The following is a 72089-nucleotide window of genomic DNA, read 5'->3' on the forward strand; positions in this document are numbered from 1 at the left end:
GCAAATGAACATATTTCAGCGAGCTAGAAGTTTTTTCTTTAATAGCGTCAGATTTTATCTTAAAATACAAGAATTTTTCGTGGTTCTAATCAAATTTTGTTGGTTTTCATCTTATGAACTTATTTCAGTCAGCTAGATCTTTCTTCTTCAAAGCAAAAAGATTTTATCTTCAAATACAAGAACTTTTCGTCGTTTTGTTGATTTTCAGCAAATGAACATATTTCAGCGAGCGAGAAGTTTTTTCTTTAAAAGCGTAAGATTTTATCTTAAAATACAAGAACTTTTCGTGGTTCTTGTCAATTTTTGTTGGTTTTCATCTTATGAACTTATTTCAGTCAGCTCGATCTTTCTTCTTCAAAGCAAAAAGATTTTATCTTCAAATACAAGAACTTTTCGTGGTTTTGTTGATTTTCAGCAAATGAACATATTTCAGCGAGGGAGAAGTTTTTTCTTTAATCGCGTCAGATTTTATCTTAAAATACAAGAACTTTTCGTGGTTCTTGTCAATTTTTGTTGGTTTTCATCCAATGAACTTATTTCAGTCAGCCAGATCTTTCTTCTTCAAAGCAAAAAGATTTTATCTTCAAATACAAGAACTTTTCGTGGTTTTGTTGATTTTCAGCAAATGAACATATTTCAGCGAGGGAGAAGTTTTTTCTTTAATAGCGTCAGAATTTATCTTAAAATACAAAAACTTTTCGTGGTTCTTGTCAATTTTTGTTGATTTTCATCAAATGAACTTATTTCAGTCAGCTAGATCTTTCTTCTTGAAAGCAAAAAGATTTTATCTTCAAATACAAGAACTTTTCGTGGTTTTGTTGATTTTCAGCAAATTAACATATTTCAGCGAGGGAGAAGTTTTTTCTTTAATAGCGTCAGATTTTACCTTAAAATACAAAAACTTTTCGTGGTTCTTGTCAATTTTTGTTGGTTTTCATCTTATGAACTTATTTCAGTCAGCTCGATCTTTCTTCTTCAAAGCAAAAATTTTTTATCTTCAAATACAAGAACTTTTCGTGGTTTTGTTGATTTTCAGCAAATGAACATATTTCAGCGAGGGAGAAGTTTTTTCTATAATAGCGTCAGATTTTATCTTAAAATACAAGAACTTTTCGTGGTTCTTGTCAATTTTTGTTGGTTTTCATCCAATGAACTTATTTCAGTCAGCTAGGTCTTTCTTCTTCAAAGCAAAAAGATTTTATCTTCAAATACAAGAACTTTTCGTGGTTTTGTTGATTTTCAGCAAATGAACATATTTCAGCGAGCGAGAAGCTTTTTCGTTAATAGCGTCAGATTTTATCTTAAAATACAACAATTTTTCGTGGTTCTTGTCAGTTTTTGTTGGTTTTCATCTTATGAACTTATTTCAGTCAGCTGGATCTTTCGTCTTCAAAGCAAAAAGATTTTATCTTCAAATACAAGAACTTTTCGTGGTTTTGTTGATTTTCAGCAAATGAACATATTTCAGCGAGGGAGAAGTTTTTTCTTTAATAGCGTCAGATTTTATCTTAAAATACAAGAACATTTCGTGGTTCTTGTCAATTTTTGTTGGTTTTCATCCAATGAACTTATTTCAGTCAGCAAGATCTTTCTTCTTGAAAGCAAAAAGATTTTATCTTCAAATACAAGAACTTTTCGTGGTTTCGTTGATTTTCAGCAAATGAACATATTTCAGCGAGCTCGAAGTTTTTTCTTTAATAGCGTCAGATTTTATCTTAAAATAAAAGAACTTTTCGTGGTTCTTGTCAATTTTTGTTGGTTTTCATCCAATGAACTTATTTCAGTCAGCTAGGTCTTTCTTCTTCAAAGCAAAAAGATTTTATCTTCAAATACAAGAACTTTTCGTGGTTTTGTTGATTTTCAGCAAATGAACATATTTCAGCGAGCTAGAAGTTTTTTCTTTAATAGCGTCAGATTTTATCTTAAAATACAAGAACTTTTCGTGGTTCTAATCAAATTTTGTTGGTTTTCATCTTATGAACTTATTTCAGTCAGCTAGATCTTTCTTCTTCAAAGCAAAAAGATTTTATCTTCAAATACAAGAACTTTTCGTGGTTTTGTTGATTTTCAGCAAATGAACATATTTCAGCGAGCGAGAAGTTTTTTCTTTAAAAGCGTAAGATTTTATCTTAAAATACAAGAACTTTTCGTGGTTCTTGTCAATTTTTGTTGGTTTTCATCTTATGAACTTATTTCAGTCAGCTCGATCTTTCTTCTTCAAAGCAAAAAGATTTTATCTTCAAATACAAGAACTTTTCGTGGTTTTGTTGATTTTCAGCAAATGAACATATTTCAGCGAGGGAGAAGTTTTTTCTTTAATAGCGTCAGATTTTATCTTAAAATACAAGAACTTTTCGTGGTTCTTGTCAATTTTTGTTGGTTTTCATCCAATGAACTTATTTCAGTCAGCCAGATCTTTCTTCTTCAAAGCAAAAAGATTTTATCTTCAAATACAAGAACTTTTCGTGGTTTTGTTGATTTTCAGCAAATGAACATATTTCAGCGAGCTAGAAGTTTTTTCTTTAATAGCGTCAGATTTTATCTTAAAATACAAGAACTTTTCGTGGTTCTAATCAAATTTTGTTGGTTTTCATCTTATGAACTTATTTCAGTCAGCTAGATCTTTCTTCTTCAAAGCAAAAAGATTTTATCTTCAAATACAAGAACTTTTCGTCGTTTTGTTGATTTTCAGCAAATGAACATATTTCAGCGAGCGAGAAGTTTTTTCTTTAAAAGCGTAAGATTTTATCTTAAAATACAAGAACTTTTCGTGGTTCTTGTCAATTTTTGTTGGTTTTCATCTTATGAACTTATTTCAGTCAGCTCGATCTTTCTTCTTCAAAGCAAAAAGATTTTATCTTCAAATACAAGAACTTTTCGTGGTTTTGTTGATTTTCAGCAAATGAACATATTTCAGCGAGGGGGAAGTTTTTTCTTTAATCGCGTCAGATTTTATCTTAAAATACAAGAACTTTTCGTGGTTCTTGTCAATTTTTGTTGGTTTTCATCCAATGAACTTATTTCAGTCAGCCAGATCTTTCTTCTTCAAAGCAAAAAGATTTTATCTTCAAATACAAGAACTTTTCGTGGTTTTGTTGATTTTCAGCAAATGAACATATTTCAGCGAGCGAGAAGTTTTTTCTTTAATAGCGTCAGAATTTATCTTAAAATACAAAAACTTTTCGTGGTTCTTGTCAATTTTTGTTGATTTTCATCAAATGAACTTATTTCAGTCAGCTAGATCTTTCTTCTTGAAAGCAAAAAGATTTTATCTTCAAATACAAGAACTTTTCGTGGTTTTGTTGATTTTCAGCAAATGAACATATTTCAGCGAGGGAGAAGTTTTTTCTTTAATAGCGTCAGATTTTATGTTAAAATACAAAAACTTTTCGTGGTTCTTGTCAATTTTTGTTAGCTTTCATCTTATTAACTTATTTCAGTCAGCTCGATCTTTCTTCTTCAAAGCAAAAAGATTTTATCATCAAATACAAGAACTTTTCGTGGTTTTGTTGATTTTCAGCGAATGAACATATTTCAGCGAGGGAGAAGTTTTTTCTTTAATAGCGTCAGATTTTATCTTAAAATACAAGAACTTTTCGTGGTTCTTGTCAATTTTTGTTGGTTTTCATCCAATGAACTTATTTCAGTCAGCAAGATCTTTCTTCTTCAAAGCAAAAAGATTTTATCTTCAAATACAAGAACTTTTCGTGGTTTTGTTGATTTTCAGCAAATGAACATATTTCAGCGAGCGAGAAGTTTTTTCTTTAATAGCGTCAGATTTTATCTTAAAATACAACAATTTTTCGTGGTTCTTGTCAATTTTTGTTGGTTTTCATCTTATGAACTTATTTCAGTCAGCTAGATCTTTCGTCTTCAAAGCAAAAAGATTTTATCTTCAAATACAAGAACTTTTCGTGGTTTTGTTGATTTTCAGCAAATGAACATATTTCAGCGAGGGAGAATTTTTTTCTTTAATAGCGTCAGATTTTATCTTAAAATACAAGAACTTTTCGTGGTTCTTGTCAATTTTTGTTGGTTTTCATCCAATGAACTTATTTCAGTCAGCCAGATCTTTCTTCTTGAAAGCAAAAAGATTTTATCTTCAAATACAAGAACTTTTCGTGGTTTCGTTGATTTTCAGCAAATGAACATATTTCAGCGAGCTAGAAGTTTTTTCTTTAATAGCGTCAGATTTTATCTTAAAATAAAAGAACTTTTCGTGGTTCTTGTCAATTTTTGTTGGTTTTCATCCAATGAACTTATTTCAGTCAGCCAGATCTTTCTTCTTCAAAGCAAATAGATTTTATCTTCAAATACAAGAACTTTTCGTGGTTTTGTTGATTTTCAGCAAATTAACATATTTCAGCGAGGGAGAAGTTTTTTCTTTAATAGCGTCAGATTTTACCTTAAAATACAAAAACTTTTCGTGGTTCTTGTCAATTTTTGTTGGTTTTCATCTTATGAACTTATTTCAGTCAGCTCGATCTTTCTTCTTCAAAGCAAAAAATTTTTATCTTCAAATACAAGAACTTTTCGTGGTTTTGTTGATTTTCAGCAAATGAACATATTTCAGCGAGGGAGAAGTTTTTTCTATAATAGCGTCAGATTTTATCTTAAAATACAAGAACTTTTCGTGGTTCTTGTCAATTTTTGTTGGTTTTCATCCAATGAACTTATTTCAGTCAGCTAGGTCTTTCTTCTTCAAAGCAAAAAGATTTTATCTTCAAATACAAGAACTTTTCGTGGTTTTGTTGATTTTCAGCAAATGAACATATTTCAGCGAGCGAGAAGCTTTTTCGTTAATAGCGTCAGATTTTATCTTAAAATACAACAATTTTTCGTGGTTCTTGTCAGTTTTTGTTGGTTTTCATCTTATGAACTTATTTCAGTCAGCTGGATCTTTCGTCTTCAAAGCAAAAAGATTTTATCTTCAAATACAAGAACTTTTCGTGGTTTTGTTGATTTTCAGCAAATGAACATATTTCAGCGAGGGAGAAGTTTTTTCTTTAATAGCGTCAGATTTTATCTTAAAATACAAGAACTTTTCGTGGTTCTTGTCAATTTTTGTTGGTTTTCATCCAATGAACTTATTTCAGTCAGCAAGATCTTTCTTCTTGAAAGCAAAAAGATTTTATCTTCAAATACAAGAACTTTTCGTGGTTTCGTTGATTTTCAGCAAATGAACATATTTCAGCGAGCTCGAAGTTTTTTCTTTAATAGCGTCAGATTTTATCTTAAAATAAAAGAACTTTTCGTGGTTCTTGTCAATTTTTGTTGGTTTTCATCCAATGAACTTATTTCAGTCAGCTAGGTCTTTCTTCTTCAAAGCAAAAAGATTTTATCTTCAAATACAAGAACTTTTCGTGGTTTTGTTGATTTTCAGCAAATGAACATATTTCAGCGAGCGAGAAGCTTTTTCGTTAATAGCGTCAGATTTTATCTTAAAATACAACAATTTTTCGTGGTTCTTGTCAGTTTTTGTTGGTTTTCATCTTATGAACTTCTTTCAGTCAGCTAGATCTTTCGTCTTCAAAGCAAAAAGATTTTATCTTCAAATACAAGAACTTTTCGTGGTTTTGTTGATTTTCAGCAAATGAACATATTTCAGCGAGGGAGAAGTTTTTTCTTTAATAGCGTCAGATTTTCTCTTAAAATACAAGAACTTTTCGTGGTTCTTGTCAATTTTTGTTGGTTTTCATCCAATGAACTTATTTCAGTCAGCAAGATCTTTCTTCTTGAAAGCAAAAAGATTTTAACTTCAAATACAAGAACTTTTCGTGGTTTCGTTGATTTTCAGCAAATGAACATATTTCAGCGAGCTAGAAGTTTTTTCTTTAATAGCGTCAGATTTTATCTTAAAATAAAAGAACTTTTCGTGGTTCTTGTCAATTTTTGTTGGTTTTCATCCAATGAACTTATTTCAGTCAGCCAGATCTTTCTTCTTCAAAGCAAATAGATTTTATCTTCAAATACAAGAACTTTTCGTGGTTTTGTTGATTTTCAGCAAATGAACATATTTCAGCGAGGGAGAAGTTTTTTCTTTAATAGCGTCAGATTTTACCTTAAAATACAAAAACTTTTCGTGGTTCTTGTCAATTTTTGTTGTTTTTCATCTCATGAACTTATTTCAGTCAGCTCGATCTTTCTTCTTCAAAGCAAAAAGATTTTATCTTCAAATACAAGAACTTTTCGTGGTTTTGTTGATTTTCAGCAAATTAACATATTTCAGCGAGGGAGAAGTTTTTTCTTTAATAGCGTCAGATTTTATCTTAAAATACAAGAACTTTTCGTGGTTCTTGTCAATTTTTGTTGGTTTTCATCCAATGAACTTATTTCAGTCAGCCAGATCTTTCTTCTTCAAAGCAAAAAGATTTTATCTTCAAATACAAGAACTTTTCGTGGTTTTGTTGATTTTCAGCAAATGAACATATTTCAGCGAGGGAGAAGTTTTTTCTTTAATAGCGTCAGATTTTATCTTAAAATACAAAAACTTTTCGTGGTTCTTGTCAATTTTTGTTGATTTTCATCAAATGAACTTATTTCAGTCAGCTAGATCTTTCTTCTTCAAAGCAAAAAGATTTTATCTTCAAATACAAGAACTTTTCGTGGTTTTGTTGATTTTCAGCAAATGAACATATTTCAGCGAGCTAGAAGTTTTTTCTTCAATAGCGTAAGATTTTATCTTAAAATACAAGAACTTTTCGTGGTTTTGTTGATTTTCAGCAAATGAACATATTTCAGCGAGGGAGAAGTTTTTTCTTTAATAGCGTCAGATTTTATCTTAAAATACAAGAACTTTTCGTGGTTCTTGTCAATTTTTGTGGGTTTTCATCCAATGAACTTATTTCAGTCAGCTCGATCTTTCTTCTTCAAAGCAAAAAGATTTTATCTTCAAATACAAGAACTTTTCGTGGTTTTGTTGATTTTCAGCAAATGAACATATTTCAGCGAGCGAGAAGTTTTTTCTTTAATAGCGTCAGATTTTATCTTAAAATACAAGAATTTTTCGTGGTTCTTGTCAATTTTTGTTGATTTTCATCTTATGAACTTATTTCAGTCAGCTAGATCTTTCTTCTTGAAAGCAAAAAGATTTTATCTTCAAATACAAGAACTTTTCGTGGTTTTGTTGATTTTCAGCAAATGAACATATTTCAGCGAGGGAGAAGTTTTTTCTTTAATAGCGTCAGATTTTATCTTAAAATACAAGAACTTTTCGTGGTTCTTGTCAATTTTTGTTGGTTTTCATCCAATGAACTTATTTCAGTCAGCCAGATCTTTCTTCTTCAAAGCAAAAAGATTTTATCTTCAAATACAAGAACTTTTCGTGGTTTTGTTGATTTTCAGCAAATGAACATATTTCAGCGAGGGAGAAGTTTTTTCTTTAATAGCGTCAGATTTAATGTTAAAATACAAAAACTTTTCGTGGTTCTTGTCAATTTTTGTTGATTTTCATCAAATGAACTTATTTCAGTCAGCTAGATCTTTCTTCTTCAAAGCAAAAAGATTTTATCTTCAAATACAAGAACTTTTCGTGGTTTTGTTGATTTTCAGCAAATGAACATATTTCAGCGAGGGAGAAGTTTTTTCTTTAATAGCGTCAGATTTTATCTTTAAATACAAGAACTTTTCGTGGTTCTTGTCAATTTTTGTTGGTTTTCATCCAATGAACTTATTTCAGTCAGCGAGATCTTTCTTCTTCAAAGCAAAAAGATTTTATCTTCAAATACAAGAACTTTTCGTGGTTTTGTTGATTTTCAGCAAATGAACATATTTCAGCGAGCTAGAAGTTTTTTCTTCAATAGCGTAAGATTTTATCTTAAAATACAAGAACTTTTCGTGGTTCTTGTCAATTTTTGTTAGCTTTCATCTTATTAACTTATTTCAGTCAGCTAGATCTTTCTTCTTCAAAGCAAAAAGATTTTATCTTCAAATACAAGAACTTTTCGTGGTTTTGTTGATTTTCAGCAAATGAACATACTTCAGCGAGGGAGAAGTTTTTTCTTCGATAGCGTAAGATTTTATCTTAAAATACAAGAACTTTTCGTGGTTCTTGTCAATTTTTGTTGGTTTTCATCCAATGAACTTATTTCAGTCAGCTAGATCTTTCTTCTTCAAAGCAAAAAGATTTTATCTTCAAATACAAGAACTTTTCGTGGTTTTGTTGATTTTCAGCAAATGAACATATTTCAGCGAGGGAGAAGTTTTTTCTTTAATAGCGTCAGATTTTATCTTAAAATACAAGAACTTTTCGTGGTTCTTGTCAATTTTTGTTGGTTTTCATCCAATGAACTTATTTCAGTCAGCTAGATCTTTCTTCTTCAAAGCAAAAAGATTTTATCTTCAAATACAAGAACTTTTCGTGGTTTTGTTGATTTTCAGCAAATGAACATATTTCAGCGAGCTAGAAGTTTTTTCTTCAATAGCGTAAGATTTTATCTTAAAATACAAGAACTTTTCGTGGTTCTTGTCAATTTTTGTTAGCTTTCATCTTATTAACTTATTTCAGTCAGCTAGATCTTTCTTCTTCAAAGCAAAAAGATTTTATCTTCAAATACAAGAACTTTTCGTGGTTTTGTTGATTTTCAGCAAATGAACATATTTCAGCGAGGGAGAAGTTTTTTCTTCGATAGCGTAAGATTTTATCTTAAAATACAAGAACTTTTCGTGGTTCTTGTCAATTTTTGTTAGCTTTCATCTTGTTAACTTATTTCAGTCAGCTAGATCTTTCTTCTTCAAAGCAAAAAGATTTTATCTTCAAATACAAGAACTTTTCGTGGTTTTGTTGATTTTCAGCAAATGAACATATTTCAGCGAGGGAGAAGTTTTTTCTTTAATAGCGTCAGATTTTATCTTAAAATACAAGAACCTTTCGTGGTTCTTGTCAATTTTTGTTGGTTTTCATCCAATGAACTTATTTCAGTCAGCTAGATCTTTCTTCTTCAAAGCAAAAAGATTTTATCTTCAAATACAAGAACTTTTCGTGGTTTTGTTGATTTTCAGCAAATGAACATATTTCAGCGAGCGAGAAGTTTTTTCTTTAATAGCGTCAGATTTTATCTTAAAATACAACAATTTTTCGTGGTTCTTGTCAATTTTTGTTGGTTTTCATCCAATGAACTTATTTTGGTCAGCAAGATCTTTCTTCTTGAAAGCAAAAAGATTTTATCTTCAAATACAAGAACTTTTCGTGGTTTCGTTGATTTTCAGCAAATGAACATATTTCAGCGAGGGAGAAGTTTTTTCTTTAATAGCGTCAGATTTTATCTTAAAATACAAAAACTTTTCGTGGTTCTTGTCAATTTTTGTTGATTTTCATCAAATGAACTTATTTCAGTCAGCAAGATCTTTCTTCTTCAAAGCAAAACGATTTTATCTTCAAATACAAGAACTTTTCGTGGTTTTGTTGATTTTCAGCAAATGAACATATTTCAGCGAGCTAGAAGTTTTTTCTTCAATAGCGTAAGATTTTATCTTAAAATACAAGAACTTTTCGTGGTTCTTGTCAATTTTTGTTAGCTTTCATCTTATTAACTTATTTCAGTCAGCTAGATCTTTCTTCTTCAAAGCAAAAAGATTATATCTTCAAATACAAGAACTTTTCGTGGTTTTGTTGATTTTCAGCAAATGAACATATTTCAGCGAGGGAGAAGTTTTTTCTTTAATAGCGTCAGATTTTATCTTAAAATACAAGAACTTTTCGTGGTTCTTGTCAATTTTTGTTGGTTTTCATCCAATGAACTTATTTCAGTCAGCAAGATCTTTCTTCTTGAAAGCAAAAAGATTTTATCTTCAAATACAAGAACTTTTCGTGGTTTCGTTGATTTTCAGCAAATGAACATATTTCAGCGAGGGAGAAGTTTTTTCTTTAATAGCGTCAGATTTTATCTTAAAATACAAGAACTTTTCGTGGTTCTTGTCAATTTTTGTTGGTTTTCATCCAATGAACTTATTTCAGTCAGCCAGATCTTTCTTCTTCAAAGCAAAAAGATTTTATCTTCAAATACAAGAACTTTTCGTGGTTTTGTTGATTTTCAGCAAATGAACATATTTCAGCGAGGGAGAAGTTTTTTCTTTAATAGCGTCAGATTTTATCTTAAAATACAAAAACTTTTCGTGGTTCTTGTCAATTTTTGTTGGTTTTCATCCAATGAACTTATTTCAGTCAGCTGGATCTTTCTTCTTCAAAGCAAAAAGATTTTATCTTCAAATACAAGAACTTTTCGTGGTTTTGTTGATTTTCAGCAAATGAACATATTTCAGCGAGCTAGAAGTTTTTTCTTCAATAGCGTAAGATTTTATCTTAAAATACAAGAACTTTTCGTGGTTCTTGTCAATTTTTGTTAGTTTTCATCTTATGAACTTATTTCAGTCAGCTAGATCTTTCTTCTTCAAAGCAAAAAGATTTTATCTTCAAATACAAGAACTTTTCGTGGTTTTGTTGATTTTCAGCAAATGAACATATTTCAGCGAGGGAGAAGTTTTTTCTTTAATAGCGTCAGATTTTATGTTAAAATACAAAAACTTTTCGTGGTTCTTGTCAATTTTTGTTGATTTTCATCTTATGAACTTATTTCAGTCAGCTAGATCTTTCTTCTTGAAAGCAAAAAGATTTTATCTTCAAATACAAGAACTTTTCGTGGTTTTGTTGATTTTCAGCAAATGAACATATTTCAGCGAGGGAGAAGTTTTTTCTTTAATAGCGTCAGATTTTATGTTAAAATACAAAAACTTTTCGTGGTTCTTGTCAATTTTTGTTGATTTTCATCAAATGAACTTATTTCAGTCAGCTAGATCTTTCTTCTTCAAAGCAAAAAGATTTTATCTTCAAATACAAGAACTTTTCGTAGTTTTGTTGATTTTCAGCAAATGAACATATTTCAGCGAGGGAGAAGTTTTTTCTTTAATAGCGTCAGATTTTATCTTAAAATACAAGAACTTTTCGTGGTTCTTGTCAATTTTTGTTGGTTTTCATCCAATGAACTTATTTCAGTCAGCTAGATCTTTCTTCTTCAAAGCAAAAAGATTTTATCTTCAAATACAAGAACTTTTCGTGGTTTTGTTGATTTTCAGCAAATGAACATATTTCAGCGAGCTAGAAGTTTTTTCTTCAATAGCGTAAGATTTTATCTTAAAATACAAGAACTTTTCGTGGTTCTTGTCAATTTTTGTTAGCTTTCATCTTATTAACTTATTTCAGTCAGCTAGATCTTTCTTCTTGAAAGCAAAAAGATTTTATCTTCAAATACAAGAACTTTTCGTGGTTTTGTTGATTTTCAGCAAATGAACATATTTCAGCGAGGGAGAAGTTTTTTCTTTAATAGCGTCAGATTTTATCTTAAAATACAAGAACTTTTCGTGGTTCTTGTCAATTTTTGTTGGTTTTCATCCAATGAACTTATTTCAGTCAGCCAGATCTTTCTTCTTGAAAGCAAAAAGATTTTATCTTCAAATACAAGAACTTTTCGTGGTTTCGTTGATTTTCAGCAAATGAACATATTTCAGCGAGCTAGAAGTTTTTTCTTTAATAGCGTCAGATTTTATCTTAAAATAAAAGAACTTTTCGTGGTTCTTGTCAATTTTTGTTTGTTTTCATCCAATGAACTTATTTCAGTCAGCCAGATCTTTCTTCTTCAAAGCAAATAGATTTTATCTTCAAATACAAGAACTTTTCGTGGTTTTGTTGATTTTCAGCAAATTAACATATTTCAGCGAGGGAGAAGTTTTTTCTTTAATAGCGTCAGATTTTACCTTAAAATACAAAAACTTTTCGTGGTTCTTGTCAATTTTTGTTGGTTTTCATCTTATGAACTTATTTCAGTCAGCTCGATCTTTCTTCTTCAAAGCAAAAAATTTTTATCTTCAAATACAAGAACTTTTCGTGGTTTTGTTGATTTTCAGCAAATGAACATATTTCAGCGAGGGAGAAGTTTTTTCTTTAATAACGTCAGATTTTATCTTAAAATACAAGAACTTTTCGTGGTTCTTGTCAATTTTTGTTGGTTTTCATCCAATGAACTTATTTCAGTCAGCGAGATCTTTCTTCTTGAAAGCAAAAAGATTTTATCTTCAAATACAAGAACTTTTCGTGGTTTTGTTGATTTTCAGCAAATGAACATATTTCAGCGAGCTGGAAGTTTTTTCTTCAATAGCGTAAGATTTTATCTTAAAATACAAGAACTTTTCGTGGTTCTTGTCAATTTTTGTTAGCTTTCATCCAATGAACTTATTTCAGTCAGCTAGGTCTTTCTTCTTCAAAGCAAAAAGATTTTATCTTCAAATACAAGAACTTTTCGTGGTTTTGTTTATTTTCAGCAAATGAACATATTTCAGCGAGCGAGAAGCTTTTTCGTTAATAGCGTCAGATTTTATCTTAAAATACAACAATTTTTCGTGGTTCTTGTCAGTTTTTGTTGGTTTTCATCTTATGAACTTATTTCAGTCAGCTGGATCTTTCGTCTTCAAAGCAAAAAGATTTTATCTTCAAATACAAGAACTTTTCGTGGTTTTGTTGATTTTCAGCAAATGAACATATTTCAGCGAGGGAGAAGTTTTTTCTTTAATAGAGTCAGATTTTATCTTAAAATACAAGAACTTTTCGTGGTTCTTGTCAATTTTTGTTGGTTTTCATCCAATGAACTTATTTCAGTCAGCTAGATCTTTCTTCTTCAAAGCAAAAAGATTTTATCTTCAAATACAAGAACTTTTCGTGGTTTTGTTGATTTTCAGCAAATGAACATATTTCAGCGAGCTAGAAGTTTTTTCTTTAATAGCGTCAGATTTTATCTTAAAATACAAGAACTTTTCGTGGTTCTAATCAAATTTTGTTGGTTTTCATCTTATGAACTTATTTCAGTCAGCTAGATCTTTCTTCTTCAAAGCAAAAAGATTTTATCTTCAAATACAAGAACTTTTCGTGGTTTTGTTGATTTTCAGCAAATGAACATATTTCAGCGAGCGAGAAGTTTTTTCTTTAAAAGCGTAAGATTTTATCTTAAAATACAAGAACTTTTCGTGGTTCTTGTCAATTTTTGTTGGTTTTCATCTTATGAACTTATTTCAGTCAGCTCGATCTTTCTTCTTCAAAGCAAAAAGATTTTATCTTCAAATACAAGAACTTTTCGTGGTTTTGTTGATTTTCAGCAAATGAACATATTTCAGCGAGGGAGAAGTTTTTTCTTTAATAGCGTCAGATTTTATCTTAAAATACAAGAACTTTTCGTGGTTCTTGTCAATTTTTGTTGGTTTTCATCCAATGAACTTATTTCAGTCAGCCAGATCTTTCTTCTTCAAAGCAAAAAGATTTTATCTTCAAATACAAGAACTTTTCGTGGTTTTGTTGATTTTCAGCAAATGAACATATTTCAGCGAGCTAGAAGTTTTTTCTTTAATAGCGTCAGATTTTATCTTAAAATACAAGAACTTTTCGTGGTTCTAATCAAATTTTGTTGGTTTTCATCTTATGAACTTATTTCAGTCAGCTAGATCTTTCTTCTTCAAAGCAAAAAGATTTTATCTTCAAATACAAGAACTTTTCGTCGTTTTGTTGATTTTCAGCAAATGAACATATTTCAGCGAGCGAGAAGTTTTTTCTTTAAAAGCGTAAGATTTTATCTTAAAATACAAGAACTTTTCGTGGTTCTTGTCAATTTTTGTTGGTTTTCATCTTATGAACTTATTTCAGTCAGCTCGATCTTTCTTCTTCAAAGCAAAAAGATTTTATCTTCAAATACAAGAACTTTTCGTGGTTTTGTTGATTTTCAGCAAATGAACATATTTCAGCGAGGGAGAAGTTTTTTCTTTAATCGCGTCAGATTTTATCTTAAAATACAAGAACTTTTCGTGGTTCTTGTCAATTTTTGTTGGTTTTCATCCAATGAACTTATTTCAGTCAGCCAGATCTTTCTTCTTCAAAGCAAAAAGATTTTATCTTCAAATACAAGAACTTTTCGTGGTTTTGTTGATTTTCAGCAAATGAACATATTTCAGCGAGGGAGAAGTTTTTTCTTTAATAGCGTCAGAATTTATCTTAAAATACAAAAACTTTTCGTGGTTCTTGTCAATTTTTGTTGATTTTCATCAAATGAACTTATTTCAGTCAGCTAGATCTTTCTTCTTGAAAGCAAAAAGATTTTATCTTCAAATACAAGAACTTTTCGTGGTTTTGTTGATTTTCAGCAAATGAACATATTTCAGCGAGGGAGAAGTTTTTTCTTTAATAGCGTCAGATTTTATCTTAAAATACAACAATTTTTCGTGGTTCTTGTCAATTTTTGTTGGTTTTCATCTTATGAACTTATTTCAGTCAGCTAGATCTTTCGTCTTCAAAGCAAAAAGATTTTATCTTCAAATACAAGAACTTTTCGTGGTTTTGTTGATTTTCAGCAAATGAACATATTTCAGCGAGGGAGAATTTTTTTCTTTAATAGCGTCAGATTTTATCTTAAAATACAAGAACTTTTCGTGGTTCTTGTCAATTTTTGTTGGTTTTCATCCAATGAACTTATTTCAGTCAGCCAGATCTTTCTTCTTGAAAGCAAAAAGATTTTATCTTCAAATACAAGAACTTTTCGTGGTTTCGTTGATTTTCAGCAAATGAACATATTTCAGCGAGCTGGAAGTTTTTTCTTTAATAGCGTCAGATTTTATCTTAAAATAAAAGAACTTTTCGTGGTTCTTGTCAATTTTTGTTGGTTTTCATCCAATGAACTTATTTCAGTCAGCCAGATCTTTCTTCTTCAAAGCAAATAGATTTTATCTTCAAATACAAGAACTTTTCGTGGTTTTGTTGATTTTCAGCAAATTAACATATTTCAGCGAGGGAGAAGTTTTTTCTTTAATAGCGTCAGATTTTACCTTAAAATACAAAAACTTTTCGTGGTTCTTGTCAATTTTTGTTGGTTTTCATCTTATGAACTTATTTCAGTCAGCTCGATCTTTCTTCTTCAAAGCAAAAAATTTTTATCTTCAAATACAAGAACTTTTCGTGGTTTTGTTGATTTTCAGCAAATGAACATATTTCAGCGAGGGAGAAGTTTTTTCTATAATAGCGTCAGATTTTATCTTAAAATACAAGAACTTTTCGTGGTTCTTGTCAATTTTTGTTGGTTTTCATCCAATGAACTTATTTCAGTCAGCTCGATCTTTCTTCTTCAAAGCAAAAAGATTTTATCTTCAAATACAAGAACTTTTCGTGGTTTTGTTGATTTTCAGCAAATGAACATATTTCAGCGAGCGAGAAGCTTTTTCGTTAATAGCGTCAGATTTTATCTTAAAATACAAGAACTTTTCGTGGTTCTTGTCAATTTTTGTTGGTTTTCATCCAATGAACTTATTTCAGTCAGCAAGATCTTTCTTCTTGAAAGCAAAAAGATTTTATCTTCAAATACAAGAACTTTTCGTGGTTTCGTTGATTTTCAGCAAATGAACATATTTCAGCGAGCTCGAAGTTTTTTCTTTAATAGCGTCAGATTTTATCTTAAAATAAAAGAACTTTTCGTGGTTCTTGTCAATTTTTGTTGGTTTTCATCCAATGAACTTATTTCAGTCAGCTAGGTCTTTCTTCTTCAAAGCAAAAAGATTTTATCTTCAAATACAAGAACTTTTCGTGGTTTTGTTGATTTTCAGCAAATGAACATATTTCAGCGAGCTAGAAGTTTTTTCTTTAATAGCGTCAGATTTTATCTTAAAATACAAGAACTTTTCGTGGTTCTAATCAAATTTTGTTGGTTTTCATCTTATGAACTTATTTCAGTCAGCTAGATCTTTCTTCTTCAAAGCAAAAAGATTTTATCTTCAAATACAAGAACTTTTCGTGGTTTTGTTGATTTTCAGCAAATGAACATATTTCAGCGAGCGAGAAGTTTTTTCTTTAAAAGCGTAAGATTTTATCTTAAAATACAAGAACTTTTCGTGGTTCTTGTCAATTTTTGTTGGTTTTCATCTTATGAACTTATTTCAGTCAGCTCGATCTTTCTTCATCAAAGCAAAAAGATTTTATCTTCAAATACAAGAACTTTTCGTGGTTTTGTTGATTTTCAGCAAATGAACATATTTCAGCGAGGGAGAAGTTTTTTCTTTAATAGCGTCAGATTTTATCTTAAAATACAAGAACTTTTCGTGGTTCTTGTCAATTTTTGTTGGTTTTCATCCAATGAACTTATTTCAGTCAGCCAGATCTTTCTTCTTCAAAGCAAAAAGATTTTATCTTCAAATACAAGAACTTTTCGTGGTTTTGTTGATTTTCAGCAAATGAACATATTTCAGCGAGCTAGAAGTTTTTTCTTTAATAGCGTCAGATTTTATCTTAAAATACAAGAACTTTTCGTGGTTCTAATCAAATTTTGTTGGTTTTCATCTTATGAACTTATTTCAGTCAGCTAGATCTTTCTTCTTCAAAGCAAAAAGATTTTATCTTCAAATACAAGAACTTTTCGTCGTTTTGTTGATTTTCAGCAAATGAACATATTTCAGCGAGCGAGAAGTTTTTTCTTTAAAAGCGTAAGATTTTATCTTAAAATACAAGAACTTTTCGTGGTTCTTGTCAATTTTTGTTGGTTTTCATCTTATGAACTTATTTCAGTCAGCTCGATCTTTCTTCTTCAAAGCAAAAAGATTTTATCTTCAAATACAAGAACTTTTCGTGGTTTTGTTGATTTTCAGCAAATGAACATATTTCAGCGAGGGAGAAGTTTTTTCTTTAATCGCGTCAGATTTTATCTTAAAATACAAGAACTTTTCGTGGTTCTTGTCAATTTTTGTTGGTTTTCATCCAATGAACTTATTTCAGTCAGCAAGATCTTTCTTCTTGAAAGCAAAAAGATTTTATCTTCAAATACAAGAACTTTTCGTGGTTTCGTTGATTTTCAGCAAATGAACATATTTCAGCGAGGGAGAAGTTTTTTCTTTAATAGCGTCAGATTTTATCTTAAAATAAAAGAACTTTTCGTGGTTCTTGTCAATTTTTGTTGGTTTTCATCCAATGAACTTATTTCAGTCAGCTAGGTCTTTCTTCTTCAAAGCAAAAAGATTTTATCTTCAAATACAAGAACTTTTCGTGGTTTTGTTGATTTTCAGCAAATGAACATATTTCAGCGAGCTAGAAGTTTTTTCTTTAATAGCGTCAGATTTTATCTTAAAATACAAGAACTTTTCGTGGTTCTAATCAAATTTTGTTGGTTTTCATCTTATGAACTTATTTCAGTCAGCTAGATCTTTCTTCTTCAAAGCAAAAAGATTTTATCTTCAAATACAAGAACTTTTCGTGGTTTTGTTGATTTTCAGCAAATGAACATATTTCAGCGAGCTGGAAGTTTTTTCTTCAATAGCGTAAGATTTTATCTTAAAATACAAGAACTTTTCGTGGTTCTTGTCAATTTTTGTTAGCTTTCATCCAATGAACTTATTTCAGTCAGCTAGGTCTTTCTTCTTCAAAGCAAAAAGATTTTATCTTCAAATACAAGAACTTTTCGTGGTTTTGTTTATTTTCAGCAAATGAACATATTTCAGCGAGCGAGAAGCTTTTTCGTTAATAGCGTCAGATTTTATCTTAAAATACAACAATTTTTCGTGGTTCTTGTCAGTTTTTGTTGGTTTTCATCTTATGAACTTATTTCAGTCAGCTGGATCTTTCGTCTTCAAAGCAAAAAGATTTTATCTTCAAATACAAGAACTTTTCGTGGTTTTGTTGATTTTCAGCAAATGAACATATTTCAGCGAGGGAGAAGTTTTTTCTTTAATAGAGTCAGATTTTATCTTAAAATACAAGAACTTTTCGTGGTTCTTGTCAATTTTTGTTGGTTTTCATCCAATGAACTTATTTCAGTCAGCTAGATCTTTCTTCTTCAAAGCAAAAAGATTTTATCTTCAAATACAAGAACTTTTCGTGGTTTTGTTGATTTTCAGCAAATGAACATATTTCAGCGAGCTAGAAGTTTTTTCTTTAATAGCGTCAGATTTTATCTTAAAATACAAGAACTTTTCGTGGTTCTAATCAAATTTTGTTGGTTTTCATCTTATGAACTTATTTCAGTCAGCTAGATCTTTCTTCTTCAAAGCAAAAAGATTTTATCTTCAAATACAAGAACTTTTCGTGGTTTTGTTGATTTTCAGCAAATGAACATATTTCAGCGAGCGAGAAGTTTTTTCTTTAAAAGCGTAAGATTTTATCTTAAAATACAAGAACTTTTCGTGGTTCTTGTCAATTTTTGTTGGTTTTCATCTTATGAACTTATTTCAGTCAGCCAGATCTTTCTTCTTCAAAGCAAAAAGATTTTATCTTCAAATACAAGAACTTTTCGTGGTTTTGTTGATTTTCAGCAAATGAACATATTTCAGCGAGCTAGAAGTTTTTTCTTTAATAGCGTCAGATTTTATCTTAAAATACAAGAACTTTTCGTGGTTCTAATCAAATTTTGTTGGTTTTCATCTTATGAACTTATTTCAGTCAGCTAGATCTTTCTTCTTCAAAGCAAAAAGATTTTATCTTCAAATACAAGAACTTTTCGTGGTTTTGTTGATTTTCAGCGAATGAACATATTTCAGCGAGGGAGAAGTTTTTTCTTTAATAGCGTCAGATTTTATCTTAAAATACAAGAACTTTTCGTGGTTCTTGTCAATTTTTGTTGGTTTTCATCCAATGAACTTATTTCAGTCAGCTAGATCTTTCTTCTTCAAAGCAAAAAGATTTTATCTTCAAATACAAGAACTTTTCGTGGTTTTGTTGATTTTCAGCAAATGAACATATTTCAGCGAGCGAGAAGTTTTTTCTTTAATAGCGTCAGATTTTATCTTAAAATACAACAATTTTTCGTGGTTCTTGTCAATTTTTGTTGGTTTTCATCTTATGAACTTATTTCAGTCAGCTAGATCTTTCGTCTTCAAAGCAAAAAGATTTTATCTTCAAATACAAGAACTTTTCGTGGTTTTGTTGATTTTCAGCAAATGAACATATTTCAGCGAGGGAGAATTTTTTTCTTTAATAGCGTCAGATTTTATCTTAAAATACAAGAACTTTTCGTGGTTCTTGTCAATTTTTGTTGGTTTTCATCCAATGAACTTATTTCAGTCAGCCAGATCTTTCTTCTTGAAAGCAAAAAGATTTTATCTTCAAATACAAGAACTTTTCGTGGTTTCGTTGATTTTCAGCAAATGAACATATTTCAGCGAGCTGGAAGTTTTTTCTTTAATAGCGTCAGATTTTATCTTAAAATAAAAGAACTTTTCGTGGTTCTTGTCAATTTTTGTTGGTTTTCATCCAATGAACTTATTTCAGTCAGCCAGATCTTTCTTCTTCAAAGCAAATAGATTTTATCTTCAAATACAAGAACTTTTCGTGGTTTTGTTGATTTTCAGCAAATTAACATATTTCAGCGAGGGAGAAGTTTTTTCTTTAATAGCGTCAGATTTTACCTTAAAATACAAAAACTTTTCGTGGTTCTTGTCAATTTTTGTTGGTTTTCATCTTATGAACTTATTTCAGTCAGCTCGATCTTTCTTCTTCAAAGCAAAAAATTTTTATCTTCAAATACAAGAACTTTTCGTGGTTTTGTTGATTTTCAGCAAATGAACATATTTCAGCGAGGGAGAAGTTTTTTCTATAATAGCGTCAGATTTTATCTTAAAATACAAGAACTTTTCGTGGTTCTTGTCAATTTTTGTTGGTTTTCATCCAATGAACTTATTTCAGTCAGCTCGGTCTTTCTTCTTCAAAGCAAAAAGATTTTATCTTCAAATACAAGAACTTTTCGTGGTTTTGTTGATTTTCAGCAAATGAACATATTTCAGCGAGCGAGAAGCTTTTTCGTTAATAGCGTCAGATTTTATCTTAAAATACAAGAACTTTTCGTGGTTCTTGTCAATTTTTGTTGGTTTTCATCCAATGAACTTATTTCAGTCAGCAAGATCTTTCTTCTTGAAAGCAAAAAGATTTTATCTTCAAATACAAGAACTTTTCGTGGTTTCGTTGATTTTCAGCAAATGAACATATTTCAGCGAGCTCGAAGTTTTTTCTTTAATAGCGTCAGATTTTATCTTAAAATAAAAGAACTTTTCGTGGTTCTTGTCAATTTTTGTTGGTTTTCATCCAATGAACTTATTTCAGTCAGCTAGGTCTTTCTTCTTCAAAGCAAAAAGATTTTATCTTCAAATACAAGAACTCTTCGTGGTTTTGTTGATTTTCAGCAAATGAACATATTTCAGCGAGCTAGAAGTTTTTTCTTTAATAGCGTCAGATTTTATCTTAAAATACAAGAACTTTTCGTGGTTCTAATCAAATTTTGTTGGTTTTCATCTTATGAACTTATTTCAGTCAGCTAGATCTTTCTTCTTCAAAGCAAAAAGATTTTATCTTCAAATACAAGAACTTTTCGTGGTTTTGTTGATTTTCAGCAAATGAACATATTTCAGCGAGCGAGAAGTTTTTTCTTTAAAAGCGTAAGATTTTATCTTAAAATACAAGAACTTTTCGTGGTTCTTGTCAATTTTTGTTGGTTTTCATCTTATGAACTTATTTCAGTCAGCTCGATCTTTCTTCATCAAAGCAAAAAGATTTTATCTTCAAATACAAGAACTTTTCGTGGTTTTGTTGATTTTCAGCAAATGAACATATTTCAGCGAGGGAGAAGTTTTTTCTTTAATAGCGTCAGATTTTATCTTAAAATACAAGAACTTTTCGTGGTTCTTGTCAATTTTTGTTGGTTTTCATCCAATGAACTTATTTCAGTCAGCCAGATCTTTCTTCTTCAAAGCAAAAAGATTTTATCTTCAAATACAAGAACTTTTCGTGGTTTTGTTGATTTTCAGCAAATGAACATATTTCAGCGAGCTAGAAGTTTTTTCTTTAATAGCGTCAGATTTTATCTTAAAATACAAGAACTTTTCGTGGTTCTAATCAAATTTTGTTGGTTTTCATCTTATGAACTTATTTCAGTCAGCTAGATCTTTCTTCTTCAAAGCAAAAAGATTTTATCTTCAAATACAAGAACTTTTCGTCGTTTTGTTGATTTTCAGCAAATGAACATATTTCAGCGAGCGAGAAGTTTTTTCTTTAAAAGCGTAAGATTTTATCTTAAAATACAAGAACTTTTCGTGGTTCTTGTCAATTTTTGTTGGTTTTCATCTTATGAACTTATTTCAGTCAGCTCGATCTTTCTTCTTCAAAGCAAAAAGATTTTATCTTCAAATACAAGAACTTTTCGTGGTTTTGTTGATTTTCAGCAAATGAACATATTTCAGCGAGGGAGAAGTTTTTTCTTTAATCGCGTCAGATTTTATCTTAAAATACAAGAACTTTTCGTGGTTCTTGTCAATTTTTGTTGGTTTTCATCCAATGAACTTATTTCAGTCAGCAAGATCTTTCTTCTTGAAAGCAAAAAGATTTTATCTTCAAATACAAGAACTTTTCGTGGTTTCGTTGATTTTCAGCAAATGAACATATTTCAGCGAGCTCGAAGTTTTTTCTTTAATAGTGTCAGATTTTATCTTAAAATAAAAGAACTTTTCGTGGTTCTTGTCAATTTTTGTTGGTTTTCATCCAATGAACTTATTTCAGTCAGCTAGGTCTTTCTTCTTCAAAGCAAAAAGATTTTATCTTCAAATACAAGAACTTTTCGTGGTTTTGTTGATTTTCAGCAAATGAACATATTTCAGCGAGCTAGAAGTTTTTTCTTTAATAGCGTCAGATTTTATCTTAAAATACAAGAACTTTTCGTGGTTCTAATCAAATTTTGTTGGTTTTCATCTTATGAACTTATTTCAGTCAGCTAGATCTTTCTTCTTCAAAGCAAAAAGATTTTATCTTCAAATACAAGAACTTTTCGTGGTTTTGTTGATTTTCAGCAAATGAACATATTTCAGCGAGCGAGAAGTTTTTTCTTTAAAAGCGTAAGATTTTATCTTAAAATACAAGAACTTTTCGTGGTTCTTGTCAATTTTTGTTGGTTTTCATCTTATGAACTTATTTCAGTCAGCTCGATCTTTCTTCTTCAAAGCAAAAAGATTTTATCTTCAAATACAAGAACTTTTCGTGGTTTTGTTGATTTTCAGCAAATGAACATATTTCAGCGAGGGAGAAGTTTTTTCTTTAATAGCGTCAGATTTTATCTTAAAATACAAGAACTTTTCGTGGTTCTTGTCAATTTTTGTTGGTTTTCATCCAATGAACTTATTTCAGTCAGCCAGATCTTTCTTCTTCAAAGCAAAAAGATTTTATCTTCAAATACAAGAACTTTTCGTGGTTTTGTTGATTTTCAGCAAATGAACATATTTCAGCGAGCTAGAAGTTTTTTCTTTAATAGCGTCAGATTTTATCTTAAAATACAAGAACTTTTCGTGGTTCTAATCAAATTTTGTTGGTTTTCATCTTATGAACTTATTTCAGTCAGCTAGATCTTTCTTCTTCAAAGCAAAAAGATTTTATCTTCAAATACAAGAACTTTTCGTCGTTTTGTTGATTTTCAGCAAATGAACATATTTCAGCGAGCGAGAAGTTTTTTCTTTAAAAGCGTAAGATTTTATCTTAAAATACAAGAACTTTTCGTGGTTCTTGTCAATTTTTGTTGGTTTTCATCTTATGAACTTATTTCAGTCAGCTCGATCTTTCTTCTTCAAAGCAAAAAGATTTTATCTTCAAATACAAGAACTTTTCGTGGTTTTGTTGATTTTCAGCAAATGAACATATTTCAGCGAGGGAGAAGTTTTTTCTTTAATCGCGTCAGATTTTATCTTAAAATACAAGAACTTTTCGTGGTTCTTGTCAATTTTTGTTGGTTTTCATCCAATGAACTTATTTCAGTCAGCCAGATCTTTCTTCTTCAAAGCAAAAAGATTTTATCTTCAAATACAAGAACTTTTCGTGGTTTTGTTGATTTTCAGCAAATGAACATATTTCAGCGAGCGAGAAGTTTTTTCTTTAATAGCGTCAGAATTTATCTTAAAATACAAAAACTTTTCGTGGTTCTTGTCAATTTTTGTTGATTTTCATCAAATGAACTTATTTCAGTCAGCTAGATCTTTCTTCTTCAAAGCAAAAAGATTTTATCTTCAAATACAAGAACTTTTCGTGGTTTTGTTGATTTTCAGCAAATGAACATATTTCAGCGAGCGAGAAGTTTTTTCTTTAATAGCGTCAGATTTTATCTTAAAATACAACAATTTTTCGTGGTTCTTGTCAATTTTTGTTGGTTTTCATCTTATGAACTTATTTCAGTCAGCTAGATCTTTCGTCTTCAAAGCAAAAAGATTTTATCTTCAAATACAAGAACTTTTCGTGGTTTTGTTGATTTTCAGCAAATGAACATATTTCAGCGAGGGAGAATTTTTTTCTTTAATAGCGTCAGATTTTATCTTAAAATACAAGAACTTTTCGTGGTTCTTGTCAATTTTTGTTGGTTTTCATCCAATGAACTTATTTCAGTCAGCCAGATCTTTCTTCTTGAAAGCAAAAAGATTTTATCTTCAAATACAAGAACTTTTCGTGGTTTCGTTGATTTTCAGCAAATGAACATATTTCAGCGAGCTAGAAGTTTTTTCTTTAATAGCGTCAGATTTTATCTTAAAATAAAAGAACTTTTCGTGGTTCTTGTCAATTTTTGTTGGTTTTCATCCAATGAACTTATTTCAGTCAGCCAGATCTTTCTTCTTCAAAGCAAATAGATTTTATCTTCAAATACAAGAACTTTTCGTGGTTTTGTTGATTTTCAGCAAATTAACATATTTCAGCGAGGGAGAAGTTTTTTCTTTAATAGCGTCAGATTTTACCTTAAAATACAAAAACTTTTCGTGGTTCTTGTCAATTTTTGTTGGTTTTCATCTTATGAACTTATTTCAGTCAGCTCGATCTTTCTTCTTCAAAGCAAAAAATTTTTATCTTCAAATACAAGAACTTTTCGTGGTTTTGTTGATTTTCAGCAAATGAACATATTTCAGCGAGGGAGAAGTTTTTTCTATAATATCGTCAGATTTTATCTTAAAATACAAGAACTTTTCGTGGTTCTTGTCAATTTTTGTTGGTTTTCATCCAATGAACTTATTTCAGTCAGCTAGGTCTTTCTTCTTCAAAGCAAAAAGATTTTATCTTCAAATACAAGAACTTTTCGTGCTTTTGTTGATTTTCAGCAAATGAACATATTTCAGCGAGCGAGAAGCTTTTTCGTTAATAGCGTCAGATTTTATCTTAAAATACAACAATTTTTCGTGGTTCTTGTCAGTTTTTGTTGGTTTTCATCTTATGAACTTATTTCAGTCAGCTGGATCTTTCGTCTTCAAAGCAAAAAGATTTTATCTTCAAATACAAGAACTTTTCGTGGTTTTGTTGATTTTCAGCAAATGAACATATTTCAGCGAGGGAGAAGTTTTTTCTTTAATAGCGTCAGATTTTATCTTAAAATACAAGAACTTTTCGTGGTTCTTGTCAATTTTTGTTGGTTTTCATCCAATGAACTTATTTCAGTCAGCAAGATCTTTCTTCTTGAAAGCAAAAAGATTTTATCTTCAAATACAAGAACTTTTCGTGGTTTCGTTGATTTTCAGCAAATGAACATATTTCAGCGAGTTCGAAGTTTTTTCTTTAATAGCGTCAGATTTTATCTTAAAATAAAAGAACTTTTCGTGGTTCTTGTCAATTTTTGTTGGTTTTCATCCAATGAACTTATTTCAGTCAGCTAGGTCTTTCTTCTTCAAAGCAAAAAGATTTTATCTTCAAATACAAGAACTTTTCGTGGTTTTGTTGATTTTCAGCAAATGAACATATTTCAGCGAGCGAGAAGTTTTTTCTTTAATAGCGTCAGATTTTATCTTAAAATACAAGAACTTTTCGTGGTTCTTGTCAATTTTTGTTGGTTTTCATCCAATGAACTTATTTCAGTCAGCAAGATCTTTCTTCTTGAAAGCAAAAAGATTTTATCTTCAAATACAAGAACTTTTCGTGGTTTCGTTGATTTTCAGCAAATGAACATATTTCAGCGAGCTAGAAGTTTTTTCTTTAATAGCGTCAGATTTTATCTTAAAATAAAAGAACTTTTCGTGGTTCTTGTCAATTTTTGTTGGTTTTCATCCAATGAACTTATTTCAGTCAGCCAGATCTTTCTTCTTCAAAGCAAATAGATTTTATCTTCAAATACAAGAACTTTTCGTGGTTTTGTTGATTTTCAGCAAATGAACATATTTCAGCGAGGGAGAAGTTTTTTCTTTAATAGCGTCAGATTTTACCTTAAAATACAAAAACTTTTCGTGGTTCTTGTCAATTTTTGTTGGTTTTCATCTTATGAACTTATTTCAGTCAGCTCGATCTTTCTTCTTCAAAGCAAAAAGATTTTATCTTCAAATACAAGAACTTTTCGTGGTTTTGTTGATTTTCAGCAAATTAACATATTTCAGCGAGGGAGAAGTTTTTTCTTTAATAGCGTCAGATTTTATCTTAAAATACAAGAACTTTTCGTGGTTCTTGTCAATTTTTGTTGGTTTTCATCCAATGAACTTATTTCAGTCAGCCAGATCTTTCTTCTTCAAAGCAAAAAGATTTTATCTTTAAATACAAGAACTTTTCGTGGTTTTGTTGATTTTCAGCAAATGAACATATTTCAGCGAGGGAGAAGTTTTTTCTTTAATAGCGTCAGATTTTATCTTAAAATACAAAAACTTTTCGTGGTTCTTGTCAATTTTTGTTGATTTTCATCAAATGAACTTATTTCAGTCAGCTCGATCTTTCTTCTTCAAAGCAAAAAGATTTTATCTTCAAATACAAGAACTTTTCGTGGTTTTGTTGATTTTCAGCAAATGAACATATTTCAGCGAGCTAGAAGTTTTTTCTTCAATAGCGTAAGATTTTATCTTAAAATACAAGAACTTTTCGTGGTTTTGTTGATTTTCAGCAAATGAACATATTTCAGCGAGGGAGAAGTTTTTTCTTTAATAGCGTCAGATTTTATCTTAAAATACAAGAACTTTTCGTGGTTCTTGTCAATTTTTGTTGGTTTTCATCCAATGAACTTATTTCAGTCAGCTCGATCTTTCTTCTTCAAAGCAAAAAGATTTTATCTTCAAATACAAGAACTTTTCGTGGTTTTGTTGATTTTCAGCAAATGAACATATTTCAGCGAGCGAGAAGTTTTTTCTTTAATAGCGTCAGATTTTATCTTAAAATACAAGAATTTTTCGTGGTTCTTGTCAATTTTTGTTGATTTTCATCTTATGAACTTATTTCAGTCAGCTAGATCTTTCTTCTTGAAAGCAAAAAGATTTTATCTTCAAATACAAGAACTTTTCGTGGTTTTGTTGATTTTCAGCAAATGAACATATTTCAGCGAGGGAGAAGTTTTTTCTTTAATAACGTCAGATTTTATCTTAAAATACAAGAACTTTTCGTGGTTCTTGTCAATTTTTGTTGGTTTTCATCCAATGAACTTATTTCAGTCAGCCAGATCTTTCTTCTTCAAAGCAAAAAGATTTTATCTTCAAATACAAGAACTTTTCGTGGTTTTGTTGATTTTCAGCAAATGAACATATTTCAGCGAGGGAGAAGTTTTTTCTTTAATAGCGTCAGATTTAATGTTAAAATACAAAAACTTTTCGTGGTTCTTGTCAATTTTTGTTGATTTTCATCAAATGAACTTATTTCAGTCAGCTAGATCTTTCTTCTTCAAAGCAAAAAGATTTTATCTTCAAATACAAGAACTTTTCGTGGTTTTGTTGATTTTCAGCAAATGAACATATTTCAGCGAGGGAGAAGTTTTTTCTTTAATAGCGTCAGATTTTATCTTAAAATACAAGAACTTTTCGTGGTTCTTGTCAATTTTTGTTGGTTTTCATCCAATGAACTTATTTCAGTCAGCGAGATCTTTCTTCTTCAAAGCAAAAAGATTTTATCTTCAAATACAAGAACTTTTCGTGGTTTTGTTGATTTTCAGCAAATGAACATATTTCAGCGAGCTAGAAGTTTTTTCTTCAATAGCGTAAGATTTTATCTTAAAATACAAGAACTTTTCGTGGTTCTTGTCAATTTTTGTTAGCTTTCATCTTATTAACTTATTTCAGTCAGCTAGATCTTTCTTCTTCAAAGCAAAAAGATTTTATCTTCAAATACAAGAACTTTTCGTGGTTTTGTTGATTTTCAGCAAATGAACATATTTCAGCGAGGGAGAAGTTTTTTCTTCGATAGCGTAAGATTTTATCTTAAAATACAAGAACTTTTCGTGGTTCTTGTCAATTTTTGTTGGTTTTCATCCAATGAACTTATTTCAGTCAGCTAGATCTTTCTTCTTCAAAGCAAAAAGATTTTATCTTCAAATACAAGAACTTTTCGTGGTTTTGTTGATTTTCAGCAAATGAACATATTTCAGCGAGGGAGAAGTTTTTTCTTCGATAGCGTAAGATTTTATCTTAAAATACAAGAACTTTTCGTGGTTCTTGTCAATTTTTGTTGGTTTTCATCCAATGAACTTATTTCAGTCAGCTAGATCTTTCTTCTTCAAAGCAAAAAGATTTTATCTTCAAATACAAGAACTTTTCGTGGTTTTGTTGATTTTCAGCAAATGAACATATTTCAGCGAGCGAGAAGTTTTTTCTTTAATAGCGTCAGATTTTATCTTAAAATACAACAATTTTTCGTGGTTCTTGTCAATTTTTCTTGGTTTTCATCCAATGAACTTATTTCGGTCAGCAAGATCTTTCTTCTTCAAAGCAAAAAGATTTTATCTTCAAATACAAGAACTTTTCGTGGTTTCGTTGATTTTCAGCAAATGAACATATTTCAGCGAGGGAGAAGTTTTTTCTTTAATAGCGTCAGATTTTATCTTAAAATACAAAAACTTTTCGTGGTTCTTGTCAATTTTTGTTGATTTTCATCAAATGAACTTATTTCAGTCAGCAAGATCTTTCTTCTTCAAAGCAAAACGATTTTATCTTCAAATACAAGAACTTTTCGTGGTTTTGTTGATTTTCAGCAAATGAACATATTTCAGCGAGCTAGAAGTTTTTTCTTCAATAGCGTAAGATTTTATCTTAAAATACAAGAACTTTTCGTGGTTCTTGTCAATTTTTGTTAGTTTTCATCTTATGAACTTATTTCAGTCAGCGAGATCTTTCTTCTTCAAAGCAAAAAGATTTTATCTTCAAATACAAGAACTTTTCGTGGTTTTGTTGATTTTCAGCAAATGAACATATTTCAGCGAGGGAGAAGTTTTTTCTTTAATAGCGTCAGATTTTATGTTAAAATACAAAAACTTTTCGTGGTTCTTGTCAATTTTTGTTGATTTTCATCTTATGAACTTATTTCAGTCAGCTAGATCTTTCTTCTTGAAAGCAAAAAGATTTTATCTTCAAATACAAGAACTTTTCGTGGTTTTGTTGATTTTCAGCAAATGAACATATTTCAGCGAGGGAGAAGTTTTTTCTTTAATAGCGTCAGATTTTATCTTAAAATACAAGAACTTTTCGTGGTTCTTGTCAATTTTTGTTGGTTTTCATCCAATGAACTTATTTCAGTCAGCCAGATCTTTCTTCTTCAAAGCAAAAAGATTTTATCTTCAAATACAAGAACTTTTCGTGGTTTTGTTGATTTTCAGCAAATGAACATATTTCAGCGAGGGAGAAGTTTTTTCTTTAATAGCGTCAGATTTAATGTTAAAATACAAAAACTTTTCGTGGTGCTTGTCAATTTTTGTTGATTTTCATCAAATGAACTTATTTCAGTCAGCTAGATCTTTCTTCTTCAAAGCAAAAAGATTTTATCTTCAAATACAAGAACTTTTCGTGGTTTTGTTGATTTTCAGCAAATGAACATATTTCAGCGAGGGAGAAGTTTTTTCTTTAATAGCGTCAGATTTTATCTTAAAATACAAGAATTTTTCGTGGTTCTTGTCAATTTTTGTTGGTTTTCATCCAATGAACTTATTTCAGTCAGCTAGATCTTTCTTCTTCAAAGCAAAAAGATTTTATCTTCAAATACAAGAACTTTTCGTGGTTTTGTTGATTTTCAGCAAATGAACATATTTCAGCGAGCTAGAAGTTTTTTCTTCAATAGCGTAAGATTTTATCTTAAAATACAAGAACTTTTCGTGGTTCTTGTCAATTTTTGTTAGCTTTCATCTTATTAACTTATTTCAGTCAGCTAGATCTTTCTTCTTCAAAGCAAAAAGATTTTATCTTCAAATACAAGAACTTTTCGTGGTTTTGTTGATTTTCAGCAAATGAACATATTTCAGCGAGGGAGAAGTTTTTTCTTCGATAGCGTAAGATTTTATCTTAAAATACAAGAACTTTTCGTGGTTCTTGTCAATTTTTGTTAGCTTTCATCTTGTTAACTTATTTCAGTCAGCTAGATCTTTCTTCTTCAAAGCAAAAAGATTTTATCTTCAAATACAAGAACTTTTCGTGGTTTTGTTGATTTTCAGCAAATGAACATATTTCAGCGAGGGAGAAGTTTTTTCTTTAATAGCGTCAGATTTTATCTTAAAATACAAGAACCTTTCGTGGTTCTTGTCAATTTTTGTTGGTTTTCATCCAATGAACTTATTTCAGTCAGCTAGATCTTTCTTCTTCAAAGCAAAAAGATTTTATCTTCAAATACAAGAACTTTTCGTGGTTTTGTTGATTTTCAGCAAATGAACATATTTCAGCGAGCGAGAAGTTTTTTCTTTAATAGCGTCAGATTTTATCTTAAAATACAACAATTTTTCGTGGTTCTTGTCAATTTTTGTTGGTTTTCATCAAATGAACTTATTTCGGTCAGCAAGATCTTTCTTCTTGAAAGCAAAAAGATTTTATCTTCAAATACAAGAACTTTTCGTGGTTTCGTTGATTTTCAGCAAATTAACATATTTCAGCGAGGGAGAAGTTTTTTCTTTAATAGCGTCAGATTTTATCTTAAAATACAAAAACTTTTCGTGGTTCTTGTCAATTTTTGTTGATTTTCATCCAATGAACTTATTTCAGTCAGCAAGATCTTTCTTCTTCAAAGCAAAACGATTTTATCTTCAAATACAAGAACTTTTCGTGGTTTTGTTGATTTTCAGCAAATGAACATATTTCAGCGAGCTAGAAGTTTTTTCTTCAATAGCGTAAGATTTTATCTTAAAATACAAGAACTTTTCGTGGTTCTTGTCAATTTTTGTTGGTTTTCATCCAATGAACTTATTTCAGTCAGCCAGATCTTTCTTCTTCAAAGCAAAAAGATTTTATCTTCAAATACAAGAACTTTTCGTGGTTTTGTTGATTTTCAGCAAATGAACATATTTCAGCGAGGGAGAAGTTTTTTCTTTAATAGCGTCAGATTTAATGTTAAAATACAAAAACTTTTCGTGGTTCTTGTCAATTTTTGTTGATTTTCATCAAATGAACTTATTTCAGTCAGCTAGATCTTTCTTCTTCAAAGCAAAAAGATTTTATCTTCAAATACAAGAACTTTTCGTGGTTTTGTTGATTTTCAGCAAATGAACATATTTCAGCGAGGGAGAAGTTTTTTCTTTAATAGCGTCAGATTTTATCTTAAAATACAAGAACTTTTCGTGGTTCTTGTCAATTTTTGTTGGTTTTCATCCAATGAACTTATTTCAGTCAGCTAGATCTTTCTTCTTCAAAGCAAAAAGATTTTATCTTCAAATACAAGAACTTTTCGTGGTTTTGTTGATTTTCAGCAAATGAACATATTTCAGCGAGCTAGAAGTTTTTTCTTCAATAGCGTAAGATTTTATCTTAAAATACAAGAACTTTTCGTGGTTCTTGTCAATTTTTGTTAGCTTTCATCTTATTAACTTATTTCAGTCAGCTAGATCTTTCTTCTTCAAAGCAAAAAGATTTTATCTTCAAATACAAGAACTTTTCGTGGTTTTGTTGATTTTCAGCAAATGAACATATTTCAGCGAGGGAGAAGTTTTTTCTTCGATAGCGTAAGATTTTATCTTAAAATACAAGAACTTTTCGTGGTTCTTGTCAATTTTTGTTAGCTTTCATCTTGTTAACTTATTTCAGTCAGCTAGATCTTTCTTCTTCAAAGCAAAAAGATTTTATCTTCAAATACAAGAACTTTTCGTGGTTTTGTTGATTTTCAGCAAATGAACATATTTCAGCGAGGGAGAAGTTTTTTCTTTAATAGCGTCAGATTTTATCTTAAAATACAAGAACCTTTCGTGGTTCTTGTCAATTTTTGTTGATTTTCATCCAATGAACTTATTTCAGTCAGCTAGATCTTTCTTCTTCAAAGCAAAAAGATTTTATCTTCAAATACAAGAACTTTTCGTGGTTTTGTTGATTTTCAGCAAATGAACATATTTCAGCGAGCGAGAAGTTTTTTCTTTAATAGCGTCAGATTTTATCTTAAAATACAACAATTTTTCGTGGTTCTTGTCAATTTTTGTTGGTTTTCATCCAATGAACTTATTTCGGTCAGCAAGATCTTTCTTCTTGAAAGCAAAAAGATTTTATCTTCAAATACAAGAACTTTTCGTGGTTTCGTTGATTTTCAGCAAATGAACATATTGCAGCGAGGGAGAAGTTTTTTCTTTAATAGCGTCAGATTTTATCTTAAAATACAAAAACTTTTCGTGGTTCTTGTCAATTTTTGTTGATTTTCATCAAATGAACTTATTTCAGTCAGCAAGATCTTTCTTCTTCAAAGCAAAACGATTTTATCTTCAAATACAAGAACTTTTCGTGGTTTTGTTGATTTTCAGCAAATGAACATATTTCAGCGAGCTAGAAGTTTTTTCTTCAATAGCGTAAGATTTTATCTTAAAATACAAGAACTTTTCGTGGTTCTTGTCAATTTTTGTTAGTTTTCATCTTATGAACTTATTTCAGTCAGCTAGATCTTTCTTCTTCAAAGCAAAAAGATTTTATCTTCAAATACAAGAACTTTTCGTGGTTTTGTTGATTTTCAGCAAATGAACATATTTCAGCGAGGGAGAAGTTTTTTCTTTAATAGCGTCAGATTTTATGTTAAAATACAAAAACTTTTCGTGGTTCTTGTCAATTTTTGTTGATTTTCATCTTATGAACTTATTTCAGTCAGCTAGATCTTTCTTCTTGAAAGCAAAAAGATTTTATCTTCAAATACAAGAACTTTTCGTGGTTTTGTTGATTTTCAGCAAATGAACATATTTCAGCGAGGGAGAAGTTTTTTCTTTAATAGCGTCAGATTTTATCTTAAAATACAAGAACTTTTCGTGGTTCTTGTCAATTTTTGTTGGTTTTCATCCAATGAACTTATTTCAGTCAGCCAGATCTTTCTTCTTCAAAGCAAAAAGATTTTATCTTCAAATACAAGAACTTTTCGTGGTTTTGTTGATTTTCAGCAAATGAACATATTTCAGCGAGGGAGAAGTTTTTTCTTTAATAGCGTCAGATTTTATGTTAAAATACAAAAACTTTTCGTGGTTCTTGTCAATTTTTGTTGATTTTCATCAAATGAACTTATTTCAATCAGCTAGATCTTTCTTCTTCAAAGCAAAAAGATTTTATCTTCAAATACAAGAACTTTTCGTGGTTTTGTTGATTTTCAGCAAATGAAGATATTTCAGCGAGGGAGAAGTTTTTTCTTTAATAGCGTCAGATTTTATCTTAAAATACAAGAACTTTTCGTGGTTCTTGTCAATTTTTGTTGGTTTTCATCCAATGAACTTATTTCAGTCAGCTAGATCTTTCTTCTTCAAAGCAAAAAGATTTTATCTTCAAATACAAGAACTTTTCGTGGTTTTGTTGATTTTCAGCAAATGAACATATTTCAGCGAGCTAGAAGTTTTTTCTTCAATAGCGTAAGATTTTATCTTAAAATACAAGAACTTTTCGTGGTTCTTGTCAATTTTTGTTAGCTTTCATCTTATTAACTTATTTCAGTCAGCTAGATCTTTCTTCTTCAAAGCAAAAAGATTATATCTTCAAATACAAGAACTTTTCGTGGTTTTGTTGATTTTCAGCAAATGAACATATTTCAGCGAGGGAGAAGTTTTTTCTTTAATAGCGTCAGATTTTATCTTAAAATACAAGAACTTTTCGTGGTTCTTGTCAATTTTTGTTGGTTTTCATCCAATGAACTTATTTCAGTCAGCTAGATCTTTCTTCTTCAAAGCAAAAAGATTTTATCTTCAAATACAAGAACTTTTCGTGGTTTTGTTGATTTTCTGCAAATGAACATATTTCAGCGAGGGAGAAGTTTTTTCTTTAATAGCGTCAGATTTTATCTTAAAATACAAGAACTTTTCGTGGTTCTTGTCAATTTTTGTTGGTTTTCATCCAATGAACTTATTTCAGTCAGCAAGATCTTTCTTCTTGAAAGCAAAAAGATTTTATCTTCAAATACAAGAACTTTTCGTGGTTTCGTTGATTTTCAGCAAATGAACATATTTCAGCGAGGGAGAAGTTTTTTCTTTAATAGCGTCAGATTTTATCTTAAAATACAAGAACTTTTCGTGGTTCTTGTCAATTTTTGTTGGTTTTCATCCAATGAACTTATTTCAGTCAGCCAGATCTTTCTTCTTCAAAGCAAAAAGATTTTATCTTCAAATACAAGAACTTTTCGTGGTTTTGTTGATTTTCAGCAAATGAACATATTTCAGCGAGGGAGAAGTTTTTTCTTTAATAGCGTCAGATTTTATCATAAAATACAAAAACTTTTCGTGGTTCTTGTCAATTTTTGTTGGTTTTCATCCAATGAACTTATTTCAGTCAGCTGGATCTTTCTTCTTCAAAGCAAAAAGATTTTATCTTCAAATACAAGAACTTTTCGTGGTTTTGTTGATTTTCAGCAAATGAACATATTTCAGCGAGCTAGAAGTTTTTTCTTCAATAGCGTAAGATTTTATCTTAAAATACAAGAACTTTTCGTGGTTCTTGTCAATTTTTGTTAGTTTTCATCTTATGAACTTATTTCAGTCAGCTAGATCTTTCTTCTTCAAAGCAAAAAGATTTTATCTTCAAATACAAGAACTTTTCGTGGTTTTGTTGATTTTCAGCAAATGAACATATTTCAGCGAGGGAGAAGTTTTTTCTTTAATAGCGTCAGATTTTATGTTAAAATACAAAAACTTTTCGTGGTTCTTGTCAATTTTTGTTGATTTTCATCTTATGAACTTATTTCAGTCAGCTAGATCTTTCTTCTTGAAAGCAAAAAGATTTTATCTTCAAATACAAGAACTTTTCGTGGTTTTGTTGATTTTCAGCAAATGAACATATTTCAGCGAGGGAGAAGTTTTTTCTTTAATAGCGTCAGATTTTATCTTAAAATACAAGAACTTTTCGTGGTTCTTGTCAATTTTTGTTGGTTTTCATCCAATGAACTTATTTCAGTCAGCCAGATCTTTCTTCTTCAAAGCAAAAAGATTTTATCTTCAAATACAAGAACTTTTCGTGGTTTTGTTGATTTTCAGCAAATGAACATATTTCAGCGAGGGAGAAGTTTTTTCTTTAATAGCGTCAGATTTTATGTTAAAATACAAAAACTTTTCGTGGTTCTTGTCAATTTTTGTTGATTTTCATCAAATGAACTTATTTCAGTCAGCTAGATCTTTCTTCTTCAAAGCAAAAAGATTTTATCTTCAAATACAAGAACTTTTCGTAGTTTTGTTGATTTTCAGCAAATGAACATATTTCAGCGAGGGAGAAGTTTTTTCTTTAATAGCGTCAGATTTTATCTTAAAATACAAGAACTTTTCGTGGTTCTTGTCAATTTTTGTTGGTTTTCATCCAATGAACTTATTTCAGTCAGCTAGATCTTTCTTCTTCAAAGCAAAAAGATTTTATCTTCAAATACAAGAACTTTTCGTGGTTTTGTTGATTTTCAGCAAATGAACATATTTCAGCGAGCTAGAAGTTTTTTCTTCAATAGCGTAAGATTTTATCTTAAAATACAAGAACTTTTCGTGGTTCTTGTCAATTTTTGTTAGCTTTCATCTTATTAACTTATTTCAGTCAGCTAGATCTTTCTTCTTGAAAGCAAAAAGATTTTATCTTCAAATACAAGAACTTTTCGTGGTTTTGTTGATTTTCAGCAAATGAACATATTTCAGCGAGGGAGAAGTTTTTTCTTTAATAGCGTCAGATTTTATCTTAAAATACAAGAACTTTTCGTGGTTCTTGTCAATTTTTGTTGGTTTTCATCCAATGAACTTATTTCAGTCAGCTAGATCTTTCTTCTTCAAAGCAAAAAGATTTTATCTTCAAATACAAGAACTTTTCGTGGTTTTGTTGATTTTCTGCAAATGAACATATTTCAGCGAGGGAGAAGTTTTTTCTTTAATAGCGTCAGATTTTATCTTAAAATACAAGAACTTTCCGTGGTTCTTGTCAATTTTTGTTGGTTTTCATCCAATGAACTTATTTCAGTCAGCCAGATTTTTCTTCTTCAAAGCAAAAAGATTTTATCTTCAAATACAAGAACTTTTCGTGGTTTTGTTGATTTTCAGCAAATGAACATATTTCAGCGAGGGAGAAGTTTTTTCTTTAATAGCGTCAGATTTTATCTTAAAATACAAAAACTTTTCGTGGTTCTTGTCAATTTTTGTTGGTTTTCATCCAATGAACTTATTTCAGTCAGCCAGATCTTTCTTCTTCAAAGCAAAAAGATTTTATCTTCAAATACAAGAACTTTTCGTGGTTTTGTTGATTTTCAGCAAATGAACATATTTCAGCGAGGGAGAAGTTTTTGCTTTAATAGCGTCAGATTTTATCTTAAAATACAAAAACTTTTCGTGGTTCTTGTCAATTTTTGTTGATTTTCATCAAATGAACTTATTTCAGTCAGCAAGATCTTTCTTCTTCAAAGCAAAACGATTTTATCTTCAAATACAAGAACTTTTCGTGGTTTTGTTGATTTTCAGCAAATGAACATATTTCAGCGAGCTAGAAGTTTTTTCTTCAATAGCGTAAGATTTTATCTTAAAATACAAGAACTTTTCGTGGTTCTTGTCAATTTTTGTTAGTTTTCATCTTATGAACTTATTTCAGTCAGCTAGATCTTTCTTCTTCAAAGCAAAAAGATTTTATCTTCAAATACAAGAACTTTTCGTGGTTTTGTTGATTTTCAGCAAATGAACATATTTCAGCGAGGGAGAAGTTTTTTCTTTAATAGCGTCAGATTTTATGTTAAAATACAAAAACTTTTCGTGGTTCTTGTCAATTTTTGTTGATTTTCATCAAATGAACTTATTTCAGTCAGCTAGATCTTTCTTCTTCAAAGCAAAAAGATTTTATCTTCAAATACAAGAACTTTTTGTGGTTTTGTTGATTTTCAGCAAATGAACATATTTCAGCGAGGGAGAAGTTTTTTCTTTAATAGCGTCAGATTTTATCTTAAAATACAAGAACTTTTCGTGGTTCTTGTCAATTTTTGTTGGTTTTCATCCAATGAACTTATTTCAGTCAGCTAGATCTTTCTTCTTGAAAGCAAAAAGATTTTATCTTCAAATACAAGAACTTTTCGTGGTTTTGTTGATTTTCAGCAAATGAACATATTTCAGCGAGCGAGAAGTTTTTTCTTCAATAGCGTAAGATTTTATCTTAAAATACAAGAACTTTTCGCGGTTCTTGTCAATTTTTGTTAGCTTTCATCTTGTTAACTTATTTCAGTCAGCTAGATCTTTCTTCTTCAAAGCAAAAAGATTTTATCTTCAAATACAAGAACTTTTCGTGGTTTTGTTGATTTTCAGCAAATGAACATATTTCAGCGAGGGAGAAGTTTTTTCTTTAATAGCGTCAGATTTTATCTTAAAATACAAGAACCTTTCGTGGTTCTTGTCAATTTTTGTTGGTTTTCATCCAATGAACTTATTTCAGTCAGCTAGATCTTTCTTCTTCAAAGCAAAAAGATTTTATCTTCAAATACAAGAACTTTTCGTGGTTTTGTTGATTTTCAGCAAATGAACATATTTCAGCGAGCTAGAAGTTTTTTCTTCAATAGCGTAAGATTTTATCTTAAAATACAAGAACTTTTCGCGGTTCTTGTCAATTTTTGTTAGCTTTCATCTTATTAACTTATTTCAGTCAGCTAGATCTTTCTTCTTCAAAGCAAAAAGATTATATCTTCAAATACAAGAACTTTTCGTGGTTTTGTTGATTTTCAGCAAATGAACATATTTCAGCGAGGGAGAAGTTTTTTCTTTAATAGCGTCAGATTTTATCTTAAAATACAAGAACCTTTCGTGGTTCTTGTCAATTTTTGTTGGTTTTCATCCAATGAACTTATTTCAGTCAGCTAGATCTTTCTTCTTCAAAGCAAAAAGATTTTATCTTCAAATACAAGAACTTTTCGTGGTTTTGTTGATTTTCAGCAAATGAACATATTTCAGCGAGCGAGAAGTTTTTTCTTTAATAGCGTCAGATTTTATCTTAAAATACAACAATTTTTCGTGGTTCTTGTCAATTTTTGTTGGTTTTCATCCAATGAACTTATTTCGGTCAGCAAGATCTTTCTTCTTGAAAGCAAAAAGATTTTATCTTCAAATACAAGAACTTTTCGTGGTTTCGTTGATTTTCAGCAAATGAACATATTGCAGCGAGGGAGAAGTTTTTTCTTTAATAGCGTCAGATTTTATCTTAAAATACAAAAACTTTTCGTGGTTCTTGTCAATTTTTGTTGATTTTCATCAAATGAACTTATTTCAGTCAGCAAGATCTTTCTTCTTCAAAGCAAAACGATTTTATCTTCAAATACAAGAACTTTTCGTGGTTTTGTTGATTTTCAGCAAATGAACATATTTCAGCGAGCTAGAAGTTTTTTCTTCAATAGCGTAAGATTTTATCTTAAAATACAAGAACTTTTCGTGGTTCTTGTCAATTTTTGTTAGTTTTCATCTTATGAACTTATTTCAGTCAGCTGGATCTTTCTTCTTCAAAGCAAAAAGATTTTATCTTCAAATACAAGAACTTTTCGTGGTTTTGTTGATTTTCAGCAAATGAACATATTTCAGCGAGGGAGAAGTTTTTTCTTTAATAGCGTCAGATTTTATGTTAAAATACAAAAACTTTTCGTGGTTCTTGTCAATTTTTGTTGATTTTCATCTTATGAACTTATTTCAGTCAGCTAGATCTTTCTTCTTGAAAGCAAAAAGATTTTATCTTCAAATACAAGAACTTTTCGTGGTTTTGTTGATTTTCAGCAAATGAACATATTTCAGCGAGGGAGAAGTTTTTTCTTTAATAGCGTCAGATTTTATCTTAAAATACAAGAACTTTTCGTGGTTCTTGTCAATTTTTGTTGGTTTTCATCCAATGAACTTATTTCAGTCAGCCAGATCTTTCTTCTTCAAAGCAAAAAGATTTTATCTTCAAATACAAGAACTTTTCGTGGTTTTGTTGATTTTCAGCAAATGAACATATTTCAGCGAGGGAGAAGTTTTTTCTTTAATAGCGTCAGATTTTATGTTAAAATACAAAAACTTTTCGTGGTTCTTGTCAATTTTTGTTGATTTTCATCAAATGAACTTATTTCAATCAGCTAGATCTTTCTTCTTCAAAGCAAAAAGATTTTATCTTCAAATACAAGAACTTTTCGTGGTTTTGTTGATTTTCAGCAAATGAAGATATTTCAGCGAGGGAGAAGTTTTTTCTTTAATAGCGTCAGATTTTATCTTAAAATACAAGAACTTTTCGTGGTTCTTGTCAATTTTTGTTGGTTTTCATCCAATGAACTTATTTCAGTCAGCTAGATCTTTCTTCTTCAAAGCAAAAAGATTTTATCTTCAAATACAAGAACTTTTCGTGGTTTTGTTGATTTTCAGCAAATGAACATATTTCAGCGAGCTAGAAGTTTTTTCTTCAATAGCGTAAGATTTTATCTTAAAATACAAGAACTTTTCGTGGTTCTTGTCAATTTTTATTAGCTTTCATCTTATTAACTTATTTCAGTCAGCTAGATCTTTCTTCTTCAAAGCAAAAAGATTATATCTTCAAATACAAGAACTTTTCGTGGTTTTGTTGATTTTCAGCAAATGAACATATTTCAGCGAGGGAGAAGTTTTTTCTTTAATAGCGTCAGATTTTATCTTAAAATACAAGAACTTTTCGTGGTTCTTGTCAATTTTTGTTGGTTTTCATCCAATGAACTTATTTCAGTCAGCTAGATCTTTCTTCTTCAAAGCAAAAAGATTTTATCTTCAAATACAAGAACTTTTCGTGGTTTTGTTGATTTTCTGCAAATGAACATATTTCAGCGAGGGAGAAGTTTTTTCTTTAATAGCGTCAGATTTTATCTTAAAATACAAGAACTTTTCGTGGTTCTTGTCAATTTTTGTTGGTTTTCATCCAATGAACTTATTTCAGTCAGCAAGATCTTTCTTCTTGAAAGCAAAAAGATTTTATCTTCAAATACAAGAACTTTTCGTGGTTTCGTTGATTTTCAGCAAATGAACATATTTCAGCGAGGGAGAAGTTTTTTCTTTAATAGCGTCAGATTTTATCTTAAAATACAAGAACTTTTCGTGGTTCTTGTCAATTTTTGTTGGTTTTCATCCAATGAACTTATTTCAGTCAGCCAGATCTTTCTTCTTCAAAGCAAAAAGATTTTATCTTCAAATACAAGAACTTTTCGTGGTTTTGTTGATTTTCAGCAAATGAACATATTTCAGCGAGGGAGAAGTTTTTTCTTTAATAGCGTCAGATTTTATCATAAAATACAAAAACTTTTCGTGGTTCTTGTCAATTTTTGTTGGTTTTCATCCAATGAACTTATTTCAGTCAGCTGGATCTTTCTTCTTCAAAGCAAAAAGATTTTATCTTCAAATACAAGAACTTTTCGTGGTTTTGTTGATTTTCAGCAAATGAACATATTTCAGCGAGCTAGAAGTTTTTTCTTCAATAGCGTAAGATTTTATCTTAAAATACAAGAACTTTTCGTGGTTCTTGTCAATTTTTGTTAGTTTTCATCTTATGAACTTATTTCAGTCAGCTAGATCTTTCTTCTTCAAAGCAAAAAGATTTTATCTTCAAATACAAGAACTTTTCGTGGTTTTGTTGATTTTCAGCAAATGAACATATTTCAGCGAGGGAGAAGTTTTTTCTTTAATAGCGTCAGATTTTATGTTAAAATACAAAAACTTTTCGTGGTTCTTGTCAATTTTTGTTGATTTTCATCTTATGAACTTATTTCAGTCAGCTAGATCTTTCTTCTTGAAAGCAAAAAGATTTTATCTTCAAATACAAGAACTTTTCGTGGTTTTGTTGATTTTCAGCAAATGAACATATTTCAGCGAGGGAGAAGTTTTTTCTTTAATAGCGTCAGATTTTATCTTAAAATACAAGAACTTTTCGTGGTTCTTGTCAATTTTTGTTGGTTTTCATCCAATGAACTTATTTCAGTCAGCCAGATCTTTCTTCTTCAAAGCAAAAAGATTTTATCTTCAAATACAAGAACTTTTCGTGGTTTTGTTGATTTTCAGCAAATGAACATATTTCAGCGAGGGAGAAGTTTTTTCTTTAATAGCGTCAGATTTTATGTTAAAATACAAAAACTTTTCGTGGTTCTTGTCAATTTTTGTTGATTTTCATCAAATGAACTTATTTCAGTCAGCTAGATCTTTCTTCTTCAAAGCAAAAAGATTTTATCTTCAAATACAAGAACTTTTCGTAGTTTTGTTGATTTTCAGCAAATGAACATATTTCAGCGAGGGAGAAGTTTTTTCTTTAATAGCGTCAGATTTTATCTTAAAATACAAGAACTTTTCGTGGTTCTTGTCAATTTTTGTTGGTTTTCATCCAATGAACTTATTTCAGTCAGCTAGATCTTTCTTCTTCAAAGCAAAAAGATTTTATCTTCAAATACAAGAACTTTTCGTGGTTTTGTTGATTTTCAGCAAATGAACATATTTCAGCGAGCTAGAAGTTTTTTCTTCAATAGCGTAAGATTTTATCTTAAAATACAAGAACTTTTCGTGGTTCTTGTCAATTTTTGTTAGCTTTCATCTTATTAACTTATTTCAGTCAGCTAGATCTTTCTTCTTGAAAGCAAAAAGATTTTATCTTCAAATACAAGAACTTTTCGTGGTTTTGTTGATTTTCAGCAAATGAACATATTTCAGCGAGGGAGAAGTTTTTTCTTTAATAGCGTCAGATTTTATCTTAAAATACAAGAACTTTTCGTGGTTCTTGTCAATTTTTGTTGGTTTTCATCCAATGAACTTATTTCAGTCAGCTAGATCTTTCTTCTTCAAAGCAAAAAGATTTTATCTTCAAATACAAGAACTTTTCGTGGTTTTGTTGATTTTCTGCAAATGAACATATTTCAGCGAGGGAGAAGTTTTTTCTTTAATAGCGTCAGATTTTATCTTAAAATACAAGAACTTTCCGTGGTTCTTGTCAATTTTTGTTGGTTTTCATCCAATGAACTTATTTCAGTCAGCCAGATTTTTCTTCTTCAAAGCAAAAAGATTTTATCTTCAAATACAAGAACTTTTCGTGGTTTTGTTGATTTTCAGCAAATGAACATATTTCAGCGAGGGAGAAGTTTTTTCTTTAATAGCGTCAGATTTTATCTTAAAATACAAAAACTTTTCGTGGTTCTTGTCAATTTTTGTTGGTTTTCATCCAATGAACTTATTTCAGTCAGCCAGATCTTTCTTCTTCAAAGCAAAAAGATTTTATCTTCAAATACAAGAACTTTTCGTGGTTTTGTTGATTTTCAGCAAATGAACATATTTCAGCGAGGGAGAAGTTTTTGCTTTAATAGCGTCAGATTTTATCTTAAAATACAAAAACTTTTCGTGGTTCTTGTCAATTTTTGTTGATTTTCATCAAATGAACTTATTTCAGTCAGCAAGATCTTTCTTCTTCAAAGCAAAACGATTTTATCTTCAAATACAAGAACTTTTCGTGGTTTTGTTGATTTTCAGCAAATGAACATATTTCAGCGAGCTAGAAGTTTTTTCTTCAATAGCGTAAGATTTTATCTTAAAATACAAGAACTTTTCGTGGTTCTTGTCAATTTTTGTTAGTTTTCATCTTATGAACTTATTTCAGTCAGCTAGATCTTTCTTCTTCAAAGCAAAAAGATTTTATCTTCAAATACAAGAACTTTTCGTGGTTTTGTTGATTTTCAGCAAATGAACATATTTCAGCGAGGGAGAAGTTTTTTCTTTAATAGCGTCAGATTTTATGTTAAAATACAAAAACTTTTCGTGGTTCTTGTCAATTTTTGTTGATTTTCATCAAATGAACTTATTTCAGTCAGCTAGATCTTTCTTCTTCAAAGCAAAAAGATTTTATCTTCAAATACAAGAACTTTTTGTGGTTTTGTTGATTTTCAGCAAATGAACATATTTCAGCGAGGGAGAAGTTTTTTCTTTAATAGCGTCAGATTTTATCTTAAAATACAAGAACTTTTCGTGGTTCTTGTCAATTTTTGTTGGTTTTCATCCAATGAACTTATTTCAGTCAGCTAGATCTTTCTTCTTGAAAGCAAAAAGATTTTATCTTCAAATACAAGAACTTTTCGTGGTTTTGTTGATTTTCAGCAAATGAACATATTTCAGCGAGCGAGAAGTTTTTTCTTCAATAGCGTAAGATTTTATCTTAAAATACAAGAACTTTTCGCGGTTCTTGTCAATTTTTGTTAGCTTTCATCTTGTTAACTTATTTCAGTCAGCTAGATCTTTCTTCTTCAAAGCAAAAAGATTTTATCTTCAAATACAAGAACTTTTCGTGGTTTTGTTGATTTTCAGCAAATGAACATATTTCAGCGAGGGAGAAGTTTTTTCTTTAATAGCGTCAGATTTTATCTTAAAATACAAGAACCTTTCGTGGTTCTTGTCAATTTTTGTTGGTTTTCATCCAATGAACTTATTTCAGTCAGCTAGATCTTTCTTCTTCAAAGCAAAAAGATTTTATCTTCAAATACAAGAACTTTTCGTGGTTTTGTTGATTTTCAGCAAATGAACATATTTCAGCGAGCTAGAAGTTTTTTCTTCAATAGCGTAAGATTTTATCTTAAAATACAAGAACTTTTCGCGGTTCTTGTCAATTTTTGTTAGCTTTCATCTTATTAACTTATTTCAGTCAGCTAGATCTTTCTTCTTCAAAGCAAAAAGATTATATCTTCAAATACAAGAACTTTTCGTGGTTTTGTTGATTTTCAGCAAATGAACATATTTCAGCGAGGGAGAAGTTTTTTCTTTAATAGCGTCAGATTTTATCTTAAAATACAAGAACTTTTCGTGGTTCTTGTCAATTTTTGTTGGTTTTCATCCAATGAACTTATTTCAGTCAGCTAGATCTTTCTTCTTCAAAGCAAAAAGATTTTATCTTCAAATACAAGAACTTTTCGTGGTTTTGTTGATTTTCTGCAAATGAACATATTTCAGCGAGGGAGAAGTTTTTTCTTTAATAGCGTCAGATTTTATCTTAAAATACAAGAACTTTTCGTGGTTCTTGTCAATTTTTGTTGGTTTTCATCCAATGAACTTATTTCAGTCAGCAAGATCTTTCTTCTTGAAAGCAAAAAGATTTTATCTTCAAATACAAGAACTTTTCGTGGTTTCGTTGATTTTCAGCAAATGAACATATTTCAGCGAGGGAGAAGTTTTTTCTTTAATAGCGTCAGATTTTATCTTAAAATACAAGAACTTTTCGTGGTTCTTGTCAATTTTTGTTGGTTTTCATCCAATGAACTTATTTCAGTCAGCCAGATCTTTCTTCTTCAAAGCAAAAAGATTTTATCTTCAAATACAAGAACTTTTCGTGGTTTTGTTGATTTTCAGCAAATGAACATATTTCAGCGAGGGAGAAGTTTTTTCTTTAATAGCGTCAGATTTTATCTTAAAATACAAAAACTTTTCGTGGTTCTTGTCAATTTTTGTTGGTTTTCATCCAATGAACTTATTTCAGTCAGCTGGATCTTTCTTCTTCAAAGCAAAAAGATTTTATCTTCAAATACAAGAACTTTTCGTGGTTTTGTTGATTTTCAGCAAATGAACATATTTCAGCGAGCTAGAAGTTTTTTCTTCAATAGCGTAAGATTTTATCTTAAAATACAAGAACTTTTCGTGGTTCTTGTCAATTTTTGTTAGTTTTCATCTTATGAACTTATTTCAGTCAGCTAGATCTTTCTTCTTCAAAGCAAAAAGATTTTATCTTCAAATACAAGAACTTTTCGTGGTTTTGTTGATTTTCAGCAAATGAACATATTTCAGCGAGGGAGAAGTTTTTTCTTTAATAGCGTCAGATTTTATGTTAAAATACAAAAACTTTTCGTGGTTCTTGTCAATTTTTGTTGATTTTCATCTTATGAACTTCTTTCAGTCAGCTAGATCTTTCTTCTTGAAAGCAAAAAGATTTTATCTTCAAATACAAGAACTTTTCGTGGTTTTGTTGATTTTCAGCAAATGAACATATTTCAGCGAGGGAGAAGTTTTTTCTTTAATAGCGTCAGATTTTATCTTAAAATACAAGAACTTTTCGTGGTTCTTGTCAATTTTTGTTGGTTTTCATCCAATGAACTTATTTCAGTCAGCTAGATCTTTCTTCTTCAAAGCAAAAAGATTTTATCTTCAAATACAAGAACTTTTCGTGGTTTTGTTGATTTTCTGCAAATGAACATATTTCAGCGAGGGAGAAGTTTTTTCTTTAATAGCGTCAGATTTTATCTTAAAATACAAGAACTTTTCGTGGTTCTTGTCAATTTTTGTTGGTTTTCATCCAATGAACTTATTTCAGTCAGCAAGATCTTTCTTCTTGAAAGCAAAAAGATTTTATCTTCAAATACAAGAACTTTTCGTGGTTTCGTTGATTTTCAGCAAATGAACATATTTCAGCGAGGGAGAAGTTTTTTCTTTAATAGCGTCAGATTTTATCTTAAAATACAAGAACTTTTCGTGGTTCTTGTCAATTTTTGTTGGTTTTCATCCAATGAACTTATTTCAGTCAGCCAGATTTTTCTTCTTCAAAGCAAAAAGATTTTATCTTCAAATACAAGAACTTTTCGTGGTTTTGTTGATTTTCAGCAAATGAACATATTTCAGCGAGGGAGAAGATTTTTCTTTAATAGCGTCAGATTTTATCTTAAAATACAAAAACTTTTCGTGGTTCTTGTCAATTTTTGTTGGTTTTCATCCAATGAACTTATTTCAGTCAGCCAGATCTTTCTTCTTCAAAGCAAAAAGATTTTATCTTCAAATACAAGAACTTTTCGTGGTTTTGTTGATTTTCAGCAAATGAACATATTTCAGCGAGGGAGAAGTTTTTTCTTTAATAGCGTCAGATTTTATCTTAAAATACAAAAACTTTTCGTGGTTCTTGTCAATTTTTGTTGATTTTCATCAAATGAACTTATTTCAGTCAGCAAGATCTTTCTTCTTCAAAGCAAAACGATTTTATCTTCAAATACAAGAACTTTTCGTGGTTTTGTTGATTTTCAGCAAATGAACATATTTCAGCGAGCTAGAAGTTTTTTCTTCAATAGCGTAAGATTTTATCTTAAAATACAAGAACTTTTCGTGGTTCTTGTCAATTTTTGTTAGTTTTCATCTTATGAACTTATTTCAGTCAGCTAGATCTTTCTTCTTCAAAGCAAAAAGATTTTATCTTCAAATACAAGAACTTTTCGTGGTTTTGTTGATTTTCAGCAAATGAACATATTTCAGCGAGGGAGAAGTTTTTTCTTTAATAGCGTCAGATTTTATGTTAAAATACAAAAACTTTTCGTGGTTCTTGTCAATTTTTGTTGATTTTCATCAAATGAACTTATTTCAGTCAGCTAGATCTTTCTTCTTCAAAGCAAAAAGATTTTATCTTCAAATACAAGAACTTTTCGTGGTTTTGTTGATTTTCAGCAAATGAACATATTTCAGCGAGGGAGAAGTTTTTTCTTTAATAGCGTCAGATTTTATCTTAAAATACAAGAACTTTTCGTGGTTCTTGTCAATTTTTGTTGGTTTTCATCCAATGAACTTATTTCAGTCAGCTAGATCTTTCTTCTTGAAAGCAAAAAGATTTTATCTTCAAATACAAGAACTTTTCGTGGTTTTGTTGATTTTCAGCAAATGAACATATTTCAGCGAGCTGGAAGTTTTTTCTTCAATAGCGTAAGATTTTATCTTAAAATACAAGAACTTTTCGCGGTTCTTGTCAATTTTTGTTAGCTTTCATCTTGTTAACTTATTTCAGTCAGCTAGATCTTTCTTCTTCAAAGCAAAAAGATTTTATCTTCAAATACAAGAACTTTTCGTGGTTTTGTTGATTTTCAGCAAATGAACATATTTCAGCGAGGGAGAAGTTTTTTCTTTAATAGCGTCAGATTTTATCTTAAAATACAAGAACCTTTCGTGGTTCTTGTCAATTTTTGTTGGTTTTCATCCAATGAACTTATTTCAGTCAGCTAGATCTTTCTTCTTCAAAGCAAAAAGATTTTATCTTCAAATACAAGAACTTTTCGTGGTTTTGTTGATTTTCAGCAAATGAACATATTTCAGCGAGCGAGAAGTTTTTTCTTTAATAGCGTCAGATTTTATCTTAAAATACAACAATTTTTCGTGGTTCTTGTCAATTTTTGTTGGTTTTCATCCAATGAACTTATTTCGGTCAGCAAGATCTTTCTTCTTGAAAGCAAAAAGATTTTATCTTCAAATACAAGAACTTTTCGTGGTTTCGTTGATTTTCAGCAAATGAACATATTTCAGCGAGGGAGAAGTTTTTTCTTTAATAGCGTCAGATTTTATCTTAAAATACAAAAACTTTTCGTGGTTCTTGTCAATTTTTGTTGGTTTTCATCCAATGAACTTATTTCAGTCAGCTAGATCTTTCTTCTTGAAAGCAAAAAGATTTTATCTTCAAATACAAGAACTTTTCGTGGTTTTGTTGATTTTCAGCAAATGAACATATTTCAGCGAGCTAGAAGTTTTTTCTTCAATAGCGTAAGATTTTATCTTAAAGTACAAGAACTTTTCGTGGTTCTTGTCAATTTTTGTTAGTTTTCATCTTATGAACTTATTTCAGTCAGCTAGATCTTTCTTCTTCAAAGCAAAAAGATTTTATCTTCAAATACAAGAACTTTTCGTGGTTTTGTTGATTTTCAGCAAATGAACATATTTCAGCGAGGGAGAAGTTTTTTCTTTAATAGCGTCAGATTTTATGTTAAAATACAAAAACTTTTCGTGGTTCTTGTCAATTTTGTTGATTTTCATCAAATGAACTTATTTCAGTCAGCTAGATCTTTCTTCTTCAAAGCAAAAAGATTTTATCTTCAAATACAAGAACTTTTCGTGGTTTTGTTGATTTTCAGCAAATGAACATATTTCAGCGAGGGAGAAGTTTTTTCTTTAATAGCGTCAGATTTTATCTTAAAATACAAGAACCTTTCGTGGTTCTTGTCAATTTTTGTTGGTTTTCATCCAATGAACTTATTTCAGTCAGCTAGATCTTTCTTCTTCAAAGCAAAAAGATTTTATCTTCAAATACAAGAACTTTTCGTGGTTTTGTTGATTTTCAGCAAATGAATATATTTCAGCGAGGGAGAAGTTTTTTCTTTAATAGCGTCAGATTTTATCGTAAAATACAAGAACTTTTCGTGGTTCTTGTCAATTTTTGTTGGTTTTCATCCAATGAACTTATTTCAGTCAGCAAGATCTTTCTTCTTGAAAGCAAAAAGATTTTATCTTCAAATACAAGAACTTTTCGTGGTTTCGTTGATTTTCAGCAAATGAACATATTTCAGCGAGGGAGAAGTTTTTTCTTTAATAGCGTCAGATTTTATCTTAAAATACAAGAACTTTTCGTGGTTCTTGTCAATTTTTGTTGGTTTTCATCCAATGAACTTATTTCAGTCAGCCAGATCTTTCTTCTTCAAAGCAAAAAGATTTTATCTTCAAATACAAGAACTTTTCGTGGTTTTGTTGATTTTCAGCAAATGAACATATTTCAGCGAGCGAGAAGTTTTTTCTTCAATAGCGTAAGATTTTATCTTAAAATACAAGAACTTTTCGTGGTTCTTGTCAATTTTTGATGATTTTCATCAAATGAACTTATTTCAGTCAGCTAGATCTTTCTTCTTCAAAGCCAAAAGATTTTATCTTCAAATACAAGAACTTTTCGTGGTTTTGTTGATTTTCAGCAAATGAACATATTTCAGCGAGGGAGAAGTTTTTTCTTTAATAGCGTCAGATTTTATCTTAAAATACAAGAACTTTTCGTGGTTCTTGTCAATTTTTGTTGGTTTTCATCCAATGAACTTATTTCAGTCAGCTAGATCTTTCTTCTTGAGAGCAAAAAGATTTTATCTTCAAATACAAGAACTTTTCGTGGTTTTGTTGATTTTCAGCAAATGAACATATTTCAGCGAGTTGGAAGTTTTTTCTTCAATAGCGTAAGATTTTATCTTAAAATACAAGAACTTTTCGTGGTTCTTGTCAATTTTTGTTAGCTTTCATCTTGTTAACTTATTTCAGTCAGCTAGATCTTTCTTCTTCAAAGCAAAAAGATTTTATCTTCAAATACAAGAACTTTTCGTGGTTTTGTTGATTTTCAGCAAATGAACATATTTCAGCGAGGGAGAAGTTTTTTCTTTAATAGCGTCAGATTTTATCTTAAAATACAAGAACCTTTCGTGGTTCTTGTCAATTTTTGTTGGTTTTCATCCAATGAACTTATTTCAGTCAGCTAGATCTTTCTTCTTCAAAGCAAAAAGATTTTATCTTCAAATACAAGAACTTTTCGTGGTTTTGTTGATTTTCAGCAAATGAATATATTTCAGCGAGGGAGAAGTTTTTTCTTTAATAGCGTCAGATTTTATCTTAAAATACAAGAACTTTTCGTGGTTCTTGTCAATTTTTGTTGGTTTTCATCCAATGAACTTATTTCAGTCAGCTAGATCTTTCTTCTTGAAAGCAAAAAGATTTTATCTTCAAATACAAGAACTTTTCGTGGTTTCGTTGATTTTCAGCAAATGAACATATTTCAGCGAGGGAGAAGTTTTTTCTTTAATAGCGTCAGATTTTCTCTTAAAATACAAGAACTTTTCGTGGTTCTTGTCAATTTTTGTTGGTTTTCATCCAATGAACTTATTTCAGTCAGCCAGATCTTTCTTCTTCAAAGCAAAAAGATTTTATCTTCAAATACAAGAACTTTTCGTGGTTTTGTTGATTTTCAGCAAATGAACATATTTCAGCGAGCGAGAAGTTTTTTCTTCAATAGCGTAAGATTTTATCTTAAAATACAAGAACTTTTCGTGGTTCTTGTCAATTTTTGTTAGTTTTCATCTTATGAACTTATTTCAGTCAGCTAGATCTTTCTTCTTCAAAGCAAAAAGATTTTATCTTCAAATACAAGAACTTTTCGTGGTTTTGTTGATTTTCAGCAAATGAACATATTTCAGCGAGGGAGAAGTTTTTTCTTTAATAGCGTCAGATTTTATGTTAAAATACAAAAACTTTTCGTGGTTCTTGTCAATTTTTGTTGATTTTCATCAAATGAACTTATTTCAGTCAGCTAGATCTTTCTTCTTCAAAGCAAAAAGATTTTATCTTCAAATACAAGAACTTTTCGTGGTTTTGTTGATTTTCAGCAAATGAACATATTTCAGCGAGGGAGAAGTTTTTTCTTTAATAGCGTCAGATTTTATCTTAAAATACAAGAACTTTTCGTGGTTCTTGTCAATTTTTGTTGGTTTTCATCCAATGAACTTATTTCAGTCAGCTAGATCTTTCTTCTTCAAAGCAAAAATATTTTATCTTCAAATACATGAACTTTTCGTGGTTTTGTTGATTTTCTGCAAATGAACATATTTCAGCGAGGGAGAAGTTTTTTCTTTAATAGCGTCAGATTTTATCTTAAAATACAAGAACTTTTCGTGGTTCTTGTCAATTTTTGTTGGTTTTCATCCAATGAACTTATTTCAGTCAGCTAGATCTTTCTTCTTCAAAGCAAAAATATTTTATCTTCAAATACAAGAACTTTTCGTGGTTTTGTTGATTTTCTGCAAATGAACATATTTCAGCGAGGGAGAAGTTTTTTCTTTAATAGCGTCAGATTTTATCTTAAAATACAAGAACTTTTCGTGGTTCTTGTCAATTTTTGTTGGTTTTCATCCAATGAACTTATTTCAGTCAGCTAGATCTTTCTTCTTGAAAGCAAAAAGATTTTATCTTCAAATACAAGAACTTTTCGTGGTTTTGTTGATTTTCAGCAAATGAACATATTTCAGCGAGCTGGAAGTTTTTTCTTCAATAGCGTAAGATTTTATCTTAAAATACAAGAACTTTTCGTGGTTCTTGTCAATTTTTGTTAGCTTTCATCTTATTAACTTATTTCAGTGAGCTAGATCTTTCTTCTTCAAAGCAAAAAGATTTTATCTTCAAATACAAGAACTTTTCGTGGTTTTGTTGATTTTCAGCAAATGAACATATTTCAGCGAGGGAGAAGTTTTTTCTTTAATAGCGTCAGATTTTATCTTAAAATACAAGAACTTTTCGTGGTTCTTGTCAATTTTTGTTGGTTTTCATCCAATGAACTTATTTCAGTCAGCTAGATCTTTCTTCTTCAAAGCAAAAATATTTTATCTTCAAATACAAGAACTTTTCGTGGTTTTGTTGATTTTCTGCAAATGAACATATTTCAGCGTGGGAGAAGTTTTTTCTTTAATAGCGTCAGATTTTATCTTAAAATACAAGAACTTTTCGTGGTTCTTGTCAATTTTTGTTGGTTTTCATCCAATGAACTTATTTCAGTCAGCAAGATCTTTCTTCTTGAAAGCAAAAAGATTTTATCTTCAAATACAAGAACTTTTCGTGGTTTCGTTGATTTTCAGCAAATGAACATATTTCAGCGAGGGAGAAGTTTTTTCTTTAATAGCGTCAGATTTTATCTTAAAATACAAGAACTTTTCGTGGTTCTTGTCAATTTTTGTTGGTTTTCATCCAATGAACTTATTTCAGTCAGCCAGATCTTTCTTCTTCAAAGCAAAAAGATTTTATCTTCAAATACAAGAACTTTTCGTGGTTTTGTTGATTTTCAGCAAATGAACATATTTCAGCGAGGGAGAAGTTTTTTCTTTAATAGCGTCAGATTTTATCTTAAAATACAAAAACTTTTCGTGGTTCTTGTCAATTTTTGTTGGTTTTCATCCAATGAACTTATTTCAGTCAGCCAGATCTTTCTTCTTCAAAGCAAAAAGATTTTATCTTCAAATACAAGAACTTTTCGTGGTTTTGTTGATTTTCAGCAAATGAACATATTTCAGCGAGGGAGAAGTTTTTTCTTTAATAGCGTCAGATTTTATCTTAAAATACAAAAACTTTTCGTGGTTCTTGTCAATTTTTGTTGATTTTCATCAAATGAACTTATTTCAGTCAGCTAGATCTTTCTTCTTCAAAGCAAAAAGATTTTATCTTCAAATACAAGAACTTTTCGTGGTTTTGTTGATTTTCAGCAAATGAACATATTTCAGCGAGGGAGAAGTTTTTTCTTTAATAGCGTCAGATTTTATCTTAAAATACAAGAACTTTTCGTGGTTCTTGTCAATTTTTGTTGGTTTTCATCCAATGAACTTATTTCAGTCAGCTAGATCTTTCTTCTTGAAAGCAAAAAGATTTTATCTTCAAATACAAGAACTTTTCGTGGTTTTGTTGATTTTCAGCAAATGAACATATTTCAGCGAGCTGGAAATTTTTTCTTCAATAGCGTCAGATTTCATCTTAAAATACAAGAACTTTTCGCGGTTCTTGTCAATTTTTGTTAGCTTTCATCTTGTTAACTTATTTCAGTCAGCTAGATCTTTCTTCTTCAAAGCAAAAAGATTTTATCTTCAAATACAAGAACTTTTCGTGGTTTTGTTGATTTTCAGCAAATGAACATATTTCAGCGAGGGAGAAGTTTTTTCTTTAATAGCGTCAGATTTTATCTTAAAATACAAGAACCTTTCGTGGTTCTTGTCAATTTTTGTTGGTTTTCATCCAATGAACTTATTTCAGTCAGCTAGATCTTTCTTCTTCAAAGCAAAAAGATTTTATCTTCAAATACAAGAACTTTTCGTGGTTTTGTTGATTTTCAGCAAATGAACATATTTCAGCGAGCGAGAAGTTTTTTCTTTAATAGCGTCAGATTTTATCTTAAAATACAACAATTTTTCGTGGTTCTTGTCAATTTTTGTTGGTTTTCATCCAATGAACTTATTTCGGTCAGCAAGATCTTTCTTCTTGAAAGCAAAAAGATTTTATCTTCAAATACAAGAACTTTTCGTGGTTTCGTTGATTTTCAGCAAATGAACATATTTCAGCGAGGGAGAAGTTTTTTCTTTAATAGCGTCAGATTTTATCTTAAAATACAAAAACTTTTCGTGGTTCTTGTCAATTTTTGTTGGTTTTCATCCAATGAACTTATTTCAGTCAGCTAGATCTTTCTTCTTGAAAGCAAAAAGATTTTATCTTCAAATACAAGAACTTTTCGTGGTTTTGTTGATTTTCAGCAAATGAACATATTTCAGCGAGCTAGAAGTTTTTTCTTCAATAGCGTAAGATTTTATCTTAAAGTACAAGAACTTTTCGTGGTTCTTGTCAATTTTTGTTAGTTTTCATCTTATGAACTTATTTCAGTCAGCTAGATCTTTCTTCTTCAAAGCAAAAAGATTTTATCTTCAAATACAAGAACTTTTCGTGGTTTTGTTGATTTTCAGCAAATGAACATATTTCAGCGAGGGAGAAGTTTTTTCTTTAATAGCGTCAGATTTTATGTTAAAATACAAAAACTTTTCGTGGTTCTTGTCAATTTTGTTGATTTTCATCAAATGAACTTATTTCAGTCAGCTAGATCTTTCTTCTTCAAAGCAAAAAGATTTTATCTTCAAATACAAGAACTTTTCGTGGTTTTGTTGATTTTCAGCAAATGAACATATTTCAGCGAGGGAGAAGTTTTTTCTTTAATAGCGTCAGATTTTATCTTAAAATACAAGAACTTTTCGTGGTTCTTGTCAATTTTTGTTGGTTTTCATCCAATGAACTTATTTCAGTCAGCTAGATCTTTCTTCTTGAAAGCAAAAGATTTTATCTTCAAATACAAGAACTTTTCGTGGTTTTGTTGATTTTCAGCAAATGAACATATTTCAGCGAGCTGGAAGTTTTTTCTTCAATAGCGTAAGATTTTATCTTAAAATACAAGAACTTTTCGTGGTTCTTGTCAATTTTTGTTAGCTTTCATCTTGTTAACTTATTTCAGTCAGCTAGATCTTTCTTCTTCAAAGCAAAAAGATTTTATCTTCAAATACAAGAACTTTTCGTGGTTTTGTTGATTTTCAGCAAATGAACATATTTCAGCGAGGGAGAAGTTTTTTCTTTAATAGCGTCAGATTTTATCTTAAAATACAAGAACTTTTCGTGGTTCTTGTCAATTTTTGTTGGTTTTCATCCAATGAACTTATTTCAGTCAGCTAGATCTTTCTTCTTCAAAGCAAAAATATTTTATCTTCAAATACATGAACTTTTCGTGGTTTTGTTGATTTTCTGCAAATGAACATATTTCAGCGAGGGAGAAGTTTTTTCTTTAATAGCGTCAGATTTTATCTTAAAATACAAGAACTTTTCGTGGTTCTTGTCAATTTTTGTTGGTTTTCATCCAATGAACTTATTTCAGTCAGCTAGATCTTTCTTCTTCAAAGCAAAAATATTTTATCTTCAAATACAAGAACTTTTCGTGGTTTTGTTGATTTTCTGCAAATGAACATATTTCAGCGAGGGAGAAGTTTTTTCTTTAATAGCGTCAGATTTTATCTTAAAATACAAGAACTTTTCGTGGTTCTTGTCAATTTTTGTTGGTTTTCATCCAATGAACTTATTTCAGTCAGCTAGATCTTTCTTCTTGAAAGCAAAAAGATTTTATCTTCAAATACAAGAACTTTTCGTGGTTTTGTTGATTTTCAGCAAATGAACATATTTCAGCGAGCTGGAAGTTTTTTCTTCAATAGCGTAAGATTTTATCTTAAAATACAAGAACTTTTCGTGGTTCTTGTCAATTTTTGTTAGCTTTCATCTTATTAACTTATTTCAGTGAGCTAGATCTTTCTTCTTCAAAGCAAAAAGATTTTATCTTCAAATACAAGAACTTTTCGTGGTTTTGTTGATTTTCAGCAAATGAACATATTTCAGCGAGGGAGAAGTTTTTTCTTTAATAGCGTCAGATTTTATCTTAAAATACAAGAACTTTTCGTGGTTCTTGTCAATTTTTGTTGGTTTTCATCCAATGAACTTATTTCAGTCAGCTAGATCTTTCTTCTTCAAAGCAAAAATATTTTATCTTCAAATACAAGAACTTTTCGTGGTTTTGTTGATTTTCTGCAAATGAACATATTTCAGCGAGGGAGAAGTTTTTTCTTTAATAGCGTCAGATTTTATCTTAAAATACAAGAACTTTTCGTGGTTCTTGTCAATTTTTGTTGGTTTTCATCCAATGAACTTATTTCAGTCAGCAAGATCTTTCTTCTTGAAAGCAAAAAGATTTTATCTTCAAATACAAGAACTTTTCGTGGTTTCGTTGATTTTCAGCAAATGAACATATTTCAGCGAGGGAGAAGTTTTTTCTTTAATACCGTCAGATTTTATCTTAAAATACAAGAACTTTTCGTGGTTCTTGTCAATTTTTGTTGGTTTTCATCCAATGAACTTATTTCAGTCAGCCAGATCTTTCTTCTTCAAAGCAAAAAGATTTTATCTTCAAATACAAGAACTTTTCGTGGTTTTGTTGATTTTCAGCAAATGAACATATTTCAGCGAGGGAGAAGTTTTTTCTTTAATAGCGTCAGATTTTATCTTAAAATACAAAAACTTTTCGTGGTTCTTGTCAATTTTTGTTGGTTTTCATCCAATGAACTTATTTCAGTCAGCCAGATCTTTCTTCTTCAAAGCAAAAAGATTTTATCTTCAAATACAAGAACTTTTCGTGGTTTTGTTGATTTTCAGCAAATGAACATATTTCAGCGAGGGAGAAGTTTTTTCTTTAATAGCGTCAGATTTTATGTTAAAATACAAAAACTTTTCGTGGTTCTTGTCAATTTTTGTTGATTTTCATCAAATGAACTTATTTCAGTCAGCTAGATCTTTCTTCTTCAAAGCAAAAAGATTTTATCTTCAAATACAAGAACTTTTCGTGGTTTTGTTGATTTTCAGCAAATGAACATATTTCAGCGAGGGAGAAGTTTTTTCTTTAATAGCGTCAGATTTTATCTTAAAATACAAGAACTTTTCGTGGTTCTTGTCAATTTTTGTTGGTTTTCATCCAATGAACTTATTTCAGTCAGCTAGATCTTTCTTCTTGAAAGCAAAAAGATTTTATCTTCAAATACAAGAACTTTTCGTGGTTTTGTTGATTTTCAGCAAATGAACATATTTCAGCGAGCTGGAAATTTTTTCTTCAATAGCGTAAGATTTTATCTTAAAATACAAGAACTTTTCGCGGTTCTTGTCAATTTTTGTTAGCTTTCATCTTGTTAACTTATTTCAGTCAGCTAGATCTTTCTTCTTCAAAGCAAAAAGATTTTATCTTCAAATACAAGAACTTTTCGTGGTTTTGTTGATTTTCAGCAAATGAACATATTTCAGCGAGGGAGAAGTTTTTTCTTTAATAGCGTCAGATTTTATCTTAAAATACAAGAACCTTTCGTGGTTCTTGTCAATTTTTGTTGGTTTTCATCCAATGAACTTATTTCAGTCAGCTAGATCTTTCTTCTTCAAAGCAAAAAGATTTTATCTTCAAATACAAGAACTTTTCGTGGTTTTGTTGATTTTCAGCAAATGAACATATTTCAGCGAGCGAGAAGTTTTTTCTTTAATAGCGTCAGATTTTATCTTAAAATACAACAATTTTTCGTGGTTCTTGTCAATTTTTGTTGGTTTTCATCCAATGAACTTATTTCGGTCAGCAAGATCTTTCTTCTTGAAAGCAAAAAGATTTTATCTTCAAATACAAGAACTTTTCGTGGTTTCGTTGATTTTCAGCAAATGAACATATTTCAGCGAGGGAGAAGTTTTTTCTTTAATAGCGTCAGATTTTATCTTAAAATACAAAAACTTTTCGTGGTTCTTGTCAATTTTTGTTGGTTTTCATCCAATGAACTTATTTCAGTCAGCTAGATCTTTCTTCTTGAAAGCAAAAAGATTTTATCTTCAAATACAAGAACTTTTCGTGGTTTTGTTGATTTTCAGCAAATGAACATATTTCAGCGAGCTAGAAGTTTTTTCTTCAATAGCGTAAGATTTTATCTTAAAGTACAAGAACTTTTCGTGGTTCTTGTCAATTTTTGTTAGTTTTCATCTTATGAACTTATTTCAGTCAGCTAGATCTTTCTTCTTCAAAGCAAAAAGATTTTATCTTCAAATACAAGAACTTTTCGTGGTTTTGTTGATTTTCAGCAAATGAACATATTTCAGCGAGGGAGAAGTTTTTTCTTTAATAGCGTCAGATTTTATCTTAAAATACAAGAACCTTTCGTGGTTCTTGTCAATTTTTGTTGGTTTTCATCCAATGAACTTATTTCAGTCAGCTAGATCTTTCTTCTTCAAAGCAAAAAGATTTTATCTTCAAATACAAGAACTTTTCGTGGTTTTGTTGATTTTCAGCAAATGAATATATTTCAGCGAGGGAGAAGTTTTTTCTTTAATAGCGTCAGATTTTATCGTAAAATACAAGAACTTTTCGTGGTTCTTGTCAATTTTTGTTGGTTTTCATCCAATGAACTTATTTCAGTCAGCAAGATCTTTCTTCTTGAAAGCAAAAAGATTTTATCTTCAAATACAAGAACTTTTCGTGGTTTCGTTGATTTTCAGCAAATGAAGATATTTCAGCGAGGGAGAAGTTTTTTCTTTAATAGCGTCAGATTTTATCTTAAAATACAAGAACTTTTCGTGGTTCTTGTCAATTTTTGTTGGTTTTCATCCAATGAACTTATTTCAGTCAGCCAGATCTTTCTTCTTCAAAGCAAAAAGATTTTATCTTCAAATACAAGAACTTTTCGTGGTTTTGTTGATTTTCAGCAAATGAACATATTTCATCGAGCGAGAAGTTTTTTCTTCAATAGCGTAAGATTTTATCTTAAAATACAAGAACTTTTCGTGGTTCTTGTCAATTTTTGATGATTTTCATCAAATGAACTTATTTCAGTCAGCTAGATCTTTCTTCTTCAAAGCCAAAAGATTTTATCTTCAAATACAAGAACTTTTCGTGGTTTTGTTGATTTTCAGCAAATGAACATATTTCAGCGAGGGAGAAGTTTTTTCTTTAATAGCGTCAGATTTTATCTTAAAATACAAGAACTTTTCGTGGTTCTTGTCAATTTTTGTTGGTTTTCATCCAATGAACTTATTTCAGTCAGCTAGATCTTTCTTCTTGAGAGCAAAAAGATTTTATCTTCAAATACAAGAACTTTTCGTGGTTTTGTTGATTTTCAGCAAATGAACATATTTCAGCGAGTTGGAAGTTTTTTCTTCAATAGCGTAAGATTTTATCTTAAAATACAAGAACTTTTCGTGGTTCTTGTCAATTTTTGTTAGCTTTCATCTTGTTAACTTATTTCAGTCAGCTAGATCTTTCTTCTTCAAAGCAAAAAGATTTTATCTTCAAATACAAGAACTTTTCGTGGTTTTGTTGATTTTCAGCAAATGAACATATTTCAGCGAGGGAGAAGTTTTTTCTTTAATAGCGTCAGATTTTATCTTAAAATACAAGAACCTTTCGTGGTTCTTGTCAATTTTTGTTGGTTTTCATCCAATGAACTTATTTCAGTCAGCTAGATCTTTCTTCTTCAAAGCAAAAAGATTTTATCTTCAAATACAAGAACTTTTCGTGGTTTTGTTGATTTTCAGCAAATGAATATATTTCAGCGAGGGAGAAGTTTTTTCTTTAATAGCGTCAGATTTTATCTTAAAATACAAGAACTTTTCGTGGTTCTTGTCAATTTTTGTTGGTTTTCATCCAATGAACTTATTTCAGTCAGCAAGATCTTTCTTCTTGAAAGCAAAAAGATTTTATCTTCAAATACAAGAACTTTTCGTGGTTTCGTTGATTTTCAGCAAATGAACATATTTCAGCGAGGGAGAAGTTTTTTCTTTAATAGCGTCAGATTTTATCTTAAAATACAAGAACTTTTCGTGGTTCTTGTCAATTTTTGTTGGTTTTCATCCAATGAACTTATTTCAGTCAGCCAGATCTTTCTTCTTCAAAGCAAAAAGATTTTATCTTCAAATACAAGAACTTTTCGTGGTTTTGTTGATTTTCAGCAAATGAACATATTTCAGCGAGCGAGAAGTTTTTTCTTTAATAGCGTCAGATTTTATGTTAAAATACAAAAACTTTTCGTGGTTCTTGTCAATTTTTGTTGATTTTCATCAAATGAACTTATTTCAGTCAGCTAGATCTTTCTTCTTCAAAGCAAAAAGATTTTATCTTCAAATACAAGAACTTTTCGTGGTTTTGTTGATTTTCAGCAAATGAACATATTTCAGCGAGGGAGAAGTTTTTTCTTTAATAGCGTCAGATTTTATCTTAAAATACAAGAACTTTTCGTGGTTCTTGTCAATTTTTGTTGGTTTTCATCCAATGAACTTATTTCAGTCAGCTAGATCTTTCTTCTTGAAAGCAAAAAGATTTTATCTTCAAATACAAGAACTTTTCGTGGTTTTGTTGATTTTCAGCAAATGAACATATTTCAGCGAGCTGGAAATTTTTTCTTCAATAGCGTAAGATTTTATCTTAAAATACAAGAACTTTTCGCGGTTCTTGTCAATTTTTGTTAGCTTTCATCTTGTTAACTTATTTCAGTCAGCTAGATCTTTCTTCTTCAAAGCAAAAAGATTTTATCTTCAAATACAAGAACTTTTCGTGGTTTTGTTGATTTTCAGCAAATGAACATATTTCAGCGAGGGAGAAGTTTTTTCTTTAATAGCGTCAGATTTTATCTTAAAATACAAGAACCTTTCGTGGTTCTTGTCAATTTTTGTTGGTTTTCATCCAATGAACTTATTTCAGTCAGCTAGATCTTTCTTCTTCAAAGCAAAAAGATTTTATCTTCAAATACAAGAACTTTTCGTGGTTTTGTTGATTTTCAGCAAATGAACATATTTCAGCGAGCGAGAAGTTTTTTCTTTAATAGCGTCAGATTTTATCTTAAAATACAACAATTTTTCGTGGTTCTTGTCAATTTTTGTTGGTTTTCATCCAATGAACTTATTTCGGTCAGCAAGATCTTTCTTCTTGAAAGCAAAAAGATTTTATCTTCAAATACAAGAACTTTTCGTGGTTTCGTTGATTTTCAGCAAATGAACATATTTCAGCGAGGGAGAAGTTTTTTCTTTAATAGCGTCAGATTTTATCTTAAAATACAAAAACTTTTCGTGGTTCTTGTCAATTTTTGTTGGTTTTCATCCAATGAACTTATTTCAGTCAGCTAGATCTTTCTTCTTGAAAGCAAAAAGATTTTATCTTCAAATACAAGAACTTTTCGTGGTTTTGTTGATTTTCAGCAAATGAACATATTTCAGCGAGCTAGAAGTTTTTTCTTCAATAGCGTAAGATTTTATCTTAAAGTACAAGAACTTTTCGTGGTTCTTGTCAATTTTTGTTAGTTTTCATCTTATGAACTTATTTCAGTCAGCTAGATCTTTCTTCTTCAAAGCAAAAAGATTTTATCTTCAAATACAAGAACTTTTCGTGGTTTTGTTGATTTTCAGCAAATGAACATATTTCAGCGAGGGAGAAGTTTTTTCTTTAATAGCGTCAGATTTTATGTTAAAATACAAAAACTTTTCGTGGTTCTTGTCAATTTTGTTGATTTTCATCAAATGAACTTATTTCAGTCAGCTAGATCTTTCTTCTTCAAAGCAAAAAGATTTTATCTTCAAATACAAGAACTTTTCGTGGTTTTGTTGATTTTCAGCAAATGAACATATTTCAGCGAGGGAGAAGTTTTTTCTTTAATAGCGTCAGATTTTATCTTAAAATACAAGAACTTTTCGTGGTTCTTGTCAATTTTTGTTGGTTTTCATCCAATGAACTTATTTCAGTCAGCTAGATCTTTCTTCTTGAAAGCAAAAGATTTTATCTTCAAATACAAGAACTTTTCGTGGTTTTGTTGATTTTCAGCAAATGAACATATTTCAGCGAGCTGGAAGTTTTTTCTTCAATAGCGTAAGATTTTATCTTAAAATACAAGAACTTTTCGTGGTTCTTGTCAATTTTTGTTAGCTTTCATCTTGTTAACTTATTTCAGTCAGCTAGATCTTTCTTCTTCAAAGCAAAAAGATTTTATCTTCAAATACAAGAACTTTTCGTGGTTTTGTTGATTTTCAGCAAATGAACATATTTCAGCGAGGGAGAAGTTTTTTCTTTAATAGCGTCAGATTTTATCTTAAAATACAAGAACCTTTCGTGGTTCTTGTCAATTTTTGTTGGTTTTCATCCAATGAACTTATTTCAGTCAGCTAGATCTTTCTTCTTCAAAGCAAAAAGATTTTATCTTCAAATACAAGAACTTTTCGTGGTTTTGTTGATTTTCAGCAAATGAATATATTTCAGCGAGGGAGAAGTTTTTTCTTTAATAGCGTCAGATTTTATCGTAAAATACAAGAACTTTTCGTGGTTCTTGTCAATTTTTGTTGGTTTTCATCCAATGAACTTATTTCAGTCAGCAAGATCTTTCTTCTTGAAAGCAAAAAGATTTTATCTTCAAATACAAGAACTTTTCGTGGTTTCGTTGATTTTCAGCAAATGAAGATATTTCAGCGAGGGAGAAGTTTTTTCTTTAATAGCGTCAGATTTTATCTTAAAATACAAGAACTTTTCGTGGTTCTTGTCAATTTTTGTTGGTTTTCATCCAATGAACTTATTTCAGTCAGCCAGATCTTTCTTCTTCAAAGCAAAAAGATTTTATCTTCAAATACAAGAACTTTTCGTGGTTTTGTTGATTTTCAGCAAATGAACATATTTCATCGAGCGAGAAGTTTTTTCTTCAATAGCGTAAGATTTTATCTTAAAATACAAGAACTTTTCGTGGTTCTTGTCAATTTTTGATGATTTTCATCAAATGAACTTATTTCAGTCAGCTAGATCTTTCTTCTTCAAAGCCAAAAGATTTTATCTTCAAATACAAGAACTTTTCGTGGTTTTGTTGATTTTCAGCAAATGAACATATTTCAGCGAGGGAGAAGTTTTTTCTTTAATAGCGTCAGATTTTATCTTAAAATACAAGAACTTTTCGTGGTTCTTGTCAATTTTTGTTGGTTTTCATCCAATGAACTTATTTCAGTCAGCTAGATCTTTCTTCTTGAGAGCAAAAAGATTTTATCTTCAAATACAAGAACTTTTCGTGGTTTTGTTGATTTTCAGCAAATGAACATATTTCAGCGAGTTGGAAGTTTTTTCTTCAATAGCGTAAGATTTTATCTTAAAATACAAGAACTTTTCGTGGTTCTTGTCAATTTTTGTTAGCTTTCATCTTGTTAACTTATTTCAGTCAGCTAGATCTTTCTTCTTCAAAGCAAAAAGATTTTATCTTCAAATACAAGAACTTTTCGTGGTTTTGTTGATTTTCAGCAAATGAACATATTTCAGCGAGGGAGAAGTTTTTTCTTTAATAGCGTCAGATTTTATCTTAAAATACAAGAACCTTTCGTGGTTCTTGTCAATTTTTGTTGGTTTTCATCCAATGAACTTATTTCAGTCAGCTAGATCTTTCTTCTTCAAAGCAAAAAGATTTTATCTTCAAATACAAGAACTTTTCGTGGTTTTGTTGATTTTCAGCAAATGAATATATTTCAGCGAGGGAGAAGTTTTTTCTTTAATAGCGTCAGATTTTATCTTAAAATACAAGAACTTTTCGTGGTTCTTGTCAATTTTTGTTGGTTTTCATCCAATGAACTTATTTCAGTCAGCAAGATCTTTCTTCTTGAAAGCAAAAAGATTTTATCTTCAAATACAAGAACTTTTCGTGGTTTCGTTGATTTTCAGCAAATGAACATATTTCAGCGAGGGAGAAGTTTTTTCTTTAATAGCGTCAGATTTTATCTTAAAATACAAGAACTTTTCGTGGTTCTTGTCAATTTTTGTTGGTTTTCATCCAATGAACTTATTTCAGTCAGCCAGATCTTTCTTCTTCAAAGCAAAAAGATTTTATCTTCAAATACAAGAACTTTTCGTGGTTTTGTTGATTTTCAGCAAATGAACATATTTCAGCGAGCGAGAAGTTTTTTCTTCAATAGCGTAAGATTTTATCTTAAAATACAAGAACTTTTCGTGGTTCTTGTCAATTTTTGTTAGTTTTCATCTTATGAACTTATTTCAGTCAGCTAGATCTTTCTTCTTCAAAGCAAAAAGATTTTATCTTCAAATACAAGAACTTTTCGTGGTTTTGTTGATTTTCAGCAAATGAACATATTTCAGCGAGGGAGAAGTTTTTTCTTTAATAGCGTCAGATTTTATCTTAAAATACAAGAACTTTTCGTGGTTCTTGTCAATTTTTGTTGGTTTTCATCCAATGAACTTATTTCAGTCAGCTAGATCTTTCTTCTTGAAAGCAAAAAGATTTTATCTTCAAATACAAGAACTTTTCGTGGTTTTGTTGATTTTCAGCAAATGAACATATTTCAGCGAGCTGGAAGTTTTTTCTTCAATAGCGTAAGATTTTATCTTAAAATACAAGAACTTTTCGTGGTTCTTGTCAATTTTTGTTAGCTTTCATCTTATTAACTTATTTCAGTGAGCGAGATCTTTCTTCTTCAAAGCAAAAAGATTTTATCTTCAAATACAAGAACTTTTCGTGGTTTTGTTGATTTTCAGCAAATGAACATATTTCAGCGAGGGAGAAGTTTTTTCTTTAATAGCGTCAGATTTTATCTTAAAATACAAGAACTTTTCGTGGTTCTTGTCAATTTTTGTTGGTTTTCATCCAATGAACTTATTTCAGTCAGCTAGATCTTTCTTCTTCAAAGCAAAAATATTTTATCTTCAAATACAAGAACTTTTCGTGGTTTTGTTGATTTTCTGCAAATGAACATATTTCAGCGAGGGAGAAGTTTTTTCTTTAATAGCGTCAGATTTTATCTTAAAATACAAGAACTTTTCGTGGTTCTTGTCAATTTTTGTTGGTTTTCATCCAATGAACTTATTTCAGTCAGCAAGATCTTTCTTCTTGAAAGCAAAAAGATTTTATCTTCAAATACAAGAACTTTTCGTGGTTTTGTTGATTTTCAGCAAATGAATATATTTCAGCGAGGGAGAAGTTTTTTCTTTAATAGCGTCAGATTTTATCGTAAAATACAAGAACTTTTCGTGGTTCTTGTCAATTTTTGTTGGTTTTCATCCAATGAACTTATTTCAGTCAGCAAGATCTTTCTTCTTGAAAGCAAAAAGATTTTATCTTCAAATACAAGAACTTTTCGTGGTTTCGTTGATTTTCAGCAAATGAACATATTTCAGCGAGGGAGAAGTTTTTTCTTTAATAGCGTCAGATTTTATCTTAAAATACAAGAACTTTTCGTGGTTCTTGTCAATTTTTGTTGGTTTTCATCTTATGAACTTATTTCAGTCAGCCAGATCTTTCTTCTTCAAAGCAAAAAGATTTTATCTTCAAATACAAGAACTTTTCGTGGTTTTGTTGATTTTCAGCAAATGAACATATTTCAGCGAGCGAGAAGTTTTTTCTTCAATAGCGTAAGATTTTATCTTAAAATACAAGAACTTTTCGTGGTTCTTGTCAATTTTTGATGATTTTCATCAAATGAACTTATTTCAGTCAGCTAGATCTTTCTTCTTCAAAGCCAAAAGATTTTATCTTCAAATACAAGAACTTTTCGTGGTTTTGTTGATTTTCAGCAAATGAACATATTTCAGCGAGGGAGAAGTTTTTTCTTTAATAGCGTCAGATTTTATCTTAAAATACAAGAACTTTTCGTGGTTCTTGTCAATTTTTGTTGGTTTTCATCCAATGAACTTATTTCAGTCAGCTAGATCTTTCTTCTTGAGAGCAAAAAGATTTTATCTTCAAATACAAGAACTTTTCGTGGTTTTGTTGATTTTCAGCAAATGAACATATTTCAGCGAGTTGGAAGTTTTTTCTTCAATAGCGTAAGATTTTATCTTAAAATACAAGAACTTTTCGTGGTTCTTGTCAATTTTTGTTAGCTTTCATCTTGTTAACTTATTTCAGTCAGCTAGATCTTTCTTCTTCAAAGCAAAAAGATTTTATCTTCAAATACAAGAACTTTTCGTGGTTTTGTTGATTTTCAGCAAATGAACATATTTCAGCGAGGGAGAAGTTTTTTCTTTAATAGCGTCAGATTTTATCTTAAAATACAAGAACCTTTCGTGGTTCTTGTCAATTTTTGTTGGTTTTCATCCAATGAACTTATTTCAGTCAGCTAGATCTTTCTTCTTCAAAGCAAAAAGATTTTATCTTCAAATACAAGAACTTTTCGTGGTTTTGTTGATTTTCAGCAAATGAATATATTTCAGCGAGGGAGAAGTTTTTTCTTTAATAGCATCAGATTTTATCTTAAAATACAAGAACTTTTCGTGGTTCTTGTCAATTTTTGTTGGTTTTCATCCAATGAACTTATTTCAGTCAGCAAGATCTTTCTTCTTGAAAGCAAAAAGATTTTATCTTCAAATACAAGAACTTTTCGTGGTTTCGTTGATTTTCAGCAAATGAACATATTTCAGCGAGGGAGAAGTTTTTTCTTTAATAGCGTCAGATTTTATCTTAAAATACAAGAACTTTTCGTGGTTCTTGTCAATTTTTGTTGGTTTTCATCCAATGAACTTATTTCAGTCAGCCAGATCTTTCTTCTTCAAAGCAAAAAGATTTTATCTTCAAATACAAGAACTTTTCGTGGTTTTGTTGATTTTCAGCAAATGAACATATTTCAGCGAGCGAGAAGTTTTTTCTTCAATAGCGTAAGATTTTATCTTAAAATACAAGAACTTTTCGTGGTTCTTGTCAATTTTTGTTAGTTTTCATCTTATGAACTTATTTCAGTCAGCTAGATCTTTCTTCTTCAAAGCAAAAAGATTTTATCTTCAAATACAAGAACTTTTCGTGGTTTTGTTGATTTTCAGCAAATGAACATATTTCAGCGAGGGAGAAGTTTTTTCTTTAATAGCGTCAGATTTTATCTTAAAATACAAGAACTTTTCGTGGTTCTTGTCAATTTTTGTTGGTTTTCATCCAATGAACTTATTTCAGTCAGCTAGATCTTTCTTCTTCAAAGCAAAAAGATTTTATCTTCAAATACAAGAACTTTTCGTGGTTTTGTTGATTTTCAGCAAATGAACATATTTCAGCGAGCTGGAAGTTTTTTCTTCAATAGCGTAAGATTTTATCTTAAAATACAAGAACTTTTCGTGGTTCTTGTCAATTTTTGTTAGCTTTCATCTTATTAACTTATTTCAGTGAGCTAGATCTTTCTTCTTCAAAGCAAAAAGATTTTATCTTCAAATACAAGAACTTTTCGTGGTTTTGTTGATTTTCAGCAAATGAACATATTTCAGCGAGGGAGAAGTTTTTTCTTTAATAGCGTCAGATTTTATCTTAAAATACAAGAACTTTTCGTGGTTCTTGTCAATTTTTGTTGGTTTTCATCCAATGAACTTATTTCAGTCAGCTAGATCTTTCTTCTTCAAAGCAAAAAGATTTTATCTTCAAATACAAGAACTTTTCGTGGTTTTGTTGATTTTCTGCAAATGAACATATTTCAGCGAGGGAGAAGTTTTTTCTTTAATAGCGTCAGATTTTATCTTAAAATACAAGAACTTTTCGTGGTTCTTGTCAATTTTTGTTGGTTTTCATCCAATGAACTTATTTCAGTCAGCAAGATCTTTCTTCTTGAAAGCAAAAAGATTTTATCTTCAAATACAAGAACTTTTCGTGGTTTCGTTGATTTTCAGCAAATGAACATATTTCAGCGAGGGAGAAGTTTTTTCTTTAATAGCGTCAGATTTTATCTTAAAATACAAGAACTTTTCGTGGTTCTTGTCAATTTTTGTTGGTTTTCATCCAATGAACTTATTTCAGTCAGCCAGATCTTTCTTCTTCAAAGCAAAAAGATTTTATCTTCAAATACAAGAACTTTTCGTGGTTTTGTTGATTTTCAGCAAATGAACATATTTCAGCGAGGGAGAAGTTTTTTCTTTAATAGCGTCAGATTTTATCTTAAAATACAAAAACTTTTCGTGGTTCTTGTCAATTTTTGTTGGTTTTCATCCAATGAACTTATTTCAGTCAGCCAGATCTTTCTTCTTCAAAGCAAAAAGATTTTATCTTCAAATACAAGAACTTTTCGTGGTTTTGTTGATTTTCAGCAAATGAACATATTTCAGCGAGGGAGAAGTTTTTTCTTTAATAGCGTCAGATTTTATCTTAAAATACAAAAACTTTTCGTGGTTCTTGTCAATTTTTGTTGATTTTCATCAAATGAACTTATTTCAGTCAGCAAGATCTTTCTTCTTCAAAGCAAAACGATTTTATCTTCAAATACAAGAACTTTTCGTGGTTTTGTTGATTTTCAGCAAATGAACATATTTCAGCGAGCTAGAAGTTTTTTCTTCAATAGCGTAAGATTTTATCTTAAAATACAAGAACTTTTCGTGGTTCTTGTCAATTTTTGTTAGTTTTCATCTTATGAACTTATTTCAGTCAGCTAGATCTTTCTTCTTCAAAGCAAAAAGATTTTATCTTCAAATACAAGAACTTTTCGTGGTTTTGTTGATTTTCAGCAAATGAACATATTTCAGCGAGGGAGAAGTTTTTTCTTTAATAGCGTCAGATTTTATGTTAAAATACAAAAACTTTTCGTGGTTCTTGTCAATTTTTGTTGATTTTCATCAAATGAACTTATTTCAGTCAGCTAGATCTTTCTTCTTGAAAGCAAAAAGATTTTATCTTCAAATACAAGAACTTTTCGTGGTTTTGTTGATTTTCAGCAAATGAACATATTTCAGCGAGGGAGAAGTTTTTTCTTTAATAGCGTCAGATTTTATCTTAAAATACAAGAACTTTTCGTGGTTCTTGTCAATTTTTGTTAGCTTTCATCTTGTTAACTTATTTCAGTCAGCTAGATCTTTCTTCTTCAAAGCAAAAAGATTTTATCTTCAAATACAAGAACTTTTCGTGGTTTTGTTGATTTTCAGCAAATGAACATATTTCAGCGAGCTGGAAGTTTTTTCTTCAATAGCGTAAGATTTTATCTTAAAATACAAGAACTTTTCGTGGTTCTTGTCAATTTTTGTTAGCTTTCATCTTGTTAACTTATTTCAGTCAGCTAGATCTTTCTTCTTCAAAGCAAAAAGATTTTATCTTCAAATACAAGAACTTTTCGTGGTTTTGTTGATTTTCAGCAAATGAACATATTTCAGCGAGGGAGAAGTTTTTTCTTTAATAGCGTCAGATTTTATCTTAAAATACAAGAACCTTTCGTGGTTCTTGTCAATTTTTGTTGGTTTTCATCCAATGAACTTATTTCAGTCAGCTAGATCTTTCTTCTTCAAAGCAAAAAGATTTTATCTTCAAATACAAGAACTTTTCGTGGTTTTGTTGATTTTCAGCAAATGAACATATTTCAGCGAGCGAGAAGTTTTTTCTTTAATAGCGTCAGATTTTATCTTAAAATACAACAATTTTTCGTGGTTCTTGTCAATTTTTGTTGGTTTTCATCCAATGAACTTATTTCGGTCAGCAAGATCTTTCTTCTTGAAATCAAAAAGATTTTATCTTCAAATACAAGAACTTTTCGTGGTTTCGTTGATTTTCAGCAAATGAACATATTTCAGCGAGGGAGAAGTTTTTTCTTTAATAGCGTCAGATTTTATCTTAAAATACAAAAACTTTTCGTGGTTCTTGTCAATTTTTGTTGATTTTCATCAAATGAACTTATTTCAGTCAGCAAGATCTTTCTTCTTCAAAGCAAAACGATTTTATCTTCAAATACAAGAACTTTTCGTGGTTTTGTTGATTTTCAGCAAATGAACATATTTCAGCGAGCTAGAAGTTTTTTCTTCAATAGCGTAAGATTTTATCTTAAAATACAAGAACTTTTCGTGGTTCTTGTCAATTTTTGTTAGTTTTCATCTTATGAACTTATTTCAGTCAGCTAGATCTTTCTTCTTCAAAGCAAAAAGATTTTATCTTCAAATACAAGAACTTTTCGTGGTTTTGTTGATTTTCAGCAAATGAACATATTTCAGCGAGGGAGAAGTTTTTTCTTTAATAGCGTCAGATTTTATGTTAAAATACAAAAACTTTTCGTGGTTCTTGTCAATTTTTGTTGATTTTCATCTTATGAACTTATTTCAGTCAGCTAGATCTTTCTTCTTGAAAGCAAAAAGATTTTATCTTCAAATACAAGAACTTTTCGTGGTTTTGTTGATTTTCAGCAAATGAACATATTTCAGCGAGGGAGAAGTTTTTTCTTTAATAGCGTCAGATTTTATCTTAAAATACAAGAACTTTTCGTGGTTCTTGTCAATTTTTGTTGGTTTTCATCCAATGAACTTATTTCAGTCAGCCAGATCTTTCTTCTTCAAAGCAAAAAGATTTTATCTTCAAATACAAGAACTTTTCGTGGTTTTGTTGATTTTCAGCAAATGAACATATTTCAGCGAGGGAGAAGTTTTTTCTTTAATAGCGTCAGATTTTATGTTAAAATACAAGAATTTTTCGTGGTTCTTGTCAATTTTTGTTGATTTTCATCTTATGAACTTATTTCAGTCAGCTAGATCTTTCTTCTTGAAAGCAAAAAGATTTTATCTTCAAATACAAGAACTTTTCGTGGTTTTGTTGATTTTCAGCAAATGAACATATTTCAGCGAGGGAGAAGTTTTTTCTTTAATAGCGTCAGATTTTATCTGAAAATACAAGAACTTTTCGTGGTTCTTGTCAATTTTTGTTGGTTTTCATCCAATGAACTTATTTCAGTCAGCCAGATCTTTCTTCTTCAAAGCAAAAAGATTTTATCTTCAAATACAAGAACTTTTCGTGGTTTTGTTGATTTTCAGCAAATGAACATATTTCAGCGAGGGAGAAGTTTTTTCTTTAATAGCGTCAGATTTAATGTTAAAATACAAAAACTTTTCGTGGTTCTTGTCAATTTTTGTTGATTTTCATCAAATGAACTTATTTCAGTCAGCCAGATCTTTCTTCTTCAAAGCAAAAAGATTTTATCTTCAAATACAAGAACTTTTCGTGGTTTTGTTGATTTTCAGCAAATGAACATATTTCAGCGAGGGAGAAGTTTTTTCTTTAATAGCGTCAGATTTTATCTTAAAATACAAGAACTTTTCGTGGTTCTTGTCAATTTTTGTTGGTTTTCATCCAATGAACTTATTTCAGTCAGCTAGATCTTTCTTCTTCAAAGCAAAAAGATTTTATCTTCAAATACAAGAACTTTTCGTGGTTTCGTTGATTTTCAGCAAATGAACATATTTCAGCGAGGGAGAAGTTTTTTCTTTAATAGCGTCAGATTTCATCTTAAAATACAAAAACTTTTCGTGGTTCTTGTCAATTTTTGTTGATTTTCATCAAATGAACTTATTTCAGTCAGCAAGATCTTTCTTCTTCAAAGCAAAACGATTTTATCTTCAAATACAAGAACATTTCGTGGTTTTGTTGATTTTCAGCAAATGAACATATTTCAGCGAGCTAGAAGTTTTTTCTTCAATAGCGTAAGATTTTATCTTAAAATACAAGAAATTTTCGTGGTTCTTGTCAATTTTTGTTAGTTTTCATCTTATGAACTTATTTCAGTCAGCTAGATCTTTCTTCTTCAAAGCAAAAAGATTTTATCTTCAAATACAAGAACTTTTCGTGGTTTTGTTGATTTTCAGCAAATGAACATATTTCAGCGAGGGAGAAGTTTTTTCTTTAATAGCGTCAGATTTTATGTTAAAATACAAGAATTTTTCGTGGTTCTTGTCAATTTTTGTTGATTTTCATCTTATGAACTTATTTCAGTCAGCTAGATCTTTCTTCTTGAAAGCAAAAAGATTTTATCTTCAAATACAAGAACTTTTCGTGGTTTTGTTGATTTTCAGCAAATGAACATATTTCAGCGAGGGAGAGGTTTTTTCTTTAATAGCGTCAGATTTTATCTTAAAATACAAGAACTTTTCGTGGTTCTTGTCAATTTTTGTTGGTTTTCATCCAATGAACTTATTTCAGTCAGCCAGATCTTTCTTCTTCAAAGCAAAAAGATTTTATCTTCAAATACAAGAACTTTTCGTGGTTTTGTTGATTTTCAGCAAATGAACATATTTCAGCGAGGGAGAAGTTTTTTCTTTAATAGCGTCAGATTTAATGTTAAAATACAAAAACTTTTCGTGGTTCTTGTCAATTTTTGTTGATTTTCATCAAATGAACTTATTTCAGTCAGCTAGATCTTTCTTCTTCAAAGCAAAAAGATTTTATCTTCAAATACAAGAACTTTTCGTGGTTTTGTTGATTTTCAGCAAATGAACATATTTCAGCGAGGGAGAAGTTTTTTCTTTAATAGCGTCAGATTTTATCTTAAAATACAAGAACTTTTCGTGGTTCTTGTCAATTTTTGTTGGTTTTCATCCAATGAACTTATTTCAGTCAGCTAGATCTTTCTTCTTCAAAGCAAAAAGATTTTATCTTGAAATACAAGAACTTTTCGTGGTTTTGTTGATTTTCAGCAAATGAACATATTTCAGCGAGGGAGAAGTTTTTTCTTCGATAGCGTAAGATTTTATCTTAAAATACAAGAACTTTTCGTGGTTCTTGTCAATTTTTGTTAGCTTTCATCTTGTTAACTTATTTCAGTCAGCTAGATCTTTCTTCTTCAAAGCAAAAAGATTTTATCTTCAAATACAAGAACTTTTCGTGGTTTTGTTGATTTTCAGCAAATGAACATATTTCAGCGAGGGAGAAGTTTTTTCTTTAATAGCGTCAGATTTTATCTTAAAATACAAGAACCTTTCGTGGTTCTTGTCAATTTTTGTTGGTTTTCATCCAATGAACTTATTTCAGTCAGCTAGATCTTTCTTCTTCAAAGCAAAAAGATTTTATCTTCAAATACAAGAACTTTTCGTGGTTTTGTTGATTTTCAGCAAATGAACATATTTCAGCGAGCGAGAAGTTTTTTCTTTAATAGCGTCAGATTTTATCTTAAAATACAACAATTTTTCGTGGTTCTTGTCAATTTTTGTTGGTTTTCATCCAATGAACTTATTTCGGTCAGCAAGATCTTTCTTCTTGAAAGCAAAAAGATTTTATCTTCAAATACAAGAACTTTTCGTGGTTTTGTTGATTTTCAGCAAATGAACATATTTCAGCGAGGGAGAAGTTTTTTCTTTAATAGCGTCAGATTTTATCTTAAAATACAAAAACTTTTCGTGGTTCTTGTCAATTTTTGTTGATTTTCATCAAATGAACTTATTTCAGTCAGCAAGATCTTTCTTCTTCAAAGCAAAACGATTTTATCTTCAAATACAAGAACTTTTCGTGGTTTTGTTGATTTTCAGCAAATGAACATATTTCAGCGAGCTAGAAGTTTTTTCTTCAATAGCGTAAGATTTTATCTTAAAATACAAGAACTTTTCGTGGTTCTTGTCAATTTTTGTTGGTTTTCATCTTATGAACTTATTTCAGTCAACTAGATCTTTCTTCTTCAAAGCAAAAAGATTTTATCTTCAAATACAAGAACTTTTCGTGGTTTTGTTGATTTTCAGCAAATGAACATATTTCAGCGAGCTAGAAGTTTTTTCTTCAATAGCGTAAGATTTTATCTTAAAATACAAGAACTTTTCGTGGTTCTTGTCAATTTTTGTTGGTTTTCATCTTATGAACTTATTTCAGTCAACTAGATCTTTCTTCTTCAAAGCAAAAAGATTTTATCTTCAAATACAAGAACTTTTCGTGGTTTTGTTGATTTTCAGCAAATGAATATATTTCAGCGAGGGAGAAGTTTTTTCTTTAATAGCGTCAGATTTTATCTTAAAATACAAGAACTTTTCGTGGTTCTTGTCAATTTTTGTTGGTTTTCATCCAATGAACTTATTTCAGTCAGCAAGATCTTTCTTCTTGAAAGCAAAAAGATTTTATCTTCAAATACAAGAACTTTTCGTGGTTTCGTTGATTTTCAGCAAATGAACATATTTCAGCGAGGGAGAAGTTTTTTCTTTAATAGCGTCAGATTTTATCTTAAAATACA

This window comes from Heptranchias perlo, unplaced genomic scaffold (assembly GCF_035084215.1).
Source record: "Heptranchias perlo isolate sHepPer1 unplaced genomic scaffold, sHepPer1.hap1 HAP1_SCAFFOLD_76, whole genome shotgun sequence".
NCBI lineage: Eukaryota > Metazoa > Chordata > Chondrichthyes > Hexanchiformes > Hexanchidae > Heptranchias > Heptranchias perlo.